The 71,909-nt window shown below is 46.6% G+C and overlaps 1 protein-coding gene across 3 annotated transcripts; it reads right to left on the minus strand.

Annotated features, from left to right (window-relative positions):
- Window positions 1-9,124: 9,124 nt before the first annotated feature.
- LOC116901628 (A-kinase anchor protein 2) lies at window positions 9,125-53,452 on the minus strand. Of its 3 annotated transcripts, XM_032903708.1 has the most exons (5): window positions 53,133-53,452; window positions 38,120-40,562; window positions 22,612-22,790; window positions 19,506-19,544; window positions 9,125-13,297 (listed from the first exon to the last, which is right to left on the minus strand). In XM_032903708.1, exons 2-5 carry the CDS (start codon window positions 40,449-40,451, stop codon window positions 13,199-13,201), a joined length of 2,649 nt encoding a protein of 882 aa, XP_032759599.1. In that variant the 5' UTR covers window positions 40,452-40,562; window positions 53,133-53,452; the 3' UTR covers window positions 9,125-13,198. The 3 variants fall into 3 exon arrangements, with proteins under 3 accessions (XP_032759599.1, XP_032759608.1, XP_032759616.1); XM_032903717.1 differs by lacking the exon at window positions 19,506-19,544; XM_032903725.1 differs by lacking the exons at window positions 19,506-19,544; window positions 22,612-22,790.
- Window positions 53,453-71,909: the final 18,457 nt, after the last annotated feature.

The following is a 71,909-nucleotide window of genomic DNA, read 5'->3' on the forward strand; positions in this document are numbered from 1 at the left end:
AGCACAGGGCTCAGATTACTGCTAAGCCGTCGTCACGTTCATGCACTCGCACACGCAAATGCACACCCCGCCGCATTTTCTCTGAGTGGTTTGTTTATGTTTTTGTTCTTTTTTTGGTTGGTTGGTTATTTCTTTTGCTTTTTTGTTTGTTTTCTGTGCTGGTCAGAACTGGGAGAAGCCCTTTTGTACTCTCCGCAATTAGCAGAAGACTTTCCCAAGGTAGGAAACCACCACCTCTCTATACTCTGTACTCTGCACGAGGCGAGCAACCTACACTCAGGGGATCCTTGTCTGCCAATTCCACGACTTCCTCATGTCGGTACCGCCACAGGCTTCCAACTTCCGGGGCTCAGAGCAGGGAGTTGGGGTTCCAATCTCTCTGGGGCTGGAAACCCGGTGACCCTTACTGAGGCGGTTTTCCCAGCTGTAATTAATTGGAGGTGATAAGATTTCTGGAACGGTGGGAGAAGGGAGTTTTCCCTAAGCTAGAAAGAAATGTCTAAAACGAAACAAAAAAATAACAACAACAACAGCAACGAAAATCCAAATTCGTTAAGAGTTGCCTGTGAAGCAGAAGCCGACCTACCTTTCTCCACTAGGGGGCAGGCTCCCCACATGTCTCCGTCAGAGCGCCCAACTTCGGACTGTCCCGTAGTGAGGTTGTGTATTCTCTTTTGGTTTTCTTTTGTTTTGAGACACCGTCTCTTTACAAAGCACTAGCTGTCCTGGAACTCACTATGTAGACCAGGCTGGCTCCAAACACACAGATTTGCCTATCTCTGCCTGTCGAGTGCTGAGATGAAAGACATGAGCCAACACATCCAGCACCCAACTCTTAAGACTTGAATTTAAAACTCCTTTTCAAACCGGCTGATTTGGCACATACCTGTGCTTTCAGTGAAACCCCAAGTGAGCGCTAGCATTTGGCATGCCCTGGGCCCACCTGGAAGGCTTGTTAAAGGATCGCAGGCCTCTGCCATCAGAGCAGCCGGGCTGAAATTTGGGCGGGGTTGGGGGGTGAGGTGGGGGAGGGGGAATGTGGCGATTTACGTTTGTAGCCAGTTCCCAAGTGACCTTAATCAGTTTTTGTTGTTGCTGTTGTTTGGTTGTTTTTGTTGTTGTTGTTGTTTGTTTGTTTCGTTTTGTTTTTTTTTTTTTGACCTGGGAACCACACGGAGAGCTACTGTTCTTGGGAACGTGGCCAAAACTGGCAATTTTTAGAATGTAGGGATTTTTTTTTTTTTTGAGACTTTTATTTGCAGTGGTGAATTATAGGGACTATTTTGAGGAAAAGAGGGAAACTCTCATTGGCACTAGAAAACCTTCCTGGTTACAGTAGTTTTTCCAGTGGTGTACCTCCACCCTATCCAGCGTTAGGCTGAGAGACGGAGAGAGCTGTGGGCAGAGATTAAAGACCATGACATTATTCTGACTGTGCCTCTGCTCAGTGAGAGGTACACACACACACACACACACGCACACACACACACACACACACACACACACACACACGCACACACACACAGCCCCTCTCACTTTCCAGTAAGAATTTAACTCTGCAGTGGACCTCCAGTGAAAGGGAAGTTTTACTCTCAGAAGTGAGCTGTTAATCAATGCAAGCACAAAACAAAAATCAAGTCAAGCCTGGTAGAGTGTGACTACAGTACCAGAACTCCAGAGGTGGAGGCAGGAAAATCAGTAGTTCAAGGCTAGCCTGGGCTACATAGTGAGTTTGAGGCCAACCTAGTCCCACAAGATCCTGTCTCAAAAACCAGGGCTGGGGGTACATCTCGGTAAAGTGCTGGCTGTGCAAGCTCAATCTCTCGGTACCCGTGATAAGGGACAGCAATAAGCCAGGCCTGACAGCACATAGCTATAGTCTGGTCCCGAACTAACTGTACAGACCAGGCTGGCTTCAAACTGGGAGCAAAGTTCCTGCCTCGGCCTCCCCAGGGCTGGGATTGCAAGTGTGCGTCACCGCACCTGGCTGAACTCTGCTTATTCTCTCTGGCTACCTGCTTAGTTGTTGTTGTTGTTGTTGTTGTTGTTGTTGTCGTTGTTGTTGTTTATATATTGATGTTTTGCCTGCATGTGTGTCTGTATAAGGGTGTTGGATCCCTTGGATCTAGAGTTACAGACAGTTGTGAGCTGCCATCTGGGTGCTGGGAATAGAACCTAGGTCCTCTGAAATAGCAGACAGAGCTCTTAGCCACTGAGCCATCTCTCTCCAGCCCACTATTTCTTTCTGATCCTTTCCTTCTACTTAGTTCTATTCTGTCATAGCTGGAAAAAATCTCTCTCTCTCTCTCTCTCTCTCTCTCTCTCTCTCTCTCTCTCTCTCCCCCCCCCCCTCCTCCCTCCCTGTCTCTCTCTCTGGTTTTGCTATGTGACCATGGCTTGGTCTCTTGGTCTCTTTACATAGTCCTGGCTGTCCTCACTATGTAGACCGGGCTGGCCTCAAAGTCACAGAGATCCTCCTGCCTCTGTCTTGCTGGGGTTAAAGGCACCACATCAGCCTCTTTCAGGCATTTTTTTTAACTGGAACAAACAATAGTGAGATCCAGGCTGCTAACTAGAAGCCAAAGAAGACCACGGGATGTCCTGTGAACACTCCTTCCTTCAGTCCAGCCTCTGCCAGCCTCTGAACCATCTCCGATCTCTCCTAACATCCCTTTAGCCCACCTCGATCACTTTTAGTGCTGTATTTCCTGGAGACTTTTTGATGGCTATGAAGGTTTTTCAGGCACGTGAGTACAGTTCCTTGATACAGCATTCAAGGAAACCGAACCAGGGATTTTAGTTCTTGACCTTGCGTTTATAGCCTTTACATGAAGTTTCCCCTGAGCTTCCATCCAGAAAGATGATTCATCTACTGGGCACCATTCATCCTTTCATCTCTCCTTTGTCTGTATCCTGATGACTCCCTCCCCAGGCTACGTTTGAACCCACCCCTGAATTCCCTAAACTGAGGTTCATAATCAGGGCCTGATAGTTTGCAAGGACCCTCGGCCCCAGCTGAGAAACAAGAGAAAGAAAATATTGGCTGTGGGGAGAAGCTGTGGCCTCTGCTACACAAACTATACACAGAGGACATTTCTAATCCTTTTTCTTTTTGTTGAAAAAAAAAAACAAAAACAAACAAACACCTCACTTGTAGCCCAGGCTAGCCTTGAACTACTGATTTTCCTGTCTCCACAGCGTTCTGGTATTGTAGTCATGCTCTACCAGGCTTGACTTGATTCTTGTTATGTGCTGTCTGCATGGATTGGCTTCACTTGAGCTGGGCTGTATTTTGTGTTGGTCTTAAGTTTTTGAGACAAGGTCTCATGAAACCCAGGCTGGCCTTGAACTTGCTATGATGTTAAGAATGACCTGGAACTTCTGATCTTTGTGTCTCTGGGTGCTGGGATTATAGGCGTGTGCTGCCACATCTGGTTTAGTTCTGGAGGAGGAAGCTAGGACTCCATGTCAGGGCCCCCATGGACCTTTGGGTCTCACTTTTATTGACCTGGGTTTCCAAGGCTGGGGAGATTCGTTTAAGGGGCCAGCCTTAATCTTATTTCATTACACTGGCTCTGTAGGCAGAATGATCTGGAAGTTGTCCACTTGGACAAAAGCCAATCGAAGAGGCTTGAGTTCCTCCCACCAACACGTAGGCCATGACGGGAGCCCCTGCTTTGCTTTAGGGACCCATTTCCGTGGACTTTCTTTTGTGGTGCAGTAACAGGACTAGAAAAATCTCTGAATTTCCTCATCGGGGCCACTGTCCGTCCTAATGGCATCCCAGAAGCGCACTGAGAACTCGGTGTGTTGGAAAATGTCTCCATTTCACTGTCAGTGCTTTGTTAGCACCTTGCTCTTGTTGTGCAGAGCAAACTGACCTCAGAATCTTCATCCTCCTGCCTCAGCCCCTTGGCTTCCCGATCGCTGAGATTACAGGCCTGTGCTTCTATTCTAGCTTCAGCTAGCGTTGTTATCCAATGCACTAATGGTGTGGTGTGTGGAGGTCAATCAGGGAGAACCTGGAAATCCCTAGAAGCTCCTGGAAAGCTGCAGTGCTCAGCCAGCGATGAAGGGGGAGGCCAAGTGATTAATTTCAGAGTGGCTTGGACATCACCAGTGGATCCCCATTAAGTGTCTTAGACTGCAGCTTGCTTGGTCTCTCTAAGTTATGTTCTGTAGCCCAGGCACATCAAAATTACCTGGGAATGGGAAATTCTCTGAGTTTTATCCATACCTACAGACTCCAAAAGCTCTGGGAGTTGAGTCCCAGTTGCCTCTCTCGGCAAGCCTCCCAAGATGCTCTGAGACAAGCTCAGGGTAAGGACCACTATGGCCAGGCAGAGTGGTTCAGGTTTATTATTCCGTCAGTCTGGAGGCTGAGGCAAGAGGACTGCAAGTTCAAGGCCAGCCTGGGTTACAGAGACCCAGTGTCTGGAATGTAGTCTATGCTGTCTCCAATAATCAGTATAGATTTGTCATATCTGCTAGATTTTTAAGTCACTCTAAGCAAAACACATGGTATCAGTGTCCCTAGCACTTTGACAAAGACAGAGGAAAAGTGCTCGTTAGTTGTGAAGAGAGTATACCGTTTTTACAAACTGACTTAGTAACTTACATATTTTGGACTAAAGGATATCGGTCTTAGGTGTGGGAATTGAAATCAGAGCCTCTTTAAGAGCAGTAAGAGCTCGTAACTGCTGAGTCATCTTCCCAACTGCTAGTTTTATTTTTGAGACAGTATCTATGTAGCCCAGGCTACCCTGAAACTCACTATGTAGGCAGGGTGGTTTTGAACTTGTGGTCACCTTCCTGTTTCTACCACACAGGTTAAGTACTGGATCACTGAGTGACCAAACCTGGTTTTATCGTTGAGGTTTTTGAAGAAGTCCTGTCTATTCTGAAGGGTGGGAAACCCCACGGAAGGCTCTTGGCTAGGGACTGCTTTTACTTTAGCACCACTGCCACCGTGTGGCCACTTGCAGGCAAAGGCGAGCTTCTATCATTAACCAAAACCAACAGACTTCCACCCTTCCCTTTATCACTCTGCCTTCCTGCGCTGTGACACTTTAATACATGTGGCTTCTTAAGTTGTGGTGTCCCCTGACCATAAAATTATTTTCAATGGGTCTGTGGATTGAAGGATGGCTGGGGTGGGGGACTCGAATCTCACTGAGAAGGAGAAATAGTATAGATTTCATGGGTTGAATGGGGTTGGGAAGACTGTCTGGGGGAGGAAATGGGGGGAGGAACAGGAGGGACCATGTGGGGAGAGGAGAGAGTACTGAGAGAGACAAATGGAGTGTGGGGTCATCTCTGGGACAAGCTAGAAACCTGGGGCATTGGAAACTCCCAGGAATCTATGAGGGTGACCCTAGCTAGCCAAGACTCCTAGCAATGGGAGATATGGTGCCTGAGCTGGCCATCCCCTGTAACCCAGGCAAGACTTCCGATGGAGGGATCGGGACACCAGCCCAGCCCAAAAAGCCTTAGACCCACAATCTGTCCTTCCTATAAATGTGCAGGGATAAAGACTGAACAGAAATTGAGGGAGGGAATGGCCAACCAAGGACTGGTCCAGCTTGAGACCCATGCCATGAGAGGGAGTCCACCCGATACTGCTAATGATAATCTGCCATGCTTACACACAGGAGTCTAGCATTAGCATCCTCAGAGAGGCTTCACCCAGCAGCTGATGGAAACAGAGGCAGAGACCCACAGCCAAACACTGGGCAGAGCTTGGGGAATCCTGCAGGAGATGGGGAGGAGGGATTGATGGTAGGAGCCAAAGGGGTCAAGGACACCATGAGAAAACCTACAGAACCAACTAGACTGGGTCCACAAGGGGGTCACAGAGACTGAATCGCCAACCAGAGAGCATACATGGAACCAACCTAGGCCATCTGCACACACATTAATAGTCATGCATCTAGGTTTCATGTTGATAGCAGGAGCAGGGGCCGTCTCTGCCTCTGTTGCCTGTCTGTGGGACCCTCTCCCTGACTGGGGTGCCTCTTTCTAGACTCAGTAGGAGAAGTCTATTGAGTCTTACTGCAACTTGATATACCAAGGCTGGTTGATATTCATGGGAGGCCTCCCCATTTCTGAAGAGAAAGGGAAAAGGAGTAAATGGGGGAGAAGTAGGTGGGGAGGAAGGACTGGGAGGAGAGGAGGGAGGGGAAACGTCTGTCAGGATGTAAGTAGATTAATTATTATTAAAAATAAAAATATTTTCATTGCTATTTAATAACTGTAATTTTGATGTTGTTATGAGTCATGATGTAATTATGTTTTCCCATTGTCTTAGGTGACTCTGTAAAAGGGCTGTTCAACCCCCAAAGGGGAGGTGACTCACGGGTTGAGAACCACTGGGTTAAGCCTTCTGTGTGACACCAACGGAGTACCACCGAGATATATCCCTAGCCCTCCGATTGCTTTTTGAGACAGGGTCTTACTAAGTTGCTCAAGCTGGCCTTGAATCTGCGATCCTCCTGCCTCAGCCTCCCACGTAGCTTGAGACACAGGTCTGCACACTAACTCAGGCTTGCACATTTGATTTATTTGCCCAGGGACGCCTTTCAGACCTGTGACTCTCAGGTACAGATATGATTATTTCCCCAGGCTGTTATTGTCACTGTCAGCCTGCCTGACTTCATACAATGACTGGGTGCTCTTCCTGAGATAACAAATCCACAGTAATGCAAAAAAATTAAATAGCCTTCATCCGATGATTTAAAAAGACCAGATATTAAAGAAGTGGGGTCAGAATTTGGTCCAAGCATTCGGCTGTCAGGAGTCCCACGTGAAGACCTAGATGTTACATCTGTGCTGGGCATCAGAAATCTATTGGGAGGGAAAAAGTTTATTTTTGAAAATTACATGTACGTGTGTGTGTGTGTGTGTGTGTGTGTGTGTGTGTGTGTGTGTGTGTGTGTGTGGGAAAAGTACACATGTGTGCAGGTGCTTCCACAGGCCAGAATAGGTGAGCCCTGGAGCTGAAGTTACAGGCAATTGTGAACTGTCTGATTTCGGTTTTAGAAACTGAAGTCTTAGAAACTTACAGTCTTCTGTAAGATCAGTATGCACCCCTAACCACTGAGACATCTCTTCAGCCCGCTGTTGTTGTTGTTTTGGTTTTTTAAAAAAGATTTTTGTTTGTTTGCTTGTTTTCAAATGATCTGCTGCATGCCAGAAGAGGGCATCAGATCCCCTTACAGATAGCCATGAACCGCTGGGATTTGAACTCAGGACCTCTGGAAGAACAGCCAGTGCTCTTAACCACTGAGCCATCTCTCCAGTCCCCACTGTTGAATCTTTATGTTAAGCTGCTTAATATTGCTACTACTCCACAAAATAAAAATTTCTTCTGTTTGAACAAACTCCTTTATCTTGTCCTGAAATTAAAATCTGAACATATATGTATCCTATTATTTCTTCCTTTTATTTTTCTTTCCTTCTTAATCTGCTGTCTTTGGTTAGAGACACTTCCCTTGAGAATCCAGGTGGCACCTCAAAGCAGCTTTACCAAGGCAGGAGGATGGTGAGTCCACTGATGTTAACCATGCACAAAAGCTCCCAGCAATATTTAAAGCTCCCCAGAACCCACTGTGTCTTCAGCACATGTCAGAAGTCACTACCCCAGTTTTTCTGTTCTTAAAAAATATATTGTTTGTATTGTGATCTGAGACATGATCTCGTGTAGCCCAGATTGATCTCAAATGAATTATGTGGCCAAGGCTGGCCTTGAACTCCTGATCCTCCTGCCTCCACGTAGGTATCCGCTATCACCCATGGCTTGTAGATTTTTTTATTTTGGTGGTGCTGCTTCTTTGAAATAGGTTGGCTATAACCTTGTTTGGCTTAGAATACCAGGCTGCCTTGAACATGTGACTATCCTCCTGCCTGAGTCTCCTGAGTGCTTGTGACAACAGGCCCAGCCTTAATGGACTTGTTTTGTTGTTTGTGTTTGCAGTGCTGAGAACTGAAACAGGTACTTCCACTAAGTAAGCAGTAACTGTATCACTCAGCCATATTCCCAGCCAAGTTTCCCATCCAAATTCAGAACTCTCAACACATAAAGCTGGGGAGATGCTGTCGATGCCCCTGGGTACCCCAGGAGATTCCCAGATATTCAGGATAAAAGGATCTACAGGACAGGATGGGATGAAAAGACTGAAGAGTCCTAAGTCAGGAGAAAATGGAGAGGCAGCTGGAAAGCAGGAGGAAGAGGCGGGGATCGAGGGGGCCACAGGAAACTGGGGGATAGGGTTCAGGGAGTGCTGGGGCTTAGGGGGGGGAGAGATGAGTACCTGGAGCAGATGGGAAGGAAGAGGGGCAGGTGGGTACAGAACAGGAAGGGGGCTTCCTGAAGAACTCCTAGGTTCCTCAGACTTTCCTAAAGGAGAGCCAAGTACAGGTGCAGGCTGGGAATGTAATAAGGATTAGCACCAAGCGCTGGGGAATTTGCTCAGTTGGTAAAGTGCTTGTTGGGCAAATGTAAGGACTTGGGTTCAATTCCCAGAAACCACAGGAAAAGGATGACATGGTGACACCACACACACACACACACACACACGCACGCACGCACACACACACACACACACACACACACACACACACACACACACACACACGCACGCACGCACACACACGAACCCAGTGACAGTGAGGTAGTGGAGCAGGGCCAGGTGAGACTACTTAACCAGTTCCAGTCAGTGAGTAACCCCGCCTCATAAAATAGCTCCCGAGGTTCAACCCCTGAAGCCGACCTCCAGCTTTCACATACACAGGAGTGTGCTCGCATTCGAGCTGCAGGCTGTACCTGAGGCATGGCCTGAGGGGTTGTTCTGTTTTCTGAGTAGTCACTTTTACTTTGAAGTCCAGCACCCTCACCAGCAGACACTGCGTCATTTCTGTGGATCCTGACGCAGGGCGGCCGGACAATGAACGCAGCGTCGTAGGGGTATTTTACCAGATACGATTGCTTCTTCCGGTTCAGCACATGGGGGAGACAGGGATCAAGGCCCCTCAGGGCTTAGCAACCAATCTCTCAACCTCCCGCTACAATAAAGCAAACATCAATCCTTCCCTCAAGGAAAAAGAAGGAAAAGGGGAAAAAAAAGAAAAACACTGCACACGCTGAGTTTTAATGAGAAAATAACTGTATGGTTGCATCGAGTGCCTCACAGACACTATAAAACCAAAGCGGAATAGAAACATCTCGGTGGTTAACAGAACACAGGAAAGCCAGGTACAGAGTATAATTTGTCAAACACAATATTGCTGCTCCCCCCCCCACTTCCTCCAATTTATAAAAAGAAGAAAGAAGAAAAAGCCATTTGGATAAAGAGCAACACAAAATCAAAATTGGCAGCTCACTGAATGCTTAAAATTCAGGAAATCGTCTTTGTAACTGAAACTGGATACATTCACCATCTCTAACACTTAGGCTATTTTTTTTTTTCAATACATAGTTTAAGTCCATTCTTCAGGTGAAAAAAAAACATGTCTTTAAACACAACAATCAACACTGTTTTGGTGTTCCTTGTTGTGTGTGTGTGTGTGTGTGTGTGTGTGTGTGTGTGTGTGTGTGTGTGTGTGTGTGTGTATGTGTATATGTGTGTGTGTGTGGACACTGATCTATATACTGTTTCTATGCCATTGCCTAGGGTGGGCAGCATGCATGGGTAAGAGGAAGGGACATGCACTGTGTCATCCAAGTGCCGCCCAGCCTCTGCCACAGATGACAGACCCTGCATCCCTCATTTCTAGATGAGAAAGCCAAGGCTGTCAAGTCATAGGCTCTGGAGGGAAGTGCGAGTATAAACACTGCAGTGTGGAATTCCTTCAGGAAGGTTTTTAACATCTACAGAAGCTAAACATTTCTTACAGCTGAGACTAACAAGCTTGTGTACTGGTGCAGGGTAGAGCCGAGCATCCGAGGCAAAAGTAACCAGGAGCCTCTTCATCTCAGGCTTATGGGGCAGAAAAGACTTTTCCTCCAGGGATCTGCTCCATACTGGGAAGGTGACAGGGGCCCACGTGGGATCCTAGAGCCTAGCACAGTGATATGTCCAAAGCAATGGCTCAAATGTTTCCTGAATGAGAAAACGAATAAACCACCCCACCCCCCAAATAAAAAAATCCCCCAAAGAACACAGAACAAAAAACACATCTCTCTGATGGAGATGCGGTTTCTATCTTAACAAAATACACTAGAACTGTCATCGAGGGGAGCAAGGAAACAGATGGCAGTCTTTAGAGGCAGCTCAGGGAAACCAGCAAAACTTGGAAATGGAGAGGCCAGTGATAAAAGCCCTGTGAGCAGGAAGAGACTTGTGTCTCCTCACCTACTGACAAGCCTAATCCCTCAGCGTTCGAACTTCCTATCCAATCTACTAGAGTCAAAAGACCACTTCATCTGCCACCGAAGGAACTCCATGGAGTGTGTGGGCTCTGGCCGCCAAGTCTTTCCTCAGTGTAGCCTCCACGAGGGTCCACATTTCCCTTCTAAACAGGACAAGAAATTTAAGGAAGCCATGGGGACGGTTTCCCTTTGTGAAAAATGGGCGAGTTGGTCTGTGATGCTTCCACAGTCGCTAGCACATACCAGAAATCATGAAGGAGCTTGCTTTCTGTAGCACTCACAGTACTACCCTGCTCTCCAGAGTGGGGCGGAGGTCCCAGGACACTGCAGCTACTCCTCTTCTCCCGCCCCCCCCAGTCCTGATTCCTGTGTTTCCCTAAGGAAGGAACCTTCATCTCACCGTGTAAACAGCCTCCAGCAGGAAGCCCTTAGACAAAGATGATCCTTCTCCCGTGTGCCCATCTACCTAGCAGGACTTCTAATCTGGCATGGATGTCACGTTCCGTTCCGGAACATTTGCTTCTGGGCCCACCTCCCTTACTGAAGAGCAAATTCCTTGCAGCACAGTTCTCTGCCTTTGCTTTCTGTCCTCAGTGGCTAGCATTTTTAATAACATTATGTCTAAAAGAATGAACCATCTAAAGACGGCGTGCACCTCAGGCGTACGATTTTGGCTAGCGACTGCAGAATCTGTCTTGGAGTTACACGTTCCCTTGGTAGTTTTTAAGCATCCCTATAAGCCATGAGACAACTCCATCTTTTTACCTTGTGCCCACTACTTATTAGTGAGTAAGCTTTTTCCCTAAAGTCACACTAGCCTAATTTAAAGAAAACAAAACAACAACAACAACAAAAAAAGCCAAGATAGTGTGTGGAGTGTGCATATAAATATTGTGGAGTCGCTACTCATTAGAATAACATATTAGATCTTATAACATAATAACATAAAAACAAAAATGAATTTTATCAAGGTATGATTTAATTATTGCTTGTAAGAAATAGCTTAAAAATAAAGGAAAAATAATGAAGGCTGGTTAGTTCTTCTTTTTCTCCCTCCTTCCCCTTCCGTGCCTTCTCCCCCTCCTCCCGCCTCCCCTTCCTGGCCAGAAATGAAACATTTTCTCATTCAGAAACTCGGGGCACCCGATTAGTGAACGTCCTTATCATATTGCTTGAAATGACAGAAAGAATGAAGCCGGCGTCCTCTGTGGTGCACGAGGCACGGACAGAAAGCATGAGAATAAATAGGGTGTGTACTAAATGTCAAATTATCAATAAAAAACTGCTGGAAACTTCACGACTGTCACTCATGCAAATGCCATAGTTCAGTCAGCTTAACATCAGGAATACTGCATCAGCCCTGTGTCTTCCCTGTGCCTTTTCATAAAAAAAGAAAACTGTCACTCACTCCTGACAGGCAGCTACAGAGGAAATACTGTCCACCCACGTGTCATGGTCAACACACCACACACACACACACACACACACACACACACACACACCCCACGCTGGCATACATTTACTCACCAACATACATGCTTTATACAAGCACACAAAGGCATACACACCATCTTTAGGATTTGTAGCTGATTCCACACGTGTACTTAAATTTCTATGCTATATTTTTCTCTCTGTCGTCCTGGAAAACACTGGTTGTTCAGCAAAAATAATCTCCCTTCCTTCCTTCCTTTCCCATTCTTTGTCTCTCTCGCCCCTTTCTCTTCCTATCTCCATGCGTTTAAGGTTGCCTTTCTCAGATCCAAAACAGCTCATCCTATGCCACAGCCACCTCTAAGGCCCACTTTAAAATAGAAAATAGTTACAAACACCTTATTTCTGGTCATCTACCTTCCTGAAGGCAGAGTCTGCCCCCTTTTATTTTCAATTATTGCCATTCTAAAAATACCCCTACCATCTTGAACCAAGCCGTTCAAATGTGTACAGGTTTTATCCCGTGTCCCTGTTCCCCCATCCCATCATAAAAATAGTCATTGCTCACTAAATATACTTTTCATATGAAGAAACGTAACCGTGAAAGTGTGTTTCCCTAAACTGATCAGTCAACAATAAAAGCAGACAAGGTCCTAAAGCTAATAACCCTTTTGGTTTGGCTCTCTCCCCCACCGTCCTCAACCTCCTGCTGTAGGATAGATTGCGTCTGCAACGTGAAGAGATATTGCCTTAAAAATACAGACTTTATATATATTGTGACCATTAGGTGCTCCCAATTTCAAATGATTACATATAAGAGAGATCGAATCCTCGTTGCCTCCTTTTGGGGCAACTATGGAAAGGAACACCATTTGTTTTTATGGCTGCTGGAGAAAATGGAGTCAACCCAACACTTCTGATGCCTTGACGGAGAAAGGGGTGGGAAGCTGGTGGAGGGGTAGCCTGTGTGCTGTAGGCTGCACCAGCCTGGGGCCTGTTGGTTGCCTTGGAATGGCCTGTTTGCTCCTCCGTAACGCCCAGCCGGGGCTGGCTTCAGTTCTGCCTGCAGCGACTCCGTGGACTCGCTTGTCCCGTCTGTGTCCCTTTGGATCAGTTGTGGAATGGTCCAAAGCCAAGGCTTTCTTTGAGTCACAAAGACATCCTTTGTCCTCTGCCCCGTCTCAGAGTTTGATGGGTGAACTTCCTGTTCGCTTCGCTTTGCTTTTTTGTGTTTCGTTTTGTTTTCTTATCATCGTGTATTGCAGTTTCTGGTCTACATGAGGGTTGTTGAGTTTGTATGCACTTTAATAAGTAGTCTATTAAAATGCATCTGATTCAATAATTTCTTGGTTTCTTTGCGGAAACTCCTTCGGCCAAGGAGTTTCCTGGGCTGAAGGAAGTTTATTCATTGTCCTCCTCCTCCTGGTTGGCATAAATCCCTGCCTCCCAGCGCAAGGCCAGAGCACTCTTCCTTCGATTAACCCGTGTGGCCTCCAGGACCTGAAAAGAGATGGGGAGGAAAATTAGCACAGAGTCCACATGAACCAACTTCTGTTTCTTCCCTCTGCTCTATTCGTTCATTCAACACCCTGACAATGGTGACACAGGCTCTGGTATTGCTGGGGGGTAGGTGATGAGTAGCAGAGACCGGACATAGGGGCGGGACAGGTGACTTCATTTCAAAGCCAAAATCCACATACTACCTGGTGCATGATTTCCAATGTCCTTTTTCTCTCTCACAGGTTTACAAGTTTCTTTAAACGAGACTTGACTCTGCCTCAGGTGTCTTTGGTTTTGGCTTTGCAGTGTTGGAGGCTGAACCCGGAGCATTGAGCATGCTGGACAAACACACTACAGCTGAGTTCCACCCGTATCCTACAGCTGAACATTCTAAAGTCACACACTCTCTCCCCAAGCTGCCTGGTCCTGTTACGCGGTGCCACCCGAAATGGCAGCCGCTCTCCACATGTGGCCAGTAGGCCTTTGAAGTTTGCAGTCAGACAGCTGAGAAACGTTCCATTTTAGGGAATTTTAATTTAAATTTAAATAGCTCCCCTCCTGAGGCTAGCAACCACCATTTTGAACAGCACAACTGCCGACCCCTTAAGCTGCCTCTTAACTAAAGATGCGGAAGGAGTGTCTAACGATGGGCCAGTGTGGAGCTGATGATGCAGCAGGTCTGCAAACCCACGTGACACTGGGAAAATATTTATATCACAAGAATCTACCACAGGGGAATGAAACACAAACGGCCACCAAGTGAGGGAATGGGGAAGCTTTTAGGACAGCGAAAAGCCACCGTCGCTCTGGTGTGTGCGTCATCGAGGTCATGAACACTACTAATAAATTAAAGGCGGCAACATTGAGGCCAGGTAGGCTCACGCCCAGAAGGTGGGGCCCCGCCTCCCCCATCTATTACAGACGTCTGTGGGTCCTGAGAGAAGACCAGTCAGGGGAGAGTCAGGCCGCCTGTCCCAGTTTTAGTTTGGATAGGATGGATCTAGATGAAAGGCACTGAAGAGGCCAGACATGGGACGGTTCCAGTCAGCCACTGGAACAAGGGCAAGCTCGTGCACGCCAGGCATTCACTTAGGGCACAGAGTCTCTAACTTCAAAGGAAAGTCCTGGTTGGTTTTCCGAGCCACAACTGAACACTGTGCTTTCTTCTAAAAATTATTATTTAGGCACTGGGCAGTGATGTTGCCCACTCCAGAGAGGTAAGAAGATGCCATGTGGAAGCACGTGCTGGGCTGGACTGAAGGACTGAGGTCCATGCCAGCATGCTCTTTGCTTCTGGGTCAAATGCAAGGGTTACAGGCAGGATGCAGCCAGCCTCCTTTGCTGTGTGAATGATACAGTGTTAAGAACCATATCCATGGCAGGACCAGCTCTGTGCACATTGTGGAAATACACAACACAAGAACGCATGTTTCCAGGTCTGGGAGCTAAACAGGGGTGTTCTGGCCAATGTGCTATAGCATAGGAATGGTTGACAATACTGCATGGGTGGTAATGCCCAAACCCCGTGCTTCATCCTTGCCTCTTGTTCATCTTCTCGCCCTTGTCCCAACACCAAGGCTTTCTCAGGAGGCAGTTCAGCCTCTGCAGCTCAACGAGATCTAGATTTTAAATTGTCGTGACAGTGTGACCTTGCATAAGTCACCAACTCCAGTGCCTGTCTATCCCCATGTCAAATGGGCATAATAAAAGCTACAGCGTATAGTCTGCCCAAGGGACAAGCAGTTCTAGTGCACAGGACTGTCCTCGAATAATTCTTCCCAGCATCTGAAAGGGTTACAGACCCTGGAGTGGAATAAAAACATGGATTCCACAGTGAGTTATGTGTTGCGTAAAGTGCTCATGCTGGCCTTCCAGAAACAAACTGAGACACTCTCAGGGGTATGAACGTGAAGCCAGGGTTCTGAAAAGGATTTCTTTAAAATAATAATTATTATTAAATATTATTATTAATTATATTATTATGGTTTTTGTCTTGCTGTTAGACTTTTTTTTATTACCTTCCTTTCTCTCTCTTTAAAAGATTTATTTATTTTTATATGGATGAGTGTTTTTGCTTTCATAAATGGTTGTGTTCCCCTTGCACACTTGGTACATACAGAGTCTTTTTTTTTTTTTTTTTTTCCGGAGCTGGGGACCAACAGGGCCTTGCGCTTGCTAGGCAAGCGCTCTACCACTGAGCTAAATCCCCAACCCTGCATACAGAGTCTTGAAGAGGAACTGAACTGAAGGAACCGAGAACTGAAGTGAAGGAACACAGTTGTAAGCTGCCATGTGGGTGTTGAGAACTGAACCCAGGTCCTCTAAAAGAGGAACTGGTGCCCTTAACCACTGGGCCATCTCTCCAGTGCCCCCTCTTCTTTTTCTTTTGAGACAAGTTCTTGTCATGTAGCCCAGGCTATCCAAGAACTCCCAATTCACCTACCTCAGCCCCCAGAGATCTGAGATTAATGGCATGTGGGTACCTCGCCTGGCTTTAAGTCTCACTTCACTGCATAATAAATCTCAGCCAAATTTCCTTGCTCTAATCTTCAGAAGGCCATGTAAAATCCGTCTATCTGCTCTCCTTACTTACATTGACTGGGCCCCCAACAACTCATGGGCACAGTGGGAGAGGGAGATATGAGAGTTTCTTTCCTCAGAATTCAGTCATAAAAGGTGTAGCAGGCAGGAAAATTTTATATATATTCTAATTATAGAAACACTTAGCATAGCTTGGGTTTAAACATCTATTGATCAAGAGCTCAAATAACTATGTGTAATAATGAGCTCCCTCTAATTTGAATGTCCTTTTCCCATGATCCTGAGTTTCTGTTGAGATCAAAATCCCTCAGTAAAGACACAGAGAAGATGAGTGAACCAGTACTGAGATGGCTGGGAACTCAGTGCACAGCTCTCCTTGGGCTTCTGAAGTTGAGGACTGAGGACTTGGAGTAAAGTCCTGTAATAAGCCTTGGGAAAGTTCAAAGGGCAACCCTCTCGGAAGGTATGAATGGGCTCTCGTTCATTTTACAGTTCATTCAGATGTGGGTGAAGGTGTGTTTCTAAGTCACTAGTAAACTCTGTACTCAATACATTAATTTTACTTTCTAATCCCTTTTCTGGGCCCAAAGTGCATGCATCTCAACCCCAAGTACTATGGCTGACACGCGGGGAGGGCGAGTAACTTGCCCAGCATTTAGTCAGTAGAAGAAAAGCCAAGGTTTAAACTTAGCTCTCCAGGGGTGGACTCACTGCTTGAGGCATCAAGCCTCTTGGCTGCTCAACAGCTGTGGTAGACAAGGATAGACCAGGAGCAGCAAGCACTCTACACAATGGTTATTGTTTTCACTAACGAATTCAGTTTGAGGTCTGATGGAAGAAAACCCATCCATTCTCTGATGCTTGGAGACCTCTAGCTAGTTGTTCAACTTTTAAGCAGTTGTCGGATAAGGGCTGTGAAGCAAGGGCAAATGGGTTAAACTGAGTGACTCCATTAAGATCCATGCTAACACGTGATCCTCCTGCTGCTTCTTCACTAGAGATTGACAGGGCCCAATGCTATCTTCCTTGCACATCCTTGACCAGAGTTTCTCTGCTCCAAGCCATACTGACTCAGGGAGGATATGGGAGTGGAGCCTGACTCTCCAGGAGCTACTCTCTAAATGACAGCCAGAGTCAGGCAATGAGGAAGGTCCATGCCGTGGTACTCTTTACATTCACTTTAAATCATATAAACACCAGCCATTGACAGATTACGTCTACAGCTATAAAGTATAAGTTATTTTGCTAAGAATGAGCCACATCCAAAATACATATGGTGCTGGAGGTTGGCATAACTCATGCAGAAAACAATTTGCAAGAGCTGGTAAATAAATGCAAGTGTGTACGTTGTAGGTACAGAAATTGCTTCATAGATACATGGGGAAATGTGTGGCAATGTTCATTAGTGCTTGCCTACCATGCAAGAGGACCTGAGTTCAATCCCCAGCACCATAAAACAGAGAGACAAGCAAAACCCCAGAAAGTTCACCAGAGATAACTTGCTCTACATTGCCCACACAGGAAAGCGACTAACTATTTACAGAACGCTGCTTAGCAATTCTAGTGCATATACTAGAACCACATGTAAACAGGAACACATCTAAAAACGGTGAAACAGGAGCTGGAGAGAAGGCTCAGTGCTTCAGAGAACCGGCTGTTTTTCAGAGGACCCAGATTCGATTCCCAATACCCACATGGCAGCTTACAAGCATTTGTAACCCCAGTTCTAAGCCAAGGCCCTCTTCTGGCCTTCAAGGGCACTGCATGTACATAGTGCACAGACATACATGCAGCCCAAACCTCACACACATAAATAAAAGAATAAAATTTAAAATAAATAAATATAAGAAAGACATTTAAAAAAAAGAGGATACTATCATGTGACTTGCAGTTTACAAAACTTTTAAAACATGCAAAAAAGCCTAAGTTTTCCCATATATATGTGTGGTTATATATATGTAGTATATTATACATATATAATATATACGTAGTATAAAACCATGCACAAACATGAACACCACTGCATTAATTGAGACCCCCTCAGAGGAGATTAAAAAGTTACAGATATGGAGGAGTAAGAGCTGGGAGAAGCGACAAGAGGGCTTGAATAGGATTTGCCACATTAAACTCTCTGGAAAACATCTCTCCAATACTATGAAGCTACAGGCATGGGGCAGCGAGAGAGGCAGATGCTGTCGTACTCAGGCGAGGGAAGCTGCAGGCTGTCTCCATGCCTTCCGGAGCGGGTGCCTGCTACCTCCTCAAGCTCTGCTCTAGCACCCCCTACAGGGCTGATTCTCCGTAAACTATGAACTGTGTGGATGAATGGTTTTCTCTACAATTCTGGACACCTGAAACAATTCTTTTGAAATGCAAATTCAGTACAGAAAAAAAAAGATATTGAAAAAAAAGGAAAAAACTTTAAGAAAAGGAATAAAAAAAAGGACTAGAAGTATAGAAAGAGTCTTGCCTGACATTTTCCTGGATTCAGTCCTAGGCAAGCATACATGAATGTATGTATGTATGTATGTATGTATGTATGTATTGTATGCATGCATGCATGCATTTATATATGTATACATATATAGCACTTTAAAGATGGAGTTTCTCTGTGTAGCTCTGGCTGTGTGGAAACTCTCTATGCAGACCAAGCTGACCTTGAACTCACAGAAATCCTCCTGCCTCTGCCTCTGCCTCTGTTTCCTGAGTGCTGGGATAAAAAGTCATGTGCCACCATGCCTGGCTTAACATTTAAAACAATTTTTTAAATATATGTGTTCTGGATTCAATCCTCTGTGTGTGTGTGTGTGTGTGTGTGTGTGTGTGTGTGTGTGTGTGTGCGTGCACGCATGCACACCGAGTACCTATTCATCGGGTGCCTGCAGAGGCAGAAGAGGGCATTCAGAGCCTTTGGAGCTAACGTCACAGGTGACTGTGACACATCAGCTGTTCGTGCTCGGAACCCAGCTCCCCTGGTCTCAGCAGGAACAGCTAGCATTCTTAACTGTGGAGCCGTCTCTCCAGCTAGTACTACATTTTTGGAGCGCATTTACTTGTGAAATCTGTGTTAAAGGAGTTTGTATGGGGAAGGAGAAGATTTGGGGAAAGACCACTGCTTAACTGAGCTTCCAGAACAAAAATACAGGTCCCAAGACCAGAGGGAAGGAGGAGAGACTGGGATGGTTTGCCTTAGAAATAAGCTGTCCTAAATACATAGTGGAGAACTCTCTGGGACTCGTGTTAAGGTTAATAAAGGACTAGTCAAAATCACAAGATTAGCCTGTAGGCGTGGCACTGTTTGCTAACCAGACTGGAATACATTTGCTACTTGTGCCTGAAGAGACTTGAAGAATCCACACAGTCTGCCAATAGGAGCCCTCAAGTTCAACATCTTCCAGATCCTTGGGTGACCACGGTCTTCTCCAACCCCACCTCCCAGCACAGCACAGCACAGCACAGCACAGCACAGCAGTCAGTGTTCGCTATCACGTGGATGCCAATGCTTGAGTCAGCTCCCCAATTCAGAAAGGTCAGGCAGAAAATACACATGGAGAGGAGGCCTTCCTCTTGCCATTCTTTTTGAGTACAGCAGGAGACAGCAAACCACAACCTCGTGCACCAGGATGGAGCATGCATCGGGACACAGACAGACAAGTTTGAAAAGTACCTCGGAAGTCACCTTGCAAGACAGTAACTTAGAGGTGTACTGGCAAAGAGGGAAAAGATCAGGGTTAGTACATGGCAGAGGCACATTCACAGGCTCCCCTGCCCCCAGCGGCTGGGCTCTGGCACCATGCCAGAAGCGAGTAGAAGGGGAGGAGGCTCGGGGCAGGGAGGATCATTATACGACCTCGGTATGGCTTCATCTGATATTTGTTCGTTTGGAAGTCGGTATCTATTGAGGCAAAGTAGATACCCTCTTGCTCATTAATAAAAATATCAGATAAGCCCGGCTGTGTTAATTCAAGATCTTGTTCTCATTTTCTGTTGAATTAACAAGATTTATTCTCCCCCGTTGTCTAAACAGTTGCCCACCAGCAAGGACCCAGATGGCCATTCTGGATTTGATGGATTCTGTAACCCAAACAGCCTTTTCTTTTCCTGAGGGCTTCTCTGAGCCTTAAACAGTCCTGTACCCCATTGAGTCATTACGGTAAGACTCCAGTAGTAGAACGAAGAGAGGAAGACATGAAGGGAAAAGGGAGGGAGGGAATGGGGGAGGAAGGAGGAAGGGGAAGGACCAGGTCTGTGGAGGCAGTTTCTCTAAAACAGACCTAAGGACGGCACTGTCAGTGGAGGAGACCACAGCCTTCCTCATCGGAAGCTGTGCGTCCGGCTAGGACTCCAAGCTTGGGACAGTCCTTGGATGATCATTTAGGGTTAGGGTGGGTACCTCGGAAACGGAATGTTGTTAGTTCCTAGGTCCGCTTGCTGGAGAGAACACAGAACAAAGTAGCTGGTCCCAGCGGTGAAGAGTGGTGGAGAGGACAGGGAGCAGTTTGGCCAAGTTCTAAGAGGGAGGCACTTGGCACTTTTGAAAAGCGAGGGTTTTTGTTTTTTTTTGTTTTTTTTGTTTTTTCTGTTTTTTGTCACGGAGCCAGTTGACAAATGAAGGTGACAGCGTGAGCCATGGGAGGCCCTTAGAGTACAGAAAATCCAAGAGGCCATGTGTCACCCTAAAAACAATGTGTACGAATGGCTCAGGAGACCATAATTGCATGATCACTTTTAGCTTTTAGGGATGGGGAGGCCAACCCCATAACCATCACCAAGCAACCCATCCTCTTCTTCTTATCCTTCTGGTATCAGAGACAGGGGAAATGGAGACAGGGCTAGGGACAGCTGGGGGAAACGAAGCTTGTTCTCTACACAGAGCCGTGGAACCCTACATCAAAAGGGCTGGGAGACAGGCTAGCGGGTGGCTTGGAATCATTTCTGTCCATATAATTTCTCAAGGAACAATATGAGTGTGGGATTTTGAGATTTAGGTCTCTATTGGAAGGGTGCAGGTAGGGATATAGGGGATTGGAGTTTGTCCTATCCCTAAAGCTCTTCAGCAATTGGCAGATTTTGTTCTATGGTGATTCTAGGAAAAGTTCAAAATACCCAGCCTTCAAATAAAAATAAAAATAAAAATATAAAAACAAATTGATTTGCTAGTAGGTTTCTTCCTTAGCCAATATGTCTATTTACTTGGGTGAAACAGAAACAGGAAGCCATTAGCACTTGGAGAAAACTGGGCCCGGTTGGCATTCCTGAGTGTCAGAGTGGCATTCCTGAGTTTTCTGCCCATGACATGAGTACCTCTTTCCACTATGTCCCAGGCAGCTTTGACCATTTATCTTCCTACTTCAGCTTCCCTGTGTCCAGAATTACAGGCCTGTACACCAGGCCTGGAAGTTACTTTCCCCGCTTAACATCTGCACTCCAGTGCAAAAAAGCACACACAACCAACACAGAATGCACTTGGAAAGCATTTACGTGGGGCACGGCTGAATGGCCATGGCTCTTTGGCTAGAGTTCAGCAAAGCTGCTGAGAGTCACTGTTGAATCAGGGGGAGAGAAGAAAACCATATGCTTCTAAGACTGCACTTCAGACTGCAACTAACAAAACCTAAAGGGGGACTCTACACCCCAAAGGGGCTGCTAACGTGATTTAGTAGACATTAAGCTACTGCTGGCCCAGCCCAGGGAAACCCAGTATAACTGTCTACAGCAGCTACCTAGGCCAGGACTCCATCCACAGAGAAGCCCTTGGCCTCACAGCAGAGTTAAGTGAATGTTCCTTCATGATTAAGAAGAGGGGTTTGTGTGTGTGTGTGTGTGTGTGTGTGTGTGTGTGTGTGTGTGTGTGTGTGTGTGTGTGTCTTCCTTATCCCTCTAACTTCAGCATCTGGCATTCATCCCGGGGAACTCTAACTTGGGATTATCCAGCCAGGACATGAAAGTCACTGAGTTGGCAGGGACTTCCTACTGTGAACCTTGGAGCATTCGGGCTGAGGGTAACTGCACAGCCTTTCCAAACTTGGAAGAGTGTTTCTGTCATAAACACACAGGCCAACAGGCAGAAACTACGTAGTTTACCAATCCAAGCTATTTTTGACCTGAGTGTAATGGGGGAGTGTACTTTGGTAAAAGAGCAAAGACTAATGCCAGAGACTCTAGGCTGTTTGCACATAACCTGGGGCTGCCCCCCGAGGCTTGCGGGGACCATTCAAAACCCCTCTTAAATCTCTTACTGGACAAGGAAACCACAGCCCTTTCATAGGGCACACAACCAACCTGGATAGAGTTAGGAGGGTTGAAGGGAGAGGGTTCGTTGTGTGGCTTTTAGCTGTCATTTAAAATGCTTCTTTCCTGTCCAACTATGCACACAAAGAACCCCAGACAGACTTAGTCTCTTGAGCAGTGTGCAACACGGACAAGGATTGATCACAGTGTAGATGCTGACACCTGAGGGCACTTCCAGAGTGAGCGCACTCTCTGCTGTATTGCCTGGGCGCATCATCTTCCTCCCCCACCCCCAAACCCCATCTCATGGACCAGCCTTGCCCACCACCTCAGGCTTGGCTTAGGTGTCAAACAACCAGCTCTTGACGATAGATACTTCGTCCCCCAAGGCACATCAAACCACTCGTTTGAAAGTAGGTTTCAGAGTCATGAGGCAAGACAAGCAGATACATCACACACACATCCAGGTCTGAACCAGAACACAGGCACGCCACACGGAAGGTCACCCTCAGAAAAGAGAAAGGAAAGGAGGAAAAACTTACACTACTATCATCCATTCTCTCGCGCCTTTTAGATTTGTGTGTCTCATAGTCTTCCATGAGGGTCTGCATCAGGTTCTTGGGCCGCTGGGCTCCGGCAGCCTCTTCAGGGGCTAAGTCAGGCTGCAAGCTGGGACCTTCAGTTGTGGGGGATGGAGGAGGTTTGACTTTCTCTATTTTCCCTGAAACAACACGAAGAGAACACCCTTTCTAAGCTCATCTGCTCAGCACGCACTGCTTTTAGGAGGAGGAAAAACTGTCGCACACGCATGCACTCACACTTGCAAAATCAAGGGCAGAGCAGAGTCATGGTTAAGTCACAGGGTTTCGTTACAGGAACAGAGTGCAAAAGCCTGTTCAACGCACACCTCAGCGACACCAGAACTAAAGAACCAGTTCACTCAAATATCCTGGCAGGCACTTTGCAACATGTCAGGCGGGCAGACAGACAGAAAGACAGACAAGACAGACAGATAGACATTAGTTCCAAGGTAGTGGAGACTAATTCTCTCAGATTGTATCATAAAGCTGTCAGAGTGGCAGCACTGTGGAGTCCAACCTCTCACAGGTGAGGAAACTGAGATTCTACAAAGGCCACCTGAAGCCAATGATGGTCCCCAGCACTCCCAGCATCCTCTGCTCTCTGCATCAGAGGTAACCGGTTATTAGCTGACCTGCCCTGGTATCCAGAAGTCTTTGAATGAGAATGAGACTCCAGTTTCCCAGGAGACACCAGTCTTAATTGGCCAGCTTCTTTCATTTACCTTACCTGCTAACGTCCCAAAGACACTCCTAGACCTTCTGGAATGAGTGACAACAGAGTTAGGAGGGTAAGATTTAGCTCTTGAGATCGCCCCTCAGTAGTTGCCAGGTGGGGAGATTACAGCAATGGTTAATTCAACCTAGAGGCATGGGGTCTCTAGGCGTATTCTCTAAAACTATCAGCATCCTTTGAACATAGGTCAGACAGTTAGACCCTGGCTCCCAATATCCAGGGGACACGTGTTCTAACATAGATCCCAACAAGTAGGCTGTCAGGAGGAGCTGGCACCTTGGAGATTCACTTTGTGTCTTAGGACAGTATCTCATGTTGTGAAGGATGGCCTTGAACTCATTATATAGCCCAGACTGGCTTCAAAACTCACTTCTGCCTCTACCTCCCAGGTACTAGGATTATAAACTTAGCTACAACGTCTGCTTCATGCAGTGCTGGTGACTGAATCCCAGCAAGCTCTACCTACTGAGCCCCTCAGCTCATAGACCCCACTTCTCAAATCCTGGCCTTCACTTCTGGATCGTCAAGGCATGCATGGTTGGATTTTAGTGCCACAGAGACTCAAATGCACCTCTGAGAAGGAGCAGTAGTGAGCAGTTTTCTTATAACCCTTTAATCGGAGCACTTGAGAGGCAGAGGCAGAGACAGGTAAATCTACACAGAGAGACCCAGTGCTTCAGGGGACCAGGAGGGGTGCTAAACAGAATTTCCTGTAGCCTATGCTGGCCTTGAACTCAGTAGGTAGCTAAAGATAATCTTGAACTTATACTCCTCTTGAATGCTGAAATCACAGGCATATGCCACCATATCTAGCTTTAAGTCATACCAAGGACCAAACTCTGGGCCTCATGTATGCCAGGCAAACCACTACCAACCGGGCCACAACCCCAGATTCACAGTGGTCTTTTAAACTGAAACTTGGAGAAACAGCACAGAAGAGTGGTAAGCCTGCATGCTTGAGTCTAGAGCCAGTATGCTGGAGTTTGCACCCACTATAGCTCTGGGCCAGTTCCTTACTGTTAATATTACATGGTTACTGTAAAGACTAAGTTAACACTGGTAAGTGGTAATATCCACTTGGTAATATCCAGAACAGAAAGCATACAATGATTGTAGCTGCTATTTGACGTGAATCTGGAAATAATGCAACCGTGGGGGTGGGGTGAGACTGTGCAATCCCTTGGGCATTCTACATACTATCCGTGCACGTCTGGAAAGCCAGAAACATTGTTTCCCATGTTGCCAAGTCGATGACTGTTGCCACCCTCCCTCTCAAATATCCAGACCATCTCCCATCAACTCTTCTCCAACAATAACTGTCTAGGAAGCAGAGTAAACTGTCCGTGCTTAGCTTCTAGTTTTCACACGGATGTCTTTGCCAGACAAGACTTTATTTTAAGGTCTGCGAAAGCCATTTTCTTACAGTGCCCTGTATCATCTCTGGCTACTGAAGTGCCTGACATCTGGAAGAAGCTGCAAAATCACAGGAGGACACAGATCATTCCAGTCGTCTATAAATCCTTTTCGCTCGTTTCAGTGAGGAACCTGTCACAATGGGGTGTCCATCTGCCTGACTCCTGGATCCCAGCAGAGTAAGGCACAAGGTTAAGAGTCAGTGTGTACACAATAAGCCAATACGTTTATTGTAGAATGCACACAATGACTTTAGAAAACACTCATGTGCTGGGACTAACACTCCCCGACTGCCAGAGAATCCCAGGAAAGAGGTCAAAAGCCTTCCCCTCCCAACAGTTGGGAGTCAGAGGCAGGAGAATGTTCATGAGTTCAAAGCAGCCTGTGCTTGACAATAAATTCCAGGTCAACCTGGACTACAGAGTATGATTCTGTCTCCAAGGCAAGCAAACAAACACAAACAAACCAACAAACAAACAAAGAGGCTCTGGAGCCACAGACTACAGGACTCAACAGCTCGGGAGTGACACTGAGGGTGTCCTTACGGCAAGTCCTTCACAACCCCCATGTCATTCAATTCTTACATGAGTAAGTGTGTAGATGGCTAGACAGACTGGATAATTATGGCTCAGATCATGAAAGCTCAGTGCTAATTCCAGCCAGTATCACGTCTGAGAACAATGGTCAGGGTTAGTCTGGAATTATAACCAATTCCAATATGATGGAATGAGAAAGTTCCTATAGAGAAGCAAGTCAGCCATCAGAAAAGACCATGCCCACCAGTCTAGCAGAAGAAAACCCATCCCTGGAGCGGGAAGCAATACCAGCGATAGCCACTAGAGGTCGCAGAAAGCAAGGCTGGCTTAGCAGGGCTGGAGGAGCAGTCTCCAAAGAGGTAACTGGCAAAAGAGATTTTGGATATCCAAAACCTAAGGGAGGGCTGTCACAGGCCCCAGAGACAAAGGAGAAACTGTTTCTGATCCACAAACTTCTGGCCATTCGCCTTGACGTTGTCACAGGAGGCTAACTTGGTCAGCTTTCTATGCTGTGTCCTAAGACCTCCCTACAGTAGGGCACGAGTCATGCCTTAGAACTCTACTCCATGCCCCACCTTAGGAGTCACACAAGCCACTGAAAAGCTGAAGAGGGACTGATCCACACCTGACTCCTTCCTCAGGGTCCTGAGTTCAGAGTCAAAGTCTTCTCACAGGATGATGGGGAACTCAAGGTGCTCCCCCAACACCAGGGGGTCATTACAAGAATGAAATGCATACAGTCTGTGCATGCATCTGAACAGTCAGTCACCTCAATCTATGGCCTTGTGAAAGCCCTACAAGTTCTGTGACCTAGGGGACGTACCCCAGAAGAATTCACAAACTGTGGAATACCCTGGGTGTTGTGTGCATCTCATGGCTCCCATATCCTTGGCTTTCATCCCAGGTTGGTCCATCAAACCTTCTCTCCTTGAATTTGTCTATTCACTCGGTGAATGATCGAGTACCTGAAAATGGCCTCCCTATTCAGTGATTAGCATCCTGCTAATCAGACCCTCCATGGACTGGAGAGAGGGCCTTCTCACAGAATGTCTGCATCCCTGGGAGACAAGAGCAGACCACGCCAGGCAGAGCTCAGAGTGGGCCTGTGTTGGTTTAGGCCGAAGGCTGGGGTTGGCATTTACAGAGCATGGGACAGGTGCAACCTTCACAAAGAAACCAGCAGGACAAAAATCAGCCTGCAGCTCTGAGTAGAGGAAAGGAAACATTTTCAACTTATTTCATAAACACAGTCCTGTCTAAAATAATGGAGTAAAGTTGTAACTCATGTTTTGAACATGGATGAGGGCAGGCAGCCCCACATGGTTGGGTTGATCCCCTATAATCTTGGCTGTATGAAATAATCCTTAGCGCTACAAGCAGCATTACACAAACAAACTTGTCAAACAATAGTTTTTGGGTTTTTTTTTTTAAGGTGTGTATGGGCCAGCAAGGTGGCTCAGAGGGTAAAGGTATTTGCTGTCAAACCCAATGACCCGGGTTCAGTGCCTGGGATAGCCGACTCCTGCAAACGGTTCCCTGACCTCCATAGGCGCATCAAGGCCTGGGCACACTCGCACCCACCTACACCCACACACCATAAATGTGTGTACATGTGGGAGTTTGAACAAGAATTGCTCACATAGGCTCATATATTTGAATGATCAGTTACCAGGAAGTGGTGGTATTTGAAGGAATTAGAAAGACTAAAAGGTATGTCCTTGTTGAAGGAGGTGTGTCACTGGGGATGGGCTTTGAGGTTTCTAAAGCCCCTGCCAAGCCCAGCATGTCTGTCTGTCTGTCTGTCTCTCTCTCTCTCTCTCTGTTGCTCTGGCGTCTGCTTCCTGCCATGACCGGTAATGGATTACGCTTCTGAAACTGTAAGGCAGGCCCCAATTAAAAATTTTTTTTAATAAGAGTTGTTTTGGTCACGGTGTCTCTTTACAGCAATAGTAACCTAAGACAGTGTATACACATATTTATGCAAATAAATAAATGTAATAAATAATTCAAAAGGTGTGTTGGTGTTGGGGAGAGCCTTCATGAGAAGACTCTTGGCTTCGGTGTTGGTATGGCTGTGAGCCTCGAACACGTGAGCGGGAATGCAGATCACTCAATTCATCCAACAGGAGAAGCCTGTTGCAGGAATTCCCATTAATATCACAAGGAAAATGGCTCAATAAATCAATCGCCTAATGCATACTGCTTGACCCGTACTGCTCCCAAGAAAGCTCACGTTCAGCCAATATCTAAACAATCTCCTCGTTCCCTTTTTCTATTTAAAGAGTGATTTATTATGTATATGACTACATTGTATCTGTCTTCAGACACCAGAAGAGGGCATCAGATCCCATTACAGGTGGTTGTGAGCCACCATGTGGTTGCCGGGAATTGAACTCAGGACCCCTGGAAGAGCAGTCAGTGCTCTTAACCCATGGGTCATCTCTCCAACCCCCTCGTTTTTCTTTTTCATATTTAAACCAACTTCTCTGCCTATGGGAGAACAGTCATTTAGGGATGGAGTATTATTTAGTCACTACCAACCATGTTTTAACCTCTGGAATTTAGAAGAATTTTTAAGGGGAAATGAGGAAAAGCAGCTCCCCAAAGTGGACTTGAAAGTGCTTAAGTTGGGTGTGGTGGTAAATTCCTGTAATCCTAGTACTAGGGTGAAGCAGGAAGATCTCAAGTTCAAGGTCAGCTTGAACTAACCATGGCTAACAAAGTAAGAATTTATCTAAAAGAAGGTGGGGAGGAGGAGGAGGGGGGAGGGAAGGAGGCAGGGAAGCAGGCAGGCAGGCAGGCAGGCAGGGAAGCAGGCAGGCAGGGGAAGAAGGAAGGAAGGAAGGAAGGAAGGAAGGAAGGAAGGAAGGAAGGAAGGAAGGAAGGAAGGAAGGAAGGAAGGCGGACTGCTGAGTATGTAGCTCAATGGCAGAGCGCTTGCTTGCTTTCTTAGCAAGTGCACGGCCCTGGGCTCCATCTCCAGACGCTTAGACTCGAGCACCTCTTCCACAGGGAAGAGGAAGAAGGCAAAAGGGAAAGACACAGAGGTCAAATGAGTCAGCAACAGTACTCCCCAAGGATTGCTAAGCCCTGATCCCTAAAACCTCTGAGGATGTTGCCTTTGTTAGGTCCCAAAGCAACGCAGAGCACTTCTACCCTAAACCTCTCCCTCCCGGGTGCTGGGCTTTCTTCCCTTCCCTTATAACTCAGCCTCTGCACGTGCTGTCTCTTGCTCACCCGGCTCCTGGCTAGCTCAGCTCCTGGAGCTCTCTTGGTCTGCTCGTCTTCTCTTCTTTTCCTCTCACTGCACCCCCTGTACACACACACACACACACACACACACACACACACACACACACACACACCACAGCCCAGTTCAGTCTTAACTCTTGCCCCTGACTGTTCTCCCTTAGATCTGCAGTAAAAACCCCTCTCCCCCACCATATCTTGGAGCGGTCATGTCCTCATTTTTCAACCATTCCTGGTGCTCCTCCTGCCTCAGCCTCCCTAGGTTCATCTGTTTCAGCACAAATGAATTTTAAAATAGAAAATAAACAAGATGTGTTTGTTTTTGTTTGTTTTGGGAGTCTCGTGTAGCCCAGGCTTGCCTTGAACTCCTGGCTCTCTAATAATCACATCTTAAACTAAGCATCTTCTGCAGAGAAACAGAGCTCCTCCTTCCTAGGTTTTCACCTCCTTCCAGTGAGGCTCACAGGGTCGTCCCAGCGTCAGCACCTCATCACCCCGGCCCCAAGTTACTGTGACAACCACGTCTGAAGGTCCTCAGACTTATTCCACCTTCCTGCCTGTGTTTATGATCTAAAGGGTCTCATCATCTCCTTCTCCCATCTGGGAGCTTTCAGGGGACGAGAGGAAGGAAGGAAGACGGGCTCTGGTGTGGGGGTCACAGCAGGGGCTGTGCGAGCCTGAGTACTGGGGGTGGGGCTGCTGCTGAGCAGGTCGCTCTCATTCACCCCAAAAAAGGGAAGTGGAAGCTGCAGCTCTGGGCTCTGCTCTCTGGGGACTAGAGTGGCTTCAGATGCTTGACGACTCACCCTCAAGCAGTGCAAAGAAGAGAGGCCATTGACTGAGGGGCAGGCCAAGGCACGTCATCTGGTGGGTGTTTTTGTTCAGTTTGGTTTGGTTTTTTTAAATTCGAGTGGGTGATGGCTTTTTTTTCTCTTGAGAAATGTTAGAAACAAAGGATCTTTTGAGTTATGACTCCACAGACAAAGATTCAAACGTTTGGTTTACAGGCCAGGAGAAAATTGTCTAAACGTCTGGAGCCTGCATCCTGGGCTTTTTAGGAGCTAAGGTTGATCCCACAGAAGGAAGAGTCGGGTTGTCAGGGGCGACAGGGCTCCGTCCGAGCACACACGGCCTTCCCTGCATTCTGCGAGTGGGAGGAATGGAAGATGCTTTTCTCTGCCTCCTGTAAGCGCAGCCTACCCAAGGGGAATCCCAAAGTGTAACCACGCATGGACCCGAAAGGCTTTAACTATTTCTGGCACATTCAGGCTTCTTGGTTGAGTTTGCTCTCTTCATGGGAGACAGCACTGGCTTAGCTCAAAGGGAAATTCTACTGCCCTTCTCACCTCCGAGCCTCTCACGATCCGATCCAATCCGGTTAACATTCTTAGCTTCCTGAGTGTGTGATGGCCACTAGGGCGGGGATCTCATGGACCAGACGGAAGGCTAAAGTGAGAGAGCAGCTGATCCTCTTACCTCTGCGTGGGCTTAATTATACTTAACATAATTATTCCCAAGCTGACTGTGACAGAACGAACGCCTCTGTAATTCTAGCACCTGAGAGGTGAAAACAGGAGAACCAGGAGTTCAGGGCTAGCCTGGGCTACCTGAGACTCTCAAAAGGACCAAGGTTTTTGTTATTACTGTATTATTCCCATTTTTAGTGGTGAGAAAACAGGCTTATAGAAAAACAGCTAGCAAGGAGCTGACCTTTGAATGTGGTTCCGGAGAAGTTACTGACACTCTTGAGCACCTATCTTCCTTGGCTGGCTCCCTTATACATGAATTTATGTTTCGATAATGGGAGATAAGAACGAGGTTGGTACTGTCAAAGAGGCCTGATGTGAGAGGCGTACAAGTTTTAGGAGACATCCGTGTTTATCTTCAAGGCTCTAAGAAGCAAAGGAGCACTATATAAACTACAGACAGATTCTCTGGGGCTCTCATAGTCTGACGAGCACATTCCCTGCTCCCTCCTCTGGTCTCCCTCCCTCAACCAGTCCTCTTCCAAGCCCTCAGTGGAAGTTTATTCACAAAGATCAAATGCATCCGAAATGCCAATCTCCTTGGGAAGTACACAAGACTAGTAAGAGTCGAAGTCATATCCTGCCCAGGCTCCAGCAGTCACGGGTCGGGACATCCTGCTCCCAAGCTGGCCCTAATTAAGCTCACATTTCTCAACAGGGATCTTGCAAGAATTAGGCCTTTTGATTCACTTCCGATTTGTTAAGATTAAGACTGCAGACTTTCCTTGTACGTGGCTGAGTCTGAATCCTGGGGAGAGTTATTTCCAGAGCATGATGTAGCTATGTATGTTAGCAACCAGGACTTCACGTAGTACCGCCCACAAGTGTGAGTGCAACCAGGAGGCAACACAGATACACATGGGTCAACAGGCAGAAGAGCCAATATGATCTGAATGTGGTAGACCTGGCTTCCACAGGAGGGAGCTGAACTGAAGTGAGCTGGTTTGCTTTCCCTAAAATGATGTTATCTGAAAGTCGTGACCACACGCAGGCTTGGCACAGAGGAGAGCCTGGAGTCTAATCCTCAGGAGAAAGAATGGCAGCTTTGAGCATCATAGTTTCCCTTTGCAAAACCTTTTGAGAGTGCCATCCAAAAAGAACAATGCATTCGTGCAGGCTTTTCTTATCGATTCCTACTGAAATAGTGGGTCCTTTAGAAAAGAAGATGTTTGCCAGGTTCAGATCAATGAAATACAAGAAAGTTGAAGGGATCAGGGAATATAGAAGGCTATCATGATGCTCCAAGATGATCAGTGACCAAACGTCATTGACTTTGATCTCATGACACCAAAGATATTGCACTCTGACCACTAATCCCTGCTCATATTCAGATTAATCTAGTTCTTTTGTAGATTTGGGGGAATGAACTCAGCTCTGGAATGGATGTCTAAGCTTCTTCCTGGAAAACCAACTGGTAGAGAGAGAACAACCAGCTGAAAGAGCTAACTTGGCCCCTTGGCCTAAATATTTGTCAAGTACCAGCAATTTAGCTTATTTGTAACCGAGGCATTAAAACATCCAGGAGCCATGCAGGTTACCAGGGTAACTGCTTCACTTCTGCAGACACACACACATACACACACACACACACACACACACACACACACACACACACCATTGATATGAACTGAAGTGAGATGGCTTGCTTTTTCTGAAATGGTGTCATCTCAAAGTCATGACCACACACAGGCTTGTCAGAGGATAGCCAACAGTCTAATGCTCAGGAGAGAGAATGGCAGGTTTGAGCATGATAGTTTCCCTTTGCAAAACCTACAGAGATATGTAGGTAGATGGATGGATAAATGGAGGGGTGGAGAGAGATAGCTAAAAGATAGATAGATAGATGATATAGATACATAGTAGATACATAGACAGATAGATAGATAGATAGATAGACAAGACAGACAGATGAATGATAGACAAGACAGACAGATAGATGATAGATAGATAGACAGATAGATGATAGATAGACAGACAGATAGATGATAGATAGATAGACAGACAGAGAGGTAGATAGATAGATAGATAGACAGACAGATAGATGGATGATAGGTAGATCCAGAGCTTCCTGAACTATAGAGTAAGACTTTGTGTGCGTGTACGCACACATGCAGTTGCATGTTCATGTGCAGGCATCCGTACATATAGCCTCATGTGTTCCTATCATTTTGAACACTATCTCGAGGGGCTTTTGGAGGAGTAAGTGACAAGCAGGAACCTACGAAGTAACTAGTATTGGATACAGCTTTAAGGTCTTGTTAAGTTGCATGTATCATGCTTAGATTTACATCAGCAAAGCATGTTCAGGAAACAGCAGCGGACACCAACCACCTGTGGGACATTCCACATAAGGCTTAGGCTGCTTCACCAACCACCTGTGGGACCTTCCACATTTACAGTGCTTCACCAACCACCTGTGGGACCTTCCACATTTACACTGCTTCACCAACCACCTGTGGGACCTTCCACAGAAGACTTACACTGCTTCACCCAGCCAGCTGGACCTCACCTGGAAGTGAAACCCGGGTTCCTAACCATAGATACACACATTGAGAAGTGTCTGTTGGTGTCCACAATATGCCAGGACTGAGAAGCTCTTCACTAAGCTCTGAATTATCGCTTGGGTTTAAAAAGATGTTTGGGTAAGCCCGCCCCATTCTCTCAAGGGTATTTTACCCTCCTGTATGTGTTTCCCCTCAAATCAGGCTCATAAATCTGTTGAGGGGCTTCCTTTTCCCATTTCTTTCTTTCCTTTTTGAAACACTAGGGATTGAACCTACAGCCTTAGGCAAGTGCTCTACCGGTGAACTATCCCAGCCCTCTCTTTCCCTCCTTATTTTATTTTGAGAAGAATCTTGTTAAGTTGCCTAAAGTGGGCCCCAGCTCACTCTAGCCTAGACAGGCTTTGAGCCACCGCTACCTCAGCCTCCCAGGCAGATGGAATTATGGGCCTTCACTGCTCTCTTATAAACATCTTCCAAGTAGCTTTTCAGTATGTCGGGAATGGAGGTTTTGGGTAACAGTGGGAAGAACTTGTGCCCCCCCATTTCTTCTCTAGCACACTCGCTCTCAGTGGCTTTTGTCTGTGTATTGTTTTGATTCAGCCTGTGGCCAGCATGACTTCCACTCGATAAGGAGTTAAGACACTGTCTTTCATCACCTAATACCATTAATCTGATCTGAATCACACAAAACCTACTGAGTCATTCCTGGCAGGAAACATGAAGTTGTGCAGAGGAAACCCTAGCAATATTTCATTCATGAGACCCATGTTGGAGCCAGAAGTTCTAACCCACAAATTGCCAGAGTAATGTGTCAGTTTCCTCTGGGATCACAAACTCAGTAAGAGGCCGGCTGGCCAAGCAATACTCACTCCAGAGGTTTCCAGGCTCGGAAAGAGAGAAACACGACATTTTTATTCCCTTTACTTTTGGTTCCCCTCTCCGTGCTAAAATCCTAGGAAGCTGTGGTGTCTTTTCTGCATATTCTGAATAGAAACATGAAAGAATGTGGTCTGTTTGTATCGTACTATGACTGTGTTCTATGTAACAAGAAAACCAGCATAGAGCATAAACTAGATGAATTATTATCTATTTTTTTTCTTTCTTTCTTCTTCTTTGAGGGGGGGTGGTGGTGGTGATTTGGTTGAGTTTGGTTTTTTGAGACAATGTCTCTCTACACACAGCATAGCCCTGGCTGCCCTGAAACTCACTATGTGAACCAGGCTGACCTCGAACTGAATCTGCCTGCCTCTGCCTCCTGAGTGCTGGGATTAGAGGGAGCACCATGCCTGGTAGTTATGTCTTCTTAAAGGGGCTAAAATGAACTCAGTGTGAATAAGACACAGGGAAGGAGATCCGCATCCACAGAGAGGAAGCAGGGATGGGGTAACTGTAGTCAGTGAGCCAACCCTGAATCTCTGGTTTCTTGTACAGTAAACCCACTCCTGGTAGGAAAGCCTGACAGGCACATCCGCTGGGGGAACAAGACTAGGTAGCAGCACGTCCTTACACCTAACAATTGCTTATGTGGTAGAAGTAAAGTTGGGACAATACGGTAAGGGATTCCATTAAGAGCCTGAGTGGAGAATCCAAAATACCCTCTGCTATGGTTTGGTGTTCGGGAACCTCTCAGGTACATTGAAATGTAGTAACCATCGATGCTATTAGGCGGGGAGCTTTGGGGAAGTGATCAGACCATGGGGTCTGAGTCAAAATGGATGGGATTAATGTCATTATGAGAGGTCACAGGGATCTACTTAGTTGTCTTCTTCCTTCCCACCACACGAGGACATCAAGAGAGGGTTCCCCCTATAATCCAAAATATGGGTCTCCTTGCTAGAACCTTAATCTTGGACATCCCAATCTCTAAAGCTGTGAGAAATACATTTCTATTCTTTATAAACTACCCAGCCCCACGTATTTCGTCACAGTGAACCAAATGGTCCAGTTTGTTCATCCACTATATGGCCTTTCAGAAGGTTCCATACTGAAGTAATACAATTGGTGTGGGCGAAGCTGGCTGTGTTGTAGCCGTGAGGGGACCATGGCTTCCGTGCGAGCAGGAGCCATACTGTTCACAGAATGTTTCTCCATCAGTGAGGCTTCCAACTTCCAGACATCACCATCACTTGCCTGTGCAGGAGCTCCCAAGCTGGGGCTGCAATCACATGGTGCAAAAACTTTTCTCCAAGGCAGGATGCTTAACCCTCATCTCCGTGCCAAGCCAGCTCCAGCCCAAAACAATTTCAAGTGAACTTGACAAGTAAGACCTGTTGGGAAAAGCCAAGCTCTTGTGGCTAACCACTGGGGAAAACTTTCCCTGACAGTTTTCTTGCCCGAAGCACTTAGCTGGCTCTGGCCTGTGACCTGAAGGCATTAAAAACCCATCGAGGAAGTCTCTGCGCTCTTCCTCCTCCACAGCCCTTCCCTTTCCTTCCTGAACAGTCCAGTCCAAGAGTCATTAGCTGGGGCTACAAACCATGATGCCTGCAGAGGGCTGGGAGGAGAAAACAATGGCCCATGGAGAACTGTGGAGTCAGAGCAAGGGGGACAAGGGACAGCAGTGACAGAGGTATAGGACGTTGTGACTTGGAGAGGTAAACAGAATGAAGGAAGGGGCAGTGACCACCTAGAAATTAATACTGGTTCATAATTTAATGGAGAAAATAGGAGTTTGGTTAAATGGTGTGGCTAAAGGGATCAAGCAAACACCATACTGAGGCTATCAAGAGGTAAGCTGCAAACATGGACAGGGAAGAAGTGTTTCATAGAACACTGGCCTCTGAGCAAAACAGCCGCCATCGGCATCAGACAAGCTGCACCTGCTTGCCTAAGACTGTCGCCAGCATGTTGACTGCTCACTCAAAGAAGAGCAGATAGAGGAGGGTCACTGGACCCTTACCTGAGAGTCCCAATACTCTCTTGCCCCTCCCAGCCACATCCTATGCAGTTCTGCACACAGCCTCAGGTGTCTTTAGAACACATAGACTAGGCAAGGTTAACCTAATGGGGAGCTACATTGATGTAGCTATGGGGAAACCATCATCCAAGCTAGGCAAAGACTTAGAGCTTTGGGGTCAACATGCTCCTGTAAGCGACCCTTTGCCAGGGTGCTGTAAGTAAGTTTAGTGAGCTCTTTGGTCTCCTAGGATGCCCTTTGGAAGAAATGTACTTTAGTTTGACCTTGGGAGCTTATAGAGATGGGGGTAGAAATTGTCTCCCCAGGGAAGAAAATCTTATGACAAAGTTAAATAACTCTATTAAATCAGGATTAAAAGATCGGTGGCTGAATAAAAATTGTTTACCATGCACCCCCAACAGTCTGAGTTCGGGTCCCAAGAATCTCAGTGAGAAGCTAGATGATCGGAGTACAGTTGCATTCCCAGCACCCCACAGTGAGAGATACTGGTGGCAGAGATTGGGAAAATTACAGTGAAGTCTGTAGATTGGCTAGCCTGGGCTACACAGCACAGGTGCAGAGACAAGAGCTTGCTCAACAAGGTGGAAGGTGATTCCTAAAAGGTGTCCTGACCTCCAAATCCACACCATGACACACACACACGCAGTCTCCTTTCCCTACCTCCATACCACTAACATTTGGAAAAGATCTCTGCATGAACCCATGATTTTGTAGATAGATACATAGATAGATAGATAGATAGGTAGATAGATAGATAGATAGATAGATAGATATAAATATAGATATACAGCAGATAAAAGATTATAGATAAGATAGACATACATATTTAATCTCCAATTCTGTTCACTAAGCCTTCCTTAGTGGACAATCCAATATTAACGCATGTGCCAGTCTTGATGTATACATCCCATTCCTCAATAAGAGAATAATCGCTCTTTGTCCTTTGAAGCCAAGACTGATCAAATGGAACACCATGCAATAACAAAGCATAAGGAAGTGCTCAAAGAACTGCTTCTCAAAAAGACAGGGAAGTGAGCAGGAAGGGATTTCCATACTATGACTAAACAAACTGAGGATTAAAATAACAAGATAAATAATAACTAATTATTGAATGTAATGGGAATCCATGAGCCCATATTGATGTAAAGAAATCCTAGACTTCAAATCTGATAAGGAGTGGGATAAAGAGTCCATAGTCAGGTGTGTCTCAACAAAATATGTATTAATTCCAAAATGAAATGTAGCTTCTCTGTGAGAAGCCTTACAAACACTCCTTAATTAAGTGGTCGAAAGAAATACTGAGTGGTTAAAACTAAGATCTGTCCATCCCAGAATGAGCTAATACCATGTGCTACTCGCTTAGACACTGTGAGGACGCAGCATCCATTTGGCGGTGCTTCCCCTAGCAAAGGTGAGATGTAACACAGGAAAGCATCCCAAAGACCCAACGTGAGGGATGTGTCACAAGACTCCGGCAGTATTCGATGAAGGATCAGTTTCCCCACAAGTCCACTGTAAAACACATAATCCCACCCTTGGGTTTCAGGATGATATCAAATGTTTTCCGATGCTTTCTTCTAACACCCGCCATTTATCTCAGCTTGAACCATAACAATGCATGGACAAGTTCTGAGCACAGCCAGAGGAGCTCGTCTCCAAGACAAGATGAGCAGAGCCCCAGGTGCTATCATATCCACAAGGGAAACAGAAGCTTCTGGTCACACTGTTAGCCACAGTGGCATCCACAGCATTGCCATCTACACCAATGATTTAAGAAAGGGGCTGCCCAGACAATAGAAGGAGATTCAATGTGGCCCTTGTGCTTGTAGTAGCTTTGCTTTTCGAAATGGACAAGAATGGATGAAAATGTCCTACGCCCTAACTCCAGAACATAGACGTGTATAGGCTGAGGTTGGGGAAACATTCTGAGATAATGACTGAGGAAGACATTGTGAGGCAATCTCGTGGTGTAAACATCACAGAGTAGACTTAGAAACCAAGCCGGTCTTGAGATCACTGGGTAGTATCACACGGGATCACTACCATAAAGATGGTCTGTCTTTAGATGAGTGTAACTGGTTTATGATCACATAAAGGAAGTCAAACCCAACCCAAAGGAAAATGGACAGAATACCTGCAGACCGCAGCCCTGAGTTAAGACCATCACTGCTGGGAAGAAAGTCAGCATCCCAAAAGGGGTTACTAGGATACATTCCCCAAATTAGATGGGTTTAATTTAACTATAGCTTTTGAAGGTCCAGTCACTGATTTGAAGACACAGATAGCACAACAGCCCCACTCTGCCAAGGTCCACGCCTCACTTGGCCAAGATGTATCCCTTGGAGGGATGAAGGTTGGGAGCCTGTACAATAAATAAATCAAGACAGGGCAGACTGGGAGGCAAGGAGCCGTTATATCCACTGAGAAATATCAACCGCGACCCAGACTTGGCGTCCTTCCAGGGGACACCGTAACACCTCCGTTGTGGAAATCCTCCTGCCGAAGGCATAGTGGAGTCTCCACAGGAACTGTGAGCACAGGAGTGAGCCACTTTCTGCGACACCTGGGTGCAGGCTGCAGCTATTACCTACCTGGAGCAGTTTTGTAGCAGGTGTTTCTGGAAGGCAGCGATGGGGCGTTCTGAGCCCTGGGGCTTGGGGTGCTTTGCCTCACTTGTCTCTGCCGCTTTAGCTCCTCTTCCCTTTCCTGGGCTGCCCGGATCTCTTCTTCAATCATGGACAAAGTCCGCTGCTTCCTTGACCTCAGTTTGAAGGGCCCAACCATGACATCAGACTCTTGAGTAGCCAGAAGGGAGGCTGTGCTTCTCAGCTCGGCTGCCTCTGAGTATTTGCTGAAGTACCCTCCTTCAGGCCTGGTCTCTTCCATGTTGACTGGACCGCTGGGCTGCACAGCTGTGGGTGGCTGGGAGGGTCCCTTTTCCCTGAGTGTCTTGTCCTCCACGGGGAGGATCTTTGGTAATACATCCCTTTTCTCTTGAACGGGAGAGGACACCTGAGGTGGTGCAAACATGCCCTGGGGCTTCTCAGAGCCAGGAGCCTGGCTTCCAGCTTCCTCTACCATTGCTCCAGGTTCCTGCTGTGCGGATCCCTCTTTGCTGGTGTGCACCTCAGCCTTATCCACCTGCTCGGCTATGGCTTGTTGAATGGCATTCTGCACCAGGAGCCCAGCCTGATATTCCAAGGGGTCATCAACAGATGGGGAATCTCCCAGTGTGGAGGATGGAGAATAGAAACCATGGTCACTGAAGGACTTGGAGACGCCTTCTCGGCCCTCTGAGGGGTTGTCTGTTTGGGGAGTCTGAGGCAGGGAGAAATCAGCCAGAGAGTTTTCCTGAAGGGCATTGGGTGTCTCATTAGAAGCTCCACTGTCACTTATGTTGTCCATGCTGAAGTCATTGGACAAAGTCTCCAGGACAGTGGTGTCCTGGGACCTCACTGACAACTCATCCAAACCTGAGTCCAGCTCCTCCTGGGTCAAAGAGACATTGACCGATCTTGAAAACTGGTCCAAAATCCCATGATCTTCATCTTTGACTACAGTAAGGACGGCCCGGGCACTTGTGAACTCTCCATCCTCTGCCCACAGTTTGGATAAGGGCCCGCGTTTGGAAGGCTCACTGTATGGCCCTTCCTTTCCCTGAGTGGCAGCATTACCTGTTCCTGCTCCTGCAGACTGGCTCTCAGATACACAGAGAGCTTTCTGCTCCTTAGCTGCCTGTGTGCTGCTGTCTTCCACAGTTCCCCCGATAGTAGCTGGTCGCAAGATGGTCGGTGGCTTGTCCGAGTTGATGGATCCAAGAGGTTTGTAGAAAGGCTTGATGGAGAACAGCCTAGGTGTGCTCTGGCCCTTGGCCAGTGTTTGCCTGGAATTCTCCATCCGCTGGAACTGCTTGCGTGCAGCTGAGAAATCAATCTGCTCAGTGACGACATCCTCCTTTGTGTGTTCAATGCTATCTAGGTGTTCATGAGCAGCTGGGGCTGTGCAGAGCTGAGAGGTGGACAGCTGCTGCTGTTGCTGCTGCTGCAACTGTTGCAACTGTTGTAGCTGCTGCTGCTGCTGTTGTAACTGTAGCTGTTCCTGCTGTGCCCTTTTCTCTTTGCGCTCCTTGTACTTTCTGTGTGACTCCAGATGTTCCTCGTCCAGCTGTTCCTCAATAGTTTTTTCCTGGGGAGGATTCCACCACTTGGCAGCGATGCCAGGATTCTTCTTCACAGCCTGGCTCCGAATGAGCTCCCTCCGCTCCTTCTCCAGCTCTATCATCTCCTCAGAGGGCCTCACTTTCCGAATGCAGAACTGCTCCTTCTCGTGCTCGTCCTCCTCAAAGAGCTTGGAAGGCTTCTTGTCCTCGTGGAAGGCACGCAGCTCAAACTTGGCCTCCTTCTTCAGTGTGGTGAGTGTGAACTCTCCATCTCGGGAGGAGCAGTGGGAGCTGGTAGAGGAACTGGGGCTGGCAGGAGCCTGCAGGCTATTCCCCAGCATGTCTTGGGGCTGGTCAGTGGAGTGTCCATTGGCTCTTTCTCCTTCGGCCATGCTGTCAGAAGGGCTTCTACTGAGTTCGATGTGAGGAGGCAGCTGCCTACCGGATGCTTTCTCAATGGGTTCTACCTTGGTGGCTGGGTGGGCAGGTGAGCCAAGGCTGCTTACCAGTATGGCTGCACCAGGCTCTGGGGAAGAGATTCCGTTGTAAGTTCCATCCACAGAGGAATCACAGCAGTTGGCCTCCAGCACCTCATCTAGGTATTGGATTTCTCTGGCGACATCATTATCTAAAGACTCGTGGTGATCAGTGAGGAGGCCATTGTGTGAGGGAGGATAGAAAGGGGAGGAGTGGTCCTTGGAATGGGGGGTAGAGGTGATTCCAGGTACACTTTTACATTCTGCCACGGACACCCCAATTTCCATGTTTTTGTGATCTGGGGAGAGAGAGCTGGCGGCAGGCTCCAGGCGACTGTCACCACAGTTGTCTTGCTTGCTTCTCAGCTGGTTAGCATCGTCGGAAAGCTGGGGGGTTTTCTAGAATAAAGAGAAAACACAAATAAGGGTTAAGTGCACATTCTGGATATAGACGCTGTCATGAATACGCTTGGCCCAGGGAGTGGCACTATTTGGAGGTGTGGCCTTGTTGGAGTAGGAGTGTCACTGTGTTGAGGTTTGCCCTGGAGTTATCTGTATTTTGATGCTAATTCTGCTGCCCTAGTGACAGGACTGTCTGCCTAGTCACATGCTCAGGACTCAGGTGACTTCACCAGAACCTTCTCCCCATTTAATTTGTAAAATACAGGTGAGGGCCAGGACAGAATAGAAAGAGGCCTGTCATTGGACAAGAAGGAAGGATGGGTGGGAGAAAAGTTTAAGGGAAGGGAGGAGAGAGGAGAGAAGGTAGAGTGGCGGGACAATATGGAAGCTTGGGGCACTGCAGTGCCGGATCTAGTATGGAAGCATGGGGCACTGCCGTGCCGGATCTAGTCGGGGATAAAAAATACAGCCTCGGGGTTGGGGATTTAGCTCAGTGGTAGAGCGCTTGCCTAGCAAGCGCAAGCCCTGGGTTCAGTCCCCAGCTCCGAAAAAAAAAAAAGAAAAAAAAATACAGCCTTTTAATTTTTTATAATTTTACAACAACAACTGTGGGCATGAGCTTTAAGACAGACATCCTAGCTGCCTGGAAGTCAGTCTTCCACCAGCAGCCTTCAGATGAGGAGGGAGAACTCTCAGCTCCTTCTGCACCATGCCTGCCTGGACACTGCCATGCTCCCACCTTGATGATACTGAACTGAACCTCTGAACCTGTAAGCCAGCCCCAATTAAATGTTGTCCTTATAAGAGTTGCCTTGGTCATGGGGTCTTTTCACAGAAGTAAAACCCTAACTAAGACAGACGCCAACCAAGAAATTCACTCAGTTACAGAGAGGAAACAGAAAGAACAGCGATGTATACTCATGACTAGAGATCTCCTTTCTAATAATCCTTTAAACATCCATTCTGTGTGGTGATGTGCACCCGACTCGCCTGGTTAGCTTTAATGATCAACTTGACAAAGCCTAGAGTCCTCCGAGAGGAGAACCACAATAAAGGGCTCTGGAAATGTCTATGGGGGACTATTTTGTTGGTTGGCTGATGCGGCAGGCCCATGACACTATGGAGAGTTCTAGTCCTAGGCAGATGGGCCTGAACTATCTATGGAAGCTGGTTGAGTATAAACCAGGCCCTGAGCCAGTCATCAGGCAGCACCCTCTGTGGTTCCTGCTGTGATTTGACAGTGAAGTGAGTTCCTTGGCTGGGGGGAAGTCACTCAGCTTTGAGCTCCTGCCTTAACTTCCCTCAGTGGTGGACTATGATCTAGTATTGTAAGTCTAATAAACCCTTTCCTCTACTAAGATGCTTTAGGTCAGGGTGTTATGTCATAGCAACAAAAAAGAAACCTGGCCACTAAACCTCTTGCATTTACAGATTCCGTCTTGTTCACTAGGTGTTGAATATATACAAGCTTCATTTGAAAATTCATAGGATAGCTTTGTGGGGGAAAAAACAAAACAAAACAAAACAAAACAAAACAAAACAAAACAAACCCCGCCATCAAGCCCAAGGACCGGAGTTATACATGACATCCACATAGTGGAAGGAGAGAACTAACTCTCACGGCTTGTCCTCTGACCCCCACATACACGCTGAGGCATGCATATGCACAAATGCATGCGTGTATGTGTTCATGCCAGCGCAAGCACACACACATACACACGTGCAAAATACAAATGCAAAATGAGTAAAAACTGTGGCTCAGTGGCTAAGAGCACTGACTGCTCTTCCAGAGGTCCTGAGTTCAATTCCCAGCAACCACGTGGCGGCTCACAACCATCCGTAACAGGATCTGATGCCCTCTTCTGGTGTGTCTGAAGACAGAGACGGTATAATCATATACATAAAATAAATATCTTTTTAAAAAGTAAAAACTAAAATAGAAGACACTACGTAGTTAAGACATCACAGATCATCACGGACTTCTGGTGAGACTATTCTAGGGATCCACGAGTATCTAAAGGTCTCTCTGCAGCACTATTCACCTTCCTAAAGACAGATGATTCTTGGCCAGACATAATGCATTCTAGAGATAAGAAGCGTTAGGGACACTTTCCATAACATATACTGGTAAGCGGTAGATCCCTTACTGGCTGCTCACAAGCCACATGGTCCCCACTGACATGCTATAATTGACTGTATTCATTACAGTCGTCATAACCAAGGCCACTAAGCTGCACAGTTCTGTTCTCCATGACCTAACTACTCGGTGCTCTGAAGAGCTAGCGGCCAACGGCACAGCGCCTCCAGGTTCTAAAATGTTTTCTACATGGTATCACAATCTGTGGATAATAAAAAAAAAAAAAATGGGATTTTTTTTTCTTTTTGGTTTTTTTGAGACAGGGCTTCTCTGTGTAGCCCTAGTTGTCCTAGAGTTTGTTCTGTAGACCAGGCTGGCCTTGAACTAAGTGATCCTCACTTGCCTCCTGAATACTGGGTTCCAAGGTGTCTGCCACCTCCTCCAGGGAAGAGAATGGGGTCTTAATGTGTTCATTTCATCACATAGTCCTAGTTGCCCAGTCTGTATCTTATTAGTCTGTATCTTACTAGCTGACTAGCCATCTGTTACTTTCAAGATTTTATTATCTACAAAATTAATTTTAAATTATACTTATTATATATAATATTCATTATATATGCATATATAAGATATATGATACATACACACACACAGGGTCACAGTGGCACATGACTTTAATCAGCACTTAGGAGGCAGAGGCTGGCTGACCTCTCAGTTCGAGGCCAGCCTAGTCCACATACACACATAATATGGAAAAAACAAAACCCCCCCAAAAAAACTTACGAATAAATAAAAGTATCAAATACCAAAATGAACCAGGACTAATCGCACCACAGGACTCCAGTGTATCTCAGAGGATTCCAGAAGTGAATTATGAACTTGGTTAGGTTTGCTTTCCTGTTTCAAGTTTATACCTGGCATGACCGGACAGGATACAATACAAAACTATTTACCAGCGTGTTTGCGTGTGAGTTTATATATATATACCATGAATGTGCGTGCTTCGAGTGTGGAGACCAGAAGATGGTGTCAGACCCCGTGACGCTGGAGTTAGAAGTTGTTTGTAACCCTCGTGTTATATAGGTACTGGGAATCCAGCCCGGGTCCTCTGTAAGAGCAGTGAGCATGATTAACCACCTAGTCACCGCTCCAGTTCTAGCTTGACCAAGCTGGCCTTGAATTCCGAGATCTACCTGCCTCTGCTTGCAAGCACTAGGACTGAAGGCTGAGTCGCCAAGCACGAACTCATGGTTCTTCTTTCTTCAGAATGAAGTAGAGAAGTCTGTCCACACAGCTTTTCCTGCCACCTTCCTTTATCTATGCTGGTGAGGGCTTTGCGTATGCCATGCAACGCTACGGCCTAGCCGCATCCTTGGCCCTTCACGGGCGTTTTAAAGCCATTAAAGCAAAACCATGTTTCATAAGGGAGATGTCAATCAGGAGTTACAGAAGCTTGCTGTGGATGAGCACTTGTCCGGCACACAGGGGAGCCCTAGGTTCAATCTCCAGCACTGTGAGGCAGGAGTTAAAACAAAATAATTACAGAAATTTTCAATACAGAAACTTAGTGGCAGACGTTCAAATGAAGTAAGCCCAGGCCAGTGCAGGCTCACTCTGTAGGAGGAATGGCCAGGAGAAGCAGAGCAACAGGGAAGGGGATAGAAGGTGAGAGTCACACCTTGATTCTAACCTCATCTAGTCAGTGATTAGAGGAAAAGCAGAGCGTCCCTTCTCTCTAACTCCAGGAAGGAAAAATGGAAAGTAACAGGAAGCTCGTGAGGACGCAACGTTAAAAAATAAATCCTGCTCTACTGAAACACCTCAGAGTAAATGAGAAGAAGACGCTGTAACGTAAAGAAAGAAATCAAGAGGCATTCACTCACTGACGCACTCATTACGACCAAGAAACATATTTTGCAAAGTCTGATGAAATGAGTGAGCAGCCGCCTTAAGCTCCGGTGACAAGCTCTGTCCTGGATTTCCCATGCTACCCCCGGGGAGCACACGTTTATTCCAGTTTGCCAAACGAAGCCCTCGACTCTCCTGCCTGTTTGTCTATCTTCCCCAGAACTTTCAAATAACTGGGTTTTGGGCTCCTGCATCAACCGCGTCCTTTTCTCCTAAGCACTTCACAGATCAAGTGTGCCATGCTGACACATTGACGGCTTTTTCAAGAACTCAAAAAGTCGTATCTAGTTCACAAAGGAATACTCCATGAAGTAAAGGCAACTGGATGGGAACAAAATTTTGAAAAATCCGACAATATATTTTTGCCATGTCAAAAAAAATATAGCCTTTGAGTTAAAAATGACAAATAGTAGATCTTCTGTTAGACCGACAGTTCAAAAAAAAAAAAAAAAGATAGTCAGGGGCTTGAAATGGCTCAGTCAGTACAGTGTTCACGTGAAGAGCTGAGTTTGATTCCCAGAATCAGTGTTCGAGCTCCTGCTCCTAGTCCCTGTGCTGGTGTGTGTGTGTGTGTGTGTGTGTGTGTGTGTGTGTGTACAGAGGCAGAGAGACCCCCTGAGGACCCTAAATCCCAGTGAGCTATTCATAAAACAAAGGACACAGGGATCTGACCTATGGCACATATATTTTCACACACTCGTGCACGTGCGCGCGCGCACACACACACACAAATATACCCAAATGATAACTGGGCACAGTGGCTCACTCCTATAGCCCCAGAATCCAAGAGACTGAGGCAGGAGGATTGCCAAGAATTTGAAGACAGTCTGTGTTAGACCTCAAAACAACAAAAGCTACTAAAGAATACTGGTTAACTAGACAGGAAAGATAACTTAGCAGCAGCCAAGCTGGATGACCTGACTTCAATCCCGCACGGTGAAAACAAGAGTGACAGACAGCTCTGGCAGACTGTTCTCTGACCTCGACATGACGCATACTATGACATAAATATACACCCCCAACCCCCCACACAAGCGACAAAGCATATTGCTTTAAAAAAAAAAATCAAAATTTGGATACCAGATGTGATATCTATGCCTTTTATTCCAGAACTGGGGAGGCAGGTGGATCTCTGTGGAGTCCGAGGGCAGCCTGGTCTACAGAGTGAGTTCCAGGACAGACATGGAGAGATTCTGTCTAGAAAAACAAGTCTAAGTTTGGGCTGTCAGTATAGCTTGAAGAGATCACTTTCCAGTACTTTTACCCCCTAAGCTGCATACTAGAGAAGGCATAAACCGCAGAGGACTTCCCTTCCTCTGAGTTAGACAGTTCAGATGGTCCAGCCTTGTTCTTTGCACAAACTCAAGAAAATTTTTTTTCTTTTTGAGACATGTGTAACACTGGCTGTCCTGGAACTCACTCTGTAGGCCAGGCTGGCCTGGAACTCAGAGACCCAACTGCTTCTGCCTCCCAAGTGCTGGGACTAAAGAGGTGGACCACTTAGTCTGGCTAGCAGATTTCTTCCTGATGCTCAATTCTTCTCCTTCAGAGGACAGCTGCTTCCGAGGAGGATCAGGGAGAAATTAACAGAGACAACCAAAGCCGTGTTAACCATTCAAAGCCCAGCACCAGAAAAGTTAGGCAACAATTGTAACAAAAGCAAATTCTGGGCTTGGCTCTCAGCAGGAGGAATTAACCTTCACACCCCAGGTCTGATACAATCAAAGCCACCAGAAACAGCAGCAGGTAAAGGGGAAAGGGCTAAGGAATCTGGGTTGCAGGAATCTGGGCTTGACAGCATTAAATGATGTCTTGTTTAAGCCAGCCAATGCCCAGTGCTCGCTTTGAAGATAAGGGAAGAATCAGAATTCTCTCCAGGTGTCAGATAAGGTGAACCGAAATTCAGATTCAGATCAACTGCGTTGGTGACATTGCCTGGAAATTCCTTTCAGTACTGTTCTCTAACGAAATGAATTGATGTGAAAAACCACGAAGTGGTGTTTTCTGGGGCCAAAGGAAAAGTAGGGTGAGAAGGGCTTGCGGGTGATCTTTAGCCTGCCCGAGACAACCCTCCAGGTAGAGTCTTAATACCAGGGTATATAATATCTACCCTCCCACTGGCTTCCCAGAATAGCCAGCAGCTGGTGAGGATGTCGGCAATTTACTCTGGAATTCTCCGGTAAAGGCAATAAACTCTAATGCAGCTGTGTGCTCCTGAAACACAGTTAAATTGCATTCCAGAGGCAGACAGCCATCCTGACTGAGGAGGAAGAAGAGGAGGATGGGAAACTTAAGGAGTGGTCACCCATGACTTCCTCCCGCACTTCCAGCTTTCCTTTAACCCCTTCAGACTCCCAAAGCTTGGCTAATTGGCGTAATTAAAAGGAGAAATGGGCTTTCCTTAGTGAAGTCAGAGGCTTGTCTAGTAGCATAATGAATGTTAGAACTAGGTGAGGTGGGTGGAGCCTCCACCGTTGGACTAGAGATTCCCCCAACCCTTGCCTGAGGAGGGTGAGCCCCAGCTTGGTTCCAATTTACAGATTCTCAAGGTTTCTACTCTTCATGGTCTAAGAACTAAAAGTTCGGTTTTTAACATTGGGTTCAGAGGACCTGGACTGTTTAATGTGGCAACAAAATCCCTCCTATGTAAATGCTTAGAAAAAAGGCATTTAAAATGCATTATGAAATTGCAAAATGGTTAATGTAAATGTAAAAAGAAAGTTTACTTTTAAGCAAATTTGCATCAATGTGCAAATGGCCAATATTGGCTTCTGTCCTGTGGGAGACTTTCTTGAGAGGAGAATAGCACTGGATCATTATTTTCAGAACAAAAGCAGTTAAGGCAACCAATCCAGAAATGTCCCACCAAAAGTACATCTTCTCTCCTCCCAATCCTTTCCCACCTCAGATCCGTCTCTGTTTATTTTAGTACAAAGCTAAACACAATTGGGAAATGTTACTGTTGCTAAAGCCAGCAGAAAATTTTTACAAAATGCCCTTAAAAGAGAAATCCTAGGTACTGGAGAGATGGTTCAGCAATTGGGGGCACTTCCTGTTCTTACTGAGGACCCCAGGTCAGGCCCCAGCACCCAGATGAGGAGGTTCACAATCTCTAGGGGACCTGATACCGTCTTCTTGCCACCATGGGCACCCACACTCACATGTACATACCCACACACAAGCGTACTTAAGAACACATAATTAATTAAAAACAAAATTAATACCCAGCATTTGGGAGCAGAGGCAGGTGGACCTGTGTGAGTTTGTTTAAGGCTAGCTTGGTTTACATAGTGAGTTCTAGGACACTCAGGACCACATAGAGACCCTGTCTCAAAGCAAAAATAGCATTATTATTATTATTATTATTATTATTATTATTATTATTATTAAAGTCAGATCCTGAAGATGCATTAGACTTGCTGGGGTTGTAGCTCAGTGGCAGGGCAAGGGACACAGAAAGCACCCATTTGATCCCTAGTCCTCAGAAAACCTGTACAAGGTCCCCCTTGTATGAGATGGAGCCCGCCCACCCTCAGTGCTTACGTAGCACGCTCAGTGCCATATCCCACTGAGTTTGCATCAGTTCTAGATCCTGGCAAGGCTCCGTTATCCCCATGTGACCTCTCAGCTGAAACACAGAAGACCACGGCCTTTTTGTTTTAGGTTGGAAAGACAGATTTTAGTATTTTATGACTTTGGAATTATATGAGATTTAGAGAAATAAGGGAGACTTTTCCCCCAACATCGTATCTGGCTAGTAGTAAATGTCACGGTTCTTAATTTTATCACAATGTGTCAGAAGGTCTTCTCCCAAAATATGACAGGAAGCTTCCAGAATAACATGGGGAAGGTCATGAAGAATGGACAGCCTGAAAGAGTTATTTCGGCTTTGCCCTTGGTCCTTGCTGACTTGAATCTCCTTCAGTCAAATCAGACTCTTTCTCTAGCCTTAAGTCAGTGACTTCCTTCCTTAGCCAGACTAGGGCGAAGGCAGCCTCCCCGAGGTTTAGCTTCTGCTCCTTCCCCGGAGCACTGTGCTAGGCCCTCCAGATGGAGATGTAACACTGCAGTCTAGGCGTTCGCACTTCGGGCTGGCTCTAAACCAGAGTCTCTGCCCTGCTGACAACTTCCCAGCGATAAGATAACCACGACCCCTCCCACAGAACAGTCAATGGCCTGACTAGTCTCCACAGAAAATGGTGGCTGACCCCTGACCAGCTGGACAGTGACAGCAGCGTGCTCCTTCTGCCTGGGCCTGCAGCCGAGCACGTCAAAGCCAGGAAGAACTGGAAGTCTCCCTCCTCATCACATCACACACCGGGAAGATGTGCTTCGCTACAAGGACAAGAAAAGCTAGTGCTTCTGTTAGAGAGTCAAAAGCCAGATGGGCATCCGCATTTATCTCTCTGTGTGTTCTGCTTCTGAAGAGGAGGAGGAAGAGCAGGGAAGGAAGAAGAAGATTTATTTATTTTATGTGTACGAGTGTTTGTGTTCATATATAGGTGCACCATGTACATGAAGTGCCTGAAAAGTTCAAAAGAGAGCCTTGATCCTCTAGAAACGGACTCAGGTTGGTTGCGAGCTCCCATGTAGGTACTGGGTACCAAACCCAGGTCCTCTGCAAGAGCAACAAGTGCTCTTAACCTCTGAGCCATCTTTTTTCTGCTTAATATGCCCAGAAATGATGGGCGGCTTCAGACTCAGGATGCTGTAACTATAAGTCGATCCTGCCATCAAGATAGACAAGATCCTTTCAAAGCATGAGCCAAAATAAACCTCTCCAGAGGAGGAGGAGTTGGAAAAATGGTTCATTGGCGAGAGTGTATACGGCTCTTTCAGAGAACTTGAGTTCCTTGCATCTACACCAAGAGGCTCATAACCACTTGTAACTCCAGCTCTAGAGAAGCCAACACCCCCTTCTGGGCTCCTAGGAATCTGTACTCCTATGCACAAAACCTTCTCCACATACAATGAGTAAAAGTTTGTTTTTGTTTTTTTTTTTTAATTTATTTATTAGTACATTGTTTTTCTCTTCAGACACACCAGAAGAGGGCATCAGATCTCATTTCAGATGGTTGTGAGCCACCATGTGGTTGCTGGGAACTAAACTCAGGACCTCTGGAAGAGCAGTTAATTCTCTTAACCGCTGAGCCATCTCTCCAGCCCATGAGTAAAAGTTGAATACTAAAAACACAAGGGCTGGAAGGACAGATTGGCAGTTGCGAACATTTGTTGTTCTGGCAGAGAGGACCTAGTCGGCTTTCCAGCTCCCGTGTAGTAGGCTCACAGCCATGTGCAACTCCAGTTTCAGGGGATCCAGCACCCTCTTCTGGCTTCGAAGGGCTACTACACACAGAAAACTTACATGCAAAACACTAATACACATAAAATGAAAAAGTGTACATCATCTTTTTTTTTTTTTAAGGCGTAGTTGTTTAAATTCCAGCACTTCAAATGTCTGCTCTGTTCAAAATGACGCCATTTCCTTACTGCCCACAGGTGTCTGTGTCCCCTCTAGGGTAAGAGTCTGGCCCACCATCACCTCCCAGGCTCCTAGCCTAAATGCAGCATGACCCAAATTGATCAAACGCCAGGTGTCTGCTGTGTGGCCAGGCTTCTCAGTTCTGAATAACCCAGATTACTTCCTGCTGCAGCTACTATAGTTAAATTAGAAATGCTTTTCCCCAGGTAATGGGTGACCTGATCCTTTAGTCCAGTTATTTTTAAGTTCCATCAAAAATATGCACTCATTGCTGGCCTAGGATCAGAGGCATGGTTACAGAATAAAACTTCCTCATAGCTGGGAAATCAAAGGATATCTCTGTCCCCCTTCTTACCCTCCCTGGCTTGCATAAGTCACATGTTTAGTAAGCAGGGCACAATGGTTACATAGCAAAGAACTGGCTCTTTAGGCCATGTGTGGCTACCTCTAAGATGGTCGTTTTTGGACTCTAACTTTCTGAACTCAGATGCTCCCCCCCCCCCAACAAAATGTCAGTTTTGGGAGATACAACCTGGCTATTGCTGTGGCCTAGGACCCCTTGCCAGCTGAATCATCAGTCCTAAGGCAGCAGACAGAGCTGCAGGTGGTAGACCTTTGGGAGACTGCCCACAGAGGAAGCAGTAGGGTCTGAAGGGGACACCAGGTGAAGCGGTTAAGTACTGTCCTATAAAACCGCTGACATTCCAGAAGTCCAGCCTGAGATGACATATCTTTGCCTGAGGCTAAGGAGTGTCCCCAGAACTCTGAAGTAGGATGGCCTACTCCCCCTCAAAAGGATCTGGTAGCTTCAGGGAGATGGAGTCCCTGCTCGCATAATAAGAACATGAGGCTTAAGGCCATTGTAAGGAGAGACCCTACGCGATATCAGGAAGCTTCGCACCTCCTCCCCAGTGTGAATGACCTGGCCTCAGAGAGTTCATAAAGAAAGCTGAGCCCGTGGAAGGTCCTGAGCAGGTGCCTTGCAGTTCCTATGGCCCCGTGTGCTGTGGATGGCGGAGTACAGTTTACGCTAGGACTGGGTAGCCCAGTCTACCCTCCCTGGAAGGCACAGGACAGAAATACTGGCTTCCTTTGTTAATTCTACTTCAGGGAAGTACATCAGAGGGGACACATTCCAGGCCTGAGTGGCCTTTCCTCTTCCACCTCCCAGCAGAGAGGCTTCCGGCCTGTGGAACTGGGGCCTTGTGTTGACTGTGGGAAACAGAGACAAGCCACTCCTGACGGAGGTCAGCTCTCCCAGCTCCCAGCTGAAAGAAGGCAGGCAGCCAGACTACAGACCCCAAACCTTTCTGAGGCAGCTGCAGGCTAAATATAGACCAGGAAAGCTAGGGTCATTGCTGTGACCCCTGAAAGGGGCTAATACGAACAATGCCTGACCTGTCGCTACCTAGAACATCTTGCTAGGAAACCAACACTACTTATTGTGACCTGGGGTGGGGTGGGGTGCAGTTCTTATAATGAAACTCCAACATTTTGGTGGCTAGGAGTTTCAGCCCCATGGAATCTGCCCAAAGGTTCTTTTTCCCCCTGAGAATTTGGTGGGCTTGGCCAGAGCAGTGGTTACCAGACAGCCCTTCGGATGTGTGCCTCAGGCGGGCTCTAAGACTGGATAAAAACACTTCTAGAACCCACAAACAGGGAACAAAGTCACCTGTGTCTTGGCTCATACTCACAGGAAGAACTTTTAGGGTAAGGGAGTCTCTGGACCACAAGCCTTTCCTGTTAATAACGACCCTCCCACTTCTAGCCAGGCTGGAAAACCAGGCTCGCTTTGTCCAGTGAGCTGCACATCTGACATCTGGAAAATGTTAAGGTGCTGTTTGATTAACACATTTACAGCCCAGGCTTTCTGCGGGAGAAACTGGAGACAGCTCGCACAAGCTGGGGTGAGGAGTGGGCAGGGACGAAAGGAAGGAAAGAAGTTGTGTTTGTTGAGACCATTGCTGTAAAAGCCATTTCTTTCTCTTCCTCTCCTCTCTTCTTTTGAGACAGGGTCTCATTTTGTAGCCCAGCCTAGCCTCCAACCTGCTATCTGACCTCTGGCCTCAACCTTTACGAGTTAGGGTAACAGGCGTGCGCCACCTTGCTGGGCTAAGGGTCCTTTCTCTCTGAAAACTTTTGGAGGTTCCCTAGAGGAACAACTGAGAGCGCGGCTGCTAGCTCCACATCCCCATGAAGGAGAGACAGATGTAAGGCTCTCTCATGCCTTCTCACTAAGGCTACTTTGAAGGAAGTCCCCACATCCTGGAGTAAAGCAAAATCAAGGCCACATAAGGAACTCCTGACCCTTGCAGCCTGAACTTTGTAAGTAATGAATTCAGCAGGCACAAACAAACCTAGTTTAAGTTCTTTCCAATTTCGCTGCAGCTCTCTTGCCTTTAGGTAATTCCCGGTCATGATGACAGGAATAAAAGCTGAGCACTACAAGGGACCCCACACAAGCCACTGTGTTGAAGTGGCGCCCAGAGAAAAGAAAACTGTGCCAGGAGTGGGGAAGTCTAGCTTTCTGTGCACAGAGATGCGCCTGAAAGAGGGTATCCTGACATGCCACGAAACTTCCAGGAACAAAGCCCCAAGTCCCCTATTGAATGTGGTGAGCCCCACACCATGGAAACCGTTAGCCCACTATAGAATTCAGCAGCGAGCTCTTTGAACCGATACAAGACGACTAGAGAACTAATCACCGGAGTCCCTGGGTCCCGAGGCAGATTTCTGGAGTGGAAAAGAGACACACAAATTCGCATAGACTCAGAAAGTGTCTTTAAAGCATTTTCTGTCACACATGCAGCTTTGGTCTGTGTATGCAGTGTTTCCTCTGCCCCTCAGCACCAAAGCCGGGAGCTTGACAAGATACACAGTAGGAAAAACGAGACAACGCAGTAAGCGCTCAGCTGCCCACCATGCAACAGGAGAGGCCTCCACCACACTGCAATACAATCCAGACCCTGACTCCCTCCTCAGAAAAGACTCTGGCCTCGAGAGAGCTTTCTCCTTTCAGATCAGAAACAGAAAGCAAAGGACCAAGAGATCGGTCATCAGATGTCTTACCCTGCTCAGAGAAAAAGCCCAGTGCGCGCACCTCGGAGTCCGCAGTCAGAATCGCCTCTTTCTCCAGACAGATTCCAGCGTTCGCACTGGCTCAGCCGGGACAAATTCCTTAGGAGCCTCGGGACTGGAGACTGTGATGTCACCGCGGGCCCTCCCTCTGTTCCCTAAAAGGCCATTCACACCAAGAAGGACTTTCGTCCCCTTCAGAGAAGCCTGGCCCCTCCCCAGTCGGCCCAGGATGGGAGGGCAGTTGCTTTCCTGCCAGAGGCAATGCTAGTGGCCTTGGTCAGGCTCCGGCGCTAAGCAGGGGAAGAGCAAAAGCCCGAAGGTGCTGACGTGACCTGTTACTGGTGCTTCTTTGAAACTCAGATATGGGCTGACGCTGGCTACCGAGTCTGTAAAAATCTGAAGGATTCTAGACAAGTGACGCCCTTTTTATTCTTTTACACAAGATCTCACTGGGGAGTCCTGGCTGGCCTCCATGGAACTCACTGTATAGAAGAAAGTGGTCTCTAATCAACGAGATCCCCCTGCCTCTCCTCCCTCAGGTTGAAGTTAAAGATCTGTGCCACCTACCACACCAAGCTAAACACTACAGACTCCATAGGACCCAATACTCAAAGAAAAAAAGAGGTAACAAATGAATATTTAATGTAGCTGAGACCAGACAATATATATTATTATATATAAATAATATAAAATAAATGTGTGGGTGTCTATTGCTGCAATGAAACACCATGACCAAAAACAACTTGGGGAGAAGAGGGTTTATTACAACTCTAATCTCACAGGTCATCACTAAGAAAAGTTAGGTCTTGAGCAGAAATCTAAGCATGGAGGAGTGCTGCTCACTGGCTTCCTTCCCCTGGCTTGCTCAGTTAGGTTTCTTATAACCAATAAAAAACAAAAAACAAAAAACAATGTGAAAGTGAACTTTTTAAAAAAAGATTTATTTTTTATTTATTATATATAAGTAAACTTTAGCTGTCTTCAGACACACCAGAAGAGGGCATCAAATCTCATTACAGATGGTTGCGAGCCACCATGTGGTTGCTGGGATTTGAACTCAGGACCTCTGGAAGAGCAGTCAGTGCTCTTAACCACTGAGCCATCTCTCTAGCCTAATAGTGAACTTCTAACATTCCCCATTATCTCACAAGCACTTTCTATGTTATTTAAAGGTTTCTATACGATTACTTATTAATTCATTTGGTTTTGTGGTGCTAAGAAAGGACCCAGGATCTTGCACATAGTAGGCCAGTGTTCTACTGATGAGCTCATCTTTAACCCTCCTATCATTCTGGCTATTGTTTTAAAATCTGTTACAGGACCTCACTAAATTACTCAGACTGACTCCGAGCTCACTCTGCAGCCTAAGCAGGCTTTGAACTTGTGATTCTCCAGCTTCAGCCTCCCAAGTAGCAGGTGCTAGTAAAATGCATTTTAAATGGATACATGATGCCTCATATAGGATCCTGGGTGAGGTGGCCTTACCACTGAATAAAGATAGATAGATAGATAGATAGATAGATAGATAGATAGATAGATAGATAGATAGATAGATAGATAGCTGACCTGACTGCTCCTAAAAGGTTTAGGTTTTAATTATAGATATATAAAATATAAGAGATATAGATGTAATATACAGATATAAGAGAGGCAGAGACATCTAGAAGAGTCCAACTGGACATTACCAGCAGACTGAGCTGGGCCATGAGAGGAGAGGGCTAAGTGGGGAGTGAAGAATGGGAAAGCCAGGAAACCAAGAGAGGAACTGGGAACCAGAAAGCAGGAAGCCAAGAGAGTGGTTTAGCCAAAATGGCTGAGTTAAAGAGGGACCAGAAATGCTAGGGCTGGAGGGTTCAGGGTAGGAGGTAGGGTATACCAAGCAGAAGGACCCTGTCACAGGAAGAGCTGAGAGATGCTGGGAGAGCCTGGTAGCCAGAGTCAGCTTTGATATATTAATAGGCACACCTCACTTAGCCATTTGTCCTGGGTTTGAGACCTCACAACCACTTCATAGCTGACCGAGAAAAGAGCAGTGTTTGCTTTGGGTCGAGGTGCCTGCCCCAAATGCAGCTGCTTCCCTGGCTTGTTCTGTCAGAATCAGATTCTATGACTATGGAAGCAGCCTGGAGCAGGGCTCACTCTCTGAGGACGCCCACGGGCTCCAAACCCTGCCTCCAGGTCCTGTACATCTCATTCCCTGGAACTTCAGGATGACCTGGAAAAAATTCAGGGCCTAGCTGAGACTCTGGCTGCCTGGGAAGTGAATCAGAATCCCAGGCCAAGTGAACACCACGATGAACTCATTCTCTTTAGTGAGACAGACAAAGGACATCAGGTTTACAGTAAACTGAGTGGGAAAAGGACATCAAGGCGATTTCATGTCCCAAGAGGCCAGCTGGTCTGGGGTCAGTCTGAGAGCAATTTGTTCTGGCGACAGAATAAACAGCCCAAAGATTGCAAGCAGGGTTCCCAGGGATCTTTCAGGACCCTCCTGGGCACAAAGGTGAAGAAAGGAGTACCCAGTGGCTGGAGCCCACGCAGGAAGGCTTCCTTTGACGGGGAAGTTAACGTCTTTCCTACAAATATTCAAGTGACAATTTCTACAATGTGCTACATTTGGATATATCAAGGAATTTCCTAAAGCCTGACCTAGTGATCCCAGAGCTCCTGGGGAAACTCTTAGACCCTTTGGAATAATTGGAATGTTCTGCTGTGTAGCTGAAAGGCACTTCAAGACACCACTTAGCAGTCTTATGTAAGGTGAGATAGGAAACTCACACACTGAGGAACGCCACTGGTCTGCTTACGCACGAGGGACCAGTACTGGCCATGGGGTTCCAGACGCTCAGGAGGCTGAAGTAGAAAGATCCCCTGAGCAGGTGATGGGGGGTATGGGGGGTGGGGAGCCTGGGTAAGAGCAAAGAAAACAAAGAATGAGAAACCAGAAGAGGACTTTGAGAATACTGTGAGGAAAGGATGCTATCTGGGACCCATCATCACATCCGCCCTATTGTATCAGTGGGAGATCTGTAGGAAAAAATCTCTGTGCAGAAAAGAGGAAACAGTCGTAGCTTTAAAGCACTATTTTCCACGTAATGTGTGTGCTTATGACGGGGAGTTCGTTGGATGCAATGGCTCACCAAACACACCTTTGTTCAGCTATGAGCATATAGTGTACGCTCTCACGGGCTTATGTTGTGTCCTCCCCACAGGTTCAGATGCCACCACCTAATACCCAGAAGCCTGGCTTAGGACTTGAGCTATGACAAATAACATTAGCAATCATAGCAATAACAATAGGAGAGTTTAAGTGAGGTCATAAGGGTGGGTCCCGACCGAGGGAGAACAGAGGAAATTCAGACAGAGAGGTGTGTAGTGACACAGAGAAACAATAACCACCCATGAGCCAGGAAGATGGGCCTGAAAAAGAGGCTTCCCTGAACCCTCGGAAAGAACCAACCAGAAGGACCCTGCCCACCCGCACTTCTGACTTCTATAATTAGGAAAGTGTCCATTTTGTTGCTTAGCTACGGAAGGTGGACCTTGTCAGTGTAACACACATGCATGCTTATGAACACACACACACACACACACACACACACACATGCACGCACACCTATGCACGGTTATTCATACAATGCATGCACAACACACTGCCCAGCTAAAAAAAAAAAAAAAAAAAAAAAAAAAAAAAAAAAAAAAAAAAAGGGCAGAGCTTAGAAAATAGCCCAGTGGCAAACTCACTGTTCTGAAATGGCTCTGTCCTCAGAGGTGAAGTGAGACATGAAACGGGCTCGCTGGGTTCAGGTTTTAGAAGTATAACCTGAGGTGACCCTTCGATGACAGTAGAGTCCCCACACACTAATGGTCGGAAGTCTAGGAGATAACCAATCACAACTACTGCATGTCCTCCAGTCAGCTCCAGCACAGGTTCTGAGACTGGGGTTCAGGGGGTCTTCTGAGTTGAAATAGCAATTGTGCCACCACTTTAATTCTTCATGTAACCTTACACTGGAAAAAGGGAAGCCATTTTAAATCTTGGTCCTGTTCGACTGGTACATTTATTACTCTTTTTGAAAAGAAGCTAAAGGAAGGGAGGCCATATTCTGCTTCTGGGTTCTAAAGTACTGCCCATCAAAGTGGAAAAGTCAGAGTAGCAGGAACAGAAAGCCACTGACCTTGCTGGGTCCCCAGTCAGAGAGCAGCTGACCATGCTGGGTCCCCAGTCAGAGAGCAGAGGCTGGTCCTCAGTTTGCTTTCTCCTTTTCAATCTAGGACCTCAGCCCGTGGGTTTGTGCCACCCACATAGAGGGTAAGTTCTTTGCACCTCAAACCCAATCTACAACCCCCCACAGATGTCCCGGGAGGTTTGCCTCCTGGATGGTTCTAGATGCATCAAGTTGTCAGTCAGTGTTAACCATTACAGTTGAGAAGCAAAATGAAAACTGTGACGACCTGACGGTTACATCTGACAACAGCCCGTACAGTCACCACCCAGCAAGCATCCGTTAGCATAAGCGCATGTGCCGGGTGGCTGCTATATTCCCTTAGACACCTTCTGTCTAATCTTTCATTAGATAGAGATGGCTATCCTCTGTAGAGAGGAAAATCCAGCTCATGGTGGCCAACACTCCACAGAGACATACAGCTAGTCAGTAACAGAGCTTTGGCCAGAGTTCACAGCCCAACCCATCTGAAGGAGCTCTGTCTCTGCAGGCAACAGTGCTGGAGGGAGGCAGACACAGGAAGCACCCAGAGCTACCAAAGAAGACGCAGGAGGAGCATCCTTAAAGCATCTGCAATACAAGCAGCGAGCTGCCATGAGACCCTAGGCCTGCTGCTAGCCTCCTCTCAAGAGTCCATGTTCTCGGGTCTGTAAAGTGAGGGAAACTGGGTAAATGCATAAAACTTACTACAGAGCTCCAGTGTCAGCATGGAGGGGGCAAAGTGAGGTCAGAGGTGGGAGGAGGGGGAGGGAGAGGGGGAAAGGGAAGGAGAAAGAGAAGCAAAGCCAGTGACTGCAGCCTCTAAAATGGGTTGGCTACACTTTTATCGAGAAAGAAGTTGAGTTCCTGGAAGAAAGCTGAGCTCCATCTTAGACACACCCCTTGACAGAACTTTATCACTCTGGTGGAAGGGTTTTATTCCACTCCTTCTATTTATAACGGGTACAAGGCACCAGGGCCTTACTGTATAAGATCTTAGCCTACACACACACCTTTCCTGATCCAACGGTTTTGGAATGGAGACCCAAGTAAGCCTCTTTGCTCCACGCCTCACGACAGACACCTTCTGATTTTTCACGTGTGTATCGTTATTGTCTGCTGAAAAAAGGATTAAGTACATGAAAATGTAGACAAAGCCAGGTCCCGTGACACACATCTGTAACTCAGACACTTGGGAGGTGGAGAGGAGATGAGCAGAAGGCGCTTGCAGTGAGTTTGAATTCATAATTCTCCTGCCTCCACCTACAAGTGCTAGGGATATAGTCATGGGCTACACACCTGACTTTGTTTACCATTTGTGTGTGCTGTGTGTATGTGTATCTGTGTGTGTATATGTGTGTGGGTGTATGTGTAAGCTTCTGTCAAGAGTATAACACACACACACACACAATATATATATATATATATATATATATATATATATATATATATATATATATATACCAGAAGGAGGGTGCCAACGCATGCACAGAGAACAGAGACCAGGGGGGCTTGGGTGTCCTGCTCTATCCCATTCCACCATATTCTCATGTGACAGTGCTTCTCACTACATGGCCAGCAAGCCCGCAGATTTTCTGGTCTCTGACCCCCTCCCACCCACCCACACACCACCATGCACACACGCAGCACTGGGGATACAAGTCCGAGTACCTAGGCTAGCTGCTCCATGGGTGCTATGACTTTGAACTCAGGTTCCCACGCTTGCACAACAGCCTTCTTATTCAATGAGCCATTTCCCTATCCCCTAGATAGCTGTGTCATGATTCACGTATGCAACAGTGCAGCCCTGACTCAGGATGAACCAATGCTATCCCAGCTTGGCCTTCTGTCCAGCAAATTCCTGAGTCTGTCCCATCGTAGGAGCAGACTGTCCCCTCTCCACAACTGCCTGACAGCATAACCTCCCTTCTCTGTGGAAGATAAGCAACCGGGGCTGTCCGGAGACATTTCCCTTTCAGGAGCTTCCCTTTCCCAGAAAAGGTTGTGCAACGCTCTGTGAGTAACTGGATTCTTCCCTGGGGGGTCAAAAGTCACAGAACTTAATTTTATGAACTATGTCACAGACAATGCCTTAGGAAACCCCCATTGATGAGTTTCAGATCTGAACAGCCAAATAAAGATTTGGAGGAGAATCTCTAAATAAGAGCCTTCAGCTGCCACAGTGATCCTGGCACTTGGGAGGCTGAGGCAGGAGGATTGAGAGACTGTCTCAGAACAAAATGGCTCCCGCCTCCTCCACTGGTAATCAATCTAGTATCTTCCCCACCCACCTCTCTCCCTCTCTCTCTCTCTCTCTCTCTCTCTCTCTCTCTCTCTCTCTCTCTCTCTCTGTCACACACACACACACACACACACACACACACACACACACACACACACACACACACACAGGACCAAATTCATTGATCTGGACTCAACTCTCTGTTTTTTGCAAAATACATCAAAAGCTTTGAGTGAACTCTAAAAAATAATACCCTGGGCTTGCTAAATCTAGGCTTCTGTAAGCAAAGGCACCATGCCTTCTACCGATGCTCCGGCTGAGCCTGGTTACCAGGATACCTTTATAGTTTTTGTAAGATACACATTCTTGACTTCAAACCTGACTCTGGTTGCAACTCCAAGTTAGAGGGAGCACCTAGAATCTTGCCCCTTGTGCACAGTTCTTCTCTCCAGAGTACACGAGGACCATCATCTCTGTGAGGTTCAGGCAGCCAGCTCTGGGGAGCAGCAGAGGGATGTATGTCTACCTCCTTCCAACCATGCCCTTATGGCTCTCAAAGCCAGGAAAGAACCCCTACAGCAGAAGAAAGGCAGAACCTTCGTGACAGTGAGAAGCAGAGGAGAAGGATCAGCAGGGAACCATGGACCCAGTCCATGACCTTTCCCACTGCTCTCTCTAGCCTGGAGAACCTGACCCTGTCTGCTTTGTTTCTCTTAATTTTATTGGTGTTCTTAAAAATGATTCATGTGCATTGGTGTTTTGCCTGCATGTTAGTCCAGGTGAAGGTGTCAGATCCCCTGGAACTGGAGGGACAGACAATTGTGGGCTGCCATGTGGGGGCTGGGAATTGAACCTGAGGCCTCTGAAAGAGCAGCCAGTGCTCGTAACTGCTGAGCCAGCTTCTCCCTTCTCTATTTCTAGGCCATTTCTCCTGCCTGGCTGTGAGACCACTGCATCAGAGCCCGGTGGCTAAGAGCCAAAGAGTCAAACTAACTGTGGGGAAACGGTCGTTTCTGAGGACCAGAAGCAAGGGTCGTGCGACTGTGCTGGCTGTTGCAACATCTGCTTGACCCCGTCTGTCCACTTTGATCTGGGGACACTTGCTGCTCACCACCTCGATATGGGCTAGTATGTTTCAAGGCAAGATGATACAGTGGGAAGGACGCAGGTCTTCAGGAGAGAAGGGCCTTGTCTCTGGTATCATTCACTGATGATAGGAGGCCCTCATATGCTCCTTGATTTTTAGATCCCTCCTCTGTTAAAAGGGCTTGAGACTGTTGTTTAGGGCTGGGGAGGTGGCTTATCTCCCGAGCCTGAAGAGCTGAGCTTGATCCCTGGAATCCAGGGTGAAAGAAGAGAACTAATTTGTCCTCTGACCTCTGACCTCTGACTTCTGACTAATAAACTCTTTCTCTCTCTCTCTCTCTCTCTCTCTCTCTCTCTCTCTCTCACACACACACACACACACACACACACACAAACACACACACACACACACACTTTTTTTTTTTTTTTTACTTTTAGAATTATGGTTGTGAGTTGAGTCATGTTTCCCCAAATTCACATCCAACTTGAATTTCGGATTCCGACCTTATAAGGAAGCAGGGTCTCTGCATATATACCGTGCTACTATGAGGTCACCCTGGGTGAACGTGGCTCTCACTGCAAAGACAGGCATCTTTGTAAGAAGAGATGACATAGTGATACACAGAGGAGGGCTCTGTGTGACAATGGACTCCGCATCTACAAGCGGAGAGTAATGGGCCACAGTAGCAGTCAGGCTGGATGCAGGGAACAGATTCTCCCTCCGAGCCTGCGGGAGCAGCCCACCTGGCTGCTTCATTTCCTCCTGGGCTAGCATCGATCACCCTGGCATTGCTGTAAGACACTGTAATCGAGGTAGCTTGTTAGTGCAGGAATAGCAAGTGAATGTGCTGACCTTATAAGGCCACCTCAAGGATGACATAAACCACTTATGACTAGGAAAATGAGGCCCTCAAGCATGAGTCAACTCCTGGTCTTTGTGCAGAGTGTTAAAGCCAGAAAGAGCAAAGAAATACATGAGAAATAGCTTTTCCTCACACAGCTACCACTGCAGGCTTCCTGGCTCCCTCGGCAGAGCCGAAGCCTGAATGAAGAAGCCATACAAGACAGCTGGAGCTGGTGATGAGGGGCTGGGGTCCACAAAAAGATGCTGGCCAAGGCCGATCCGGTGATCAGAACCTTTATTACCTGTGATACACCAGGTATAAGTCAGGATTGTCACACACAATCACTTCAGTTCCTTAAAACAAGCCTGTGAAGCCGGTATTTTTTAAATGTATTTTGTTTTTATTGGTTTGTTGTTTTTCGAGATAAGGTTTTTCTATGTAAGTCTGGCTGTCCTGACCTCAAACTCAGAGATCCGTCTGCCTCTGCCTCCCCAGTGCTGGGTTTAAAGGCTGGTACCTGCACCACTACCACCATTCAGCTTAGAATGTTGGTTTACGACAGGATCTCACTGTGGAGCTCTAGCTAGCCTAGAACTCTCTCTGTCAGTGGTTCTTGTCCTTCCTAATGCTGAGACCCTTTAATACATGATTTGGTGACCCCCCCCCATAAAGATTTCTTTGCTACTTCATAACTGACATCTTGCCACTGTGATGAATCGTGACATAAACATCTGATATGTAGGGTATCTACCTATATGTGAGCCCCAAGAGGCTGAGAACTGCTGCTCCATATAGACCAGGCTCACTTTGACTCACAGAGAGTAGCCTGTCTCTGCCTCCCAACTCCTGGAATTAAAGGTACATGACGCCATGCCAAGCTTGAAGCTGATATTCTTGCAACTATTCTATGGTTCATGAAAGTGAAGGTCAGAGAGTTGTTAATGTTTTATCTATCTATCTATCTATCTATCTATCTATCTATCTATCTATCTATCTATCTATCTATCTATCTATCTATCTATCTAATCTATTCATCCACCCATCTATCTACATATCTATCTATCTATCTATCTATCTATCTATCTATCTATCTATCTATCTATCTATCTATGTATCTACATATCTATCTACCCATCTGTCTGTCTGTCTGTTCAATCTACTGTTTATATGCTTATTATTTAGCAGTACTAGGAAATGAATCTAAGGCCTCCCGCGTGGTAGGCTAGTGTTTCACCACTGAATTCTATACACTCGAGCCCTCTTTGTACTTTATTTTGAGATGAGGTTTCACTAGGTTGAGCTGCCCAGGCTGGCCTTGAATTTATGATCCTCCTGCTTCCGGCCTCTTGAGTAGCAGGGGTTACAGGCTTGTTCCACCCAGTCCAGTTAGAGTCGGAGAACTTCCCTGTCTAAAGGCCCAGCTGAATGAACTACAAAGCTGGAGGCAAGGCAGCCCGGCTCCAGACCTTCAGCCACTAACTCCTTTTCACATGTAAACGTAGAAACTGGGGCAACCTGAACTTGAGGCTCATCTAACAAGCAGGGCTGGCCACTGGATCCTTTTTCTCCTTGGCCATCTACTGCCAGCCCTACACAGCCCTAGTTTCCCTGTGAACGGGCTCAGCCAAGCATGGCTGGGAAAGAGAACACTGCGCTGGTACCAAACAGGTACAGACTCTTCCCATGTGTTCCCCTAAAACAACACATTACACCAACTTGTCACACAGCATTACATCGTGTTGGGTATTGAAAGGAATCTAGAAGAGATTTGATATGGAAGGCAAATCCCATGTCATTTTAACACGAGGAGCTTGATTTTGGTATGGGTGTAGATGTGGCAGTCCAGAAGCCAGTGCTCCGTGGATGCAGAACAAAAAATGTTTCCTGGATATTATCTCTAGGAAATTAGAACCACGCACTGGTGTGTGCGTGCGTGTGTACACTCACGCACTTTCTGGATACTGGCATTATAGAAAACAAATGGTACAGATAAGAATAAAGGAGGTTATCAACCTAATCTCTGCCCTGTGTAGCATTCTGCTGGCCTTTGACTTATGCTGTCCTATGCTTCCAGCAGTGAGGTCTGCTAATCCCATTTCACAGATGACATTGAAGCTCAGAGCTGAAGTAATTTACCCAAAGACACAGAGCAAGTTCCGGCAGAGCAGGCGAGAGCTAAGCCCCATTTTCTCTTCTCCAAAGTTTGCTATGGAGAGATGCACCTTGGCACACCTCTGCCTGCTGCCCCACAACACACACCGTGCCAAGGCTAGATAAAGGATGAATTGGAGAGAGTAGGAGAAATGGTTGGGAGGGAGCAGGGGTGAGAGGGCCTGGGTTCAGTTCCCAGAATCCACATGGAGGCTCATAACCATCTGTCCTGGGGATCCGATGCTGTGGTCACCAGACATGCACGTGATGCAATTCATATACACAGGCAAAATACTCATAAAAATAAATCTTAAAAAAAAAAAAAAAAGGTTTTAAGCCCAACACTAGGAAGGCAGAGACAGGCAGATTTTTATGAGTTCTGGGCCAGCCTGGCTTCCATAGGGAGTCCTAGGACTGCCAAAGCTTCAGTGTGAAACCTTGTCTAAAAACAACAAATAAAGAATAACTAGAGGGTAGACAAGAAGGCTCAGCTGGTGAACTTACTTGTAACCAAATTTGATGACCTCAGTCCCATCTCTAAGAAACCCACGTAGAAGGAGAGCTGCTCTTTCAGGCTGTGGCACATACGCACCCACACACACAAACGAATGGGATTTAGAAAAACAAAGGAACAACGCGTAGGAGACCCTTCACAGCACCTTAGCGAGGGCCACCCAGCCTCAGGATGCCTGGCATTCTCCATCTCCCTTAACACTCTAGGTGAGTGAGTTTTCTCCAGCTGAGTGGCTGGAATTCTCCAGATACTGCGGGAGCCCCTCCCAAGAATGTCTGTTTGTCTTGTACACAGGTTCCAGTACAATAGCTAAGATCTTGGAACAGCCAGGCCATTCCGGATGTGGACCTCTCCCCAAACAGGCAGGACTGAGAAGGTGGGGGGTGGGGGAATCTGAGAACAGGAAGCGGCAGTGGCAGGGGGAGTGGGGGGGGGGAACACAACCTACAAACAGTTCAAGCTGTGAGTGCTGGGTGGTTGTAGGGACCAGAAGGGTGACCTCAGCCCAAGAGTTGCTTTGATGTATAGACTTCCTGTCTTACACAGGCTCAACTCTCTGTGTGTCTCTGTCTCTGTCTCTTGTGTGTGTTCATTGTGTAGATCAAACCTAGAGCTTGGCTACATTTTAAATGTGTTGTTTTTACTTGAAGACAGGATCTTGCTAAGTAACCCAGACGATATAAACCAGGTAGGTCTTGCGCTCATCATCTCCTTGCAGTCTCCCTCCCTGAATCGCTGGGATTTCAGGCCTGCACCCCTAGGCCTAGCTGAACATTTTGCTTTTCAAAGACTTGAATCTGATAGGCATTTAGCAAAAAAGACAACTTTGCATTCTGAATTCTCCACCCCGAACCCTAAGGGACTTTGCCAGGCTCCTCTGGGCTTATGTGACTTCAACGTTTCTTGTATCTGCCTGTGAGAGCATCCAAAATCTGACACCACATTCCTCTATTCACCTATAAATGGACACTTACGTTGGTTGACTCTGGGTTTGCGATTATGGATAATGTGGCTATGAACACTGACTACAGACATATCTTCAACAGACTCCTTACATGCTTTAGCTGCATATCCAGAAATGGAATTTCTAGATCATATATGTTTTTTTTTTCTTTTCCTCTTTAAACCTAGACTTAAGTCAAACCTAAATAAAACACACACACCCCAACGACAGTTATGGAGCAGACACCCTTTTCAAACTATGCCTCCTTTCCAGAGACATCTCTCTGACCCCACCCATTGTTGGGTGCCGCTCTACCCAAGGCCGTGAGTCCCTCACTTCTAATCCAGGCAAAATCATTTAGGCTTTGCAAACCGAGGTTGGGGCAAACCTGCTCCCCTGCGATGCAGCCTGGTGACAAAGCGTCTGGTTCATCAAAAGCTGCAGGTCTTTCTCGAGAGCCTTCCAGACGGTCCTGGAGGATAGTTTGCTTTTGCAAATGTTTTCATCAATCATAGTCAGGGGTTGTCATTGTCCAGGTCTCCTCTAGGGCTAAGGAGGCCTCTTCCTTTGTTTCCTCTCAGATTTGAAATCCCCCACCCTGACCATAACCTTTAACCTCTGGAGGTTTCTGAAGTTTCAGTAACACTTGGCAACCTTTCAAATTACAAGTCAATGAGTGACTGCAATTACTAACCTGTGTTTTAAAGGATTGTTTTTTTGAGCCTCATGACTTAGGTGTGGCCGACTTAAGTGTGTATAGTATTAGGGGAAACTCTGCTAGACTTTTGTCCTAGCAGTCCACGCTTAAGTCTGTCAATGGTTGTTGGGGGATTAGGAGGTTGTAATCTTTATGCACTTTTAAAAACTGTGGTGCAGGGCTGGAGGGATGGCTCAGTGGTTAAGCACAGAGGCTGCTCTTCCAGGGTTCCATTTCCAGCACCCACATGGCAGTTCACAAGTGTCTGTAACTCCAACTTCAGGGGATTTGACACCCTCACACCATGTAGGCAAAGCACTGATACACATAAGGTAAAAATAAATAAATGATTTAAAGAACAAATAAAAACTGCGGTGCAGTATAGAGCGCACCGCCTCCTGTTTTAAGCATTTAAAATAAACAAGCCGCTGGCATCAGACACATTCACAGCTTCGTGTGGAGCCTGGCACTGTTTCCAGGACACATGTTCACCATTCAAAACCAAACCTCTGCACTCAGGACGCAAGGCGAGCCACAACTCCTAAAGCCACCTATGCACTTAATTGGGACACAGTCTTGGCTCAGCAAGCCACTTCCTACTCCTGCTATTATTGTGAGACACCGGAAAGCAGAAGACAGCCCAAAAGACATTTTATTTATTTAACTTGCAGGCCTTAATTAAAAACACAATTCACTGCCCCATCTGCATTCTTAACTAAGAAATAGTATTATTTCAAAACACCATCACAAAATAGACAGCTCTCCTCTTTAAAAAAAAAAAAACCTACCAGTTTAATAGAATTATAACTAACAATTTTGAGGGACATAAAATGGTTGTTTATTCTGAAAGGGAACTATGGTCTTTCCCTCAGCCTCCAAGGACCTAGAAGGTCCTTTCTTTTTTTTTTTTTTTTTTTTTGTTCTTTTTTTCCGAACTGGGGACCAACTCCAGGGCCTTATGCCTTCCTAGGTAAGCGCTCTACCGCTGAGCTAAATCCCCAGCCCTAGAAGGTCCTTTCTAAACTCGCTTTTAAGTCAAGTAACCAGAATGCCTCACATCTTTGTAACCATCCGGCTTGGGGTGGAGATTAGCTCCCTACAGAAGACTATGTCCCCAGATAATGTCAATCAGCGCTAACGATTTAGAGATCACCCTTTCCTTGAGAAGTCTATTTTCAGCTCACCCTGGCCCTCGGTTAATTGATGATTTACCATCCATTAGGAAACCCCTGCTCTTCAAAACACTGTTTGGGACAGAGGCTCCTTCACCCTAGGGGCTAATTGCTGGAGCGGAATGCTTCCTAATGGAGACAAAGGTTCTCCATTTAACAAACAGGCCATTTGCTTCAGACCAGAAGTGGAGATCCAATTCCTGGGTAGTTGGTGAATGCTTGTGTGCACGTGGCATCCAAGTGCTTGCACACATAGAGAGTGCACACACAGCACCCAAGTGCTTGCACAGGCACAAAGCAAGCGTTTGTCTTCCAGGCCTCTCAGACTCTCGGATCATTCACAACAGGCAGGCTCTCTCTCTTCTCTCTCTCTCTCTCTCTCTCTCTCCACTTTCCCTGGTCCTACATTGCTCACTGGAATGGGTACTGGTCCTGAAAGGTAGGAACTACTTTGGGTCGGAACCAACCCTGAGCATCCATTTCCAGTCTCTTCCAAGGACACCGCCCTCTGTGTACAGTTAGCCAGCAACTCCAGGACCTTTGTCCCATCCTTTGCAGCCTTCCCCATCCCCACAACTGAGCCGACCACCATTCCCCCATCCCCAAAGCTACCTCTTCCGGGATGGAAGCACTGTCTACACTTCTGGCCTCTGGCTCTGATCTCCCAGACGACAGTGGAAAATTGCCATGTGTGGATCAGGATTATGACTTTATTGACACCCCAAGCCATCCCAACAGGATCTCCACTACAGAAGAAGTCAAGGTGCTGAACTTATTTTCTTCCTCCAAACCAGACTACCTTACCTACATTACATTTGCCAGGGAAGCCACAACACTCGTCAAGGCTGAAGAATGCAGAGGCAAGCACTTGATAGCTGCCCAAACAATTAAGGGTGCTGGGTCATGTGATGATTTCTACAGACATAGAGTGCAAAACAAGGCTTGGGCGGGGATTTGGGGATCATGTCCCTGGATTGCTTGCTTTGTTGCTAGATGCTTCCTATAGCATATTTCATTCAAAAACGATTTGGAAAGGGTCGGGATGCAGCTCAGTTGGTAGAGCACGCTTGCCTAGTATACACGAAGCCCTGGACTCCAGCCCCAGCATAGATAAACCAAGTATGGCAGTCCATGCTTGTAAGTAAAGGAAGGACCTATATCAGAAGTTTAAGGTCATCCTCGGTTATGTAGTAAGTTTGAACCTGGGATGGAAGCCAGGTGTTGTAGCTCTTGACTTTAATCCTAGCACTCAGGTTTAAAGGCAGAAGCAGGAGAATCTCCATGAGTTCCAGGCCAGCCTGGTCTACATAGCAAGTTCCCGGCCAGCCAGAGCTACGTGGTAATTAACAACTAACAATAAAACAGTGCTGGAAATTGTTATGAAATACAATGTGGTGAGGGGGTACCTGGCAGGCCCATGCCTTAAGGTATGCCTCTCAGGAAGTACACCATGCAACAGATCTGGTGTAAGGGGACTCACTGGAGGAAGGGAGAGGAGGAAGGGTCTGGAAAAGGGGTAGAGGTAGACCAACAGACATGTAGATGTGCAGACATGTAGACAGGCAGAGAGGTGGGGGTGGGGGAGGGGAGAGGACAGAATCGGGTAAAGAGACCAGCCTGGAACACGTGAGAACAGAGAGAGGGAGCTGCAGTGGTGGGCAGTCCTTTTAAACACAGCCCACATCAGCTGCACCTAGCGATGGCAGGTTGATGGTTGCAGGTGATGGAGTAAGCTTTGCTACGTCCCTGAGAGGAGCCTAGTGGAATCACCTGTGACCTAACAGAAACACACAGGTGGGGGTGAGGGGTGGGGGATGACTCAGGAACAAGGCACGGGAATTCTTCAGTAAGACTAAGTTTTGGGGTCTTAGACTTACCAATTTGTAATTTCCCAAGTGAATGTTGTTGAAAATTAATTGCTAATTCTTCTTTCCCTCCTCCCTTCCCTTTCCTTCTCCTCTGTTTTTTGTTTTTTGTTATTTTTGTCTTTTTTTTTTTTTCTTCCGGAGCTGAGGACCGAACCCAGGGCCTTGCGCTTGCTAGGCAAGCGCTCTACCACTGAACTAAATCCCCAACCCCTGTTTTTTGTTTTTTAAACAAAATTCCAATCATTCAATTTCACCAATGAAGACTTGGGAGCCAGATGCTGAAGTGAAAGTCTGCGAACGCAGAGGAGGCAGAGAAAGTATCCCGCTGACCTTCCTCCTCAGCCAACGTCCCAGAAGGGATCTCTCCCACTCCCACGCCACTGTCTCAAAAACCTCCTTCAAACTCAGTGTCCCTCCCTTCTACTTCCTGTGTGTCCATCTCTCTAACCGTCCTCCTGTCTCCCTCTTACTCTCTATAGTTTTTTTTCTTAATAATCCTGTGTTCACTTCCTGTCAACTAATTGCTTGCTCCGCCTCTTGACCTTGGTTGACTTTATTTAATCCTGGTTACAATATTCAGGCAAGAAAGTTCTTGAATTAAAGGTGTGTGCTAAGACTAAGCCACACCACAGTGTTTGCATAAGCAGGTTTTTCCAGTAAATAACACAGTAAAGAGTTTCACATTGTGATCAAATACCCCGCAACACTCCTCCCCCCCCCCTGCCCCGCCTTGTCCTCTTCTCCAACGGGGTTCTCCTGTAGCCCAGTCAAACCTCTACTTCATGCAACTAAACCTTGAACTCCTAATCTTCCTGCTCCTGCTCCCACCACCCAAGCGCTGGGATTACAAGTGTGTGCCCCTACACTCTGCTAATTATTTCTGTAAAGATATACATAGTACGTGGGCATGTATGGATAAATAAAGTTCTTTAAATCAACAACCACCTGCTAGTTCTCTTCATTTTGTTTCGATTTTAAAAACAGGTCTCATCCCCAGGTGTGTGGTGCACGCCTTTAATTCCAGCACTCAGGAAACAAAGGCAGATAGGATTCTGTGAATTGGGGGACAACTTGGTCTACATATTGAGTTCAAGAACAACCAAGGCTACAGAGTGAAACTCTAAAACAGTAACAACAGCAACACGGGATCTCATTATGTTGCCTTAGCCTTGGCTGACCTGAACTCACAAAGATCCCCCTACATCTGCCTCCCCAGTTTTGGGATTAAGGGTGTGTACCATCATGCCCAGCTAACATCAAAGCCTGACCAGAACTTTATAAAATGATACTACTTCTGGCAAAAACCTAATGGCCTGAGTTTAATCCCTGGCACCCACATGAGGTGGAAGGACAGAACCGACTCCATAAAGTTGTCCTCTGACCTCTACACACGTCAATGTGTCATGGTACACAAGCCAGTTGTCCCTCCCCCTCCTATGACCTCCAAACCCATACTTATACACACAAAGATAACAAACTTATATATCAACTCCCATTAAGTACCCTGAAGTTAATTTAATTTTCAAGTGGGGTCAATAAAGCAACCCAATTAAAGTATTATGGGTGGCAGAGGTTGTAGGGCCAAGGCTGGCCTCCACCTCTATGTCTAGCCTCAGCCTACAGATTGCTGGAATTACAGGCATGCATCACTCAGTCTGAAAGCAACCCAATGTTAAGTGGTAATACAACAAGCATTCTGCAGCTCTAATTGGATGCTATGCCATAATGCAGAGATGCCTGGGGGCATAACTGCCACGAGTTCATTCTACGTGTTCTTTCCTAGTTTCATTAACCCAGTGGCTTTCTCCCAAGAGAATCTAAAAAAAGACAGAAGATACTTGGGTATTTTAGTGTCTAATTTATTAGTCCTCAAGACAAATTCTTCTAAAATCCAACCCACTGCCAGATATCCAGAGGCTGACTGAATTTATACTCTGGAAGGTATTGTAGTTTGACTCCTTCTACCAGATTCCCTTATAAAATAGGGTGTGCTTTATTGGATGACACTGTATATAACCTAAGCGTCAACGATATTATGAATATGAGAGAATTTCTCAGTCCATAAAAGGCCTCAATATAGTCTCAGGTCACACAAGACAAATTTGAATTTCTATGGTACCCAGAGAGAGAGTTAACACTTTGAAAACTGCAAAGTCTATTACCCTCACTGTCTACAGAACTACACAAAGAAACTAAATTTAAGATCAAAACACATTAGCCAGTTACACCTGTCTCCAGTGAGTCGGGCTGGAAGCACATTCCGACCAAGCAGAAGAGGGAGGTTTTGAAATTCGTTCCATTCCACATCTGTGAGCTTTGGCAGTTTGCTATCTCGACTCTGCCTTCTTGGAATTCCTAAGCTGGCTCTGCTCATCCCAAATATTTGGGTCCAAGAGTTTCCAAGCCATTGGAGCTGATAAACTAAGGGCTTATACCAGCCATTAGAACCCTCCTTCAGGACTGGATAAGGCGGGGCCTCCAAGGGGCTAAAGATCATTAAGTTACCTGAATGCTTACCCACAATGCAGCTACAAGAGCTGTACTTAGGGACCATTACATGCCCTGGGGGAAGTCTGAAAATACCAAGCCCAGGATAGTTTCAACTCAAATCTTAGTATGTTTGGTGGTAAATACCCAAAACCCCAACAACAACAAAAACTAGACAGATTGTAATTTGAGATTGGGCTGAACTCAAAATATAATGATTTGCTCTTAAAACAAAAACAGAGCTGTTAAGTTTCCTAGGCTGCATTTGAATTTTTAGATAAGGAAGAGCTGAAATGTGTGGCCAAGTGACAGACGATATAACATGGAGAAGATTCTGGGAGGAACTCAGTAGGCTCTACTGCCTTGGGGCACTCAAACTTCACTTGTTCCAGGGGTCAAAGCTGGCTGCTCTGGTTGGAGTTTAGTCCCCGGTGTAATGATGGTGGTGGCTGGTGAGGCCCTTAAGTTGTGATTAGGTCCTGAGAGTTCTATTCTGTCTCATCAAAGAAGTAGGCAGCAGTGTTGTAAAAAGCCGGCTTCCCCTTCCATACTCACTAAGAGATTGGTACCACCCTTCACGGAGAAGCAG

The sequence above is a fragment of the Rattus rattus genome, chromosome 1 (genome assembly GCF_011064425.1).
Source record: "Rattus rattus isolate New Zealand chromosome 1, Rrattus_CSIRO_v1, whole genome shotgun sequence".
Taxonomy (NCBI): Eukaryota; Metazoa; Chordata; class Mammalia; order Rodentia; family Muridae; genus Rattus; species Rattus rattus.

What these genes read in the sequence shown, in the direction of transcription:
- LOC116901628 (XM_032903708.1), bottom strand. Translation starts at nt 40,451, where the DNA reads ATGGAAATTGGGGTGTCCGTGGCAGAATGTAAAAGTGTACCTGGAATC. An exon ending in CTGCTACAAAACTGCTCCAG is followed by an intron (nt 22,791 to 38,119) that starts GTAGGTAATAGC and finishes GTGTTGTTTCAG; the next exon opens with GGAAAATAGAGAAAGTCAAA. An exon ending in CTTGCAAGGTGACTTCCGAG is followed by an intron (nt 13,298 to 19,505) that starts GTACTTTTCAAA and finishes ATCTCTTTTCAG; the next exon opens with GTCCTGGAGGCCACACGGGT.